Source organism: Bos javanicus, chromosome 7 (assembly GCF_032452875.1).
Source record: "Bos javanicus breed banteng chromosome 7, ARS-OSU_banteng_1.0, whole genome shotgun sequence".
NCBI lineage: Eukaryota > Metazoa > Chordata > Mammalia > Artiodactyla > Bovidae > Bos > Bos javanicus.
The window spans coordinates 75,761,885-75,833,973 of NC_083874.1; positions in this window are offsets into that span (position 1 = coordinate 75,761,885).

The following is a 72,089-nucleotide window of genomic DNA, read 5'->3' on the forward strand; positions in this document are numbered from 1 at the left end:
AGATTGTGATTATTTACCCTGGCAGAGAGGCCAGAGCCACGAGTAATGGGATGGAATGCTGAAACGTGAGGGGAAGAGAGAGTCTTGATAGAATGTGGGTAAAAAAATGTTCTGACAGGAGAGAATTGGATTCAGAAGTACTGTCCTAAGGGAAATGGTGGAAAATCCATTACTCAGTACATGTGTAATAGGACAGGACCAAGCTCTGGAAACTGTCGTAGGTAGTGATTCTGTATCGGCTCCCTGGGGAAAAGTGGAGAAGCTTTTGGTGCAATCTGATTTCTGTCACTATTTTTGACCTGTTCCAAGTAACTTGACCATTTTTAAAATTTATATACATGGGAAACTGAAATCCAGGGAACTTCTGATGAAAGAAAGATGGAGGAAGTACAATATGCAGTGCCTTTACCATGACTGATGAGTCCAGATATGATTATCAGGAGGATGGCGGTAGGACACAGTCATGGTCGAGTCCAGTGAACCAGGCGGTGCCCTGACCCTCAAGGACTGTATCCAGCCATCGCTGATGGGGCTGTCCCTCTGTAATGGAAGGGGATCGTTTCTGAAACAAACTCTGGCTTTTTCATTTGGCTGACATTTCCCTGATAGAAGGAGAGCTTATCATAAATTATAGGAAATAAAGGCGGAGAACCAATTTTCTCTTTACCTCTATTCCCCATGGACTGATAGGGCTAATGTTCCTCTTGAATGCTTTGATATCCTATGGTAGAATCAAATATTTGTTTTATTAAATGTAACCTGAAACCCCATTCTCTTTTAAATTGAAGGATAATTGCTTTACAATATTGTATTGGTTTCTGCCATACAACAATGTGAATCAACCATAAATATACATGTATACTTATGAAACACCATTCTGATTTACCTACTCTAGCTGCAGAGTTCAATAGAGCATGCACTAAAAATGTCCAATCAGATTCAGGAAGAACAAGGTAGGAAGCATGAAGAGGTAAGGATATCTCTTGTTGCTATGTGACACTCAGGATCTGTCTTAATTTCTCTGAACTAGCTTTGTGAATATTTAAATTTGTTAGTGCCTAAGAGGATATCACTTTCATGCATTGGAGAAGGAAATGGCAACCCACTCCAGTGTTCTTGCCTGGAGAATCCCAGGGATGGGGGAGCCTGGTGGGCTGCCCTCTTTGGGGTCGCAGAGAGTCAGACACGACTGAAGCGACTTAGCAGCAGCAGCAAGAGGATATCTAAAAATATTGTGTAAATAACTATTTGACATCATGATTAACATTTAGAAAGAGCTCAGTAACTGATATTTCCAACTTTAGAAACTTGCTCTCACTGGTTCACTAAGGACTTTATTTGAATTCATCTTGTAAGCTATATCTTATAGGTAGTTCTCTCTCTGGTTTCCAGCTTTATTCACCTGAAAATCAAGGGTTAGGAAGAAAGAATCTGTGGTACCAGTATATTTCAAGTTGTTATAAGATCGTAATCCTACATTTTGGGTGGCAATGTAGGTTAATATAATAAATTTGGAGGGTAATTTGTCAACGATCAAATTTCTAAGTGCACATATTGTAAGTGCTAAAAGTTCTTTTTAACCGTGATTGACTTTTCAGAGGTCAACTGTACTAGAAATATGCCTAACTATACTAGAAATAGTGCTAACGAATCTGCCTCTAATGTGGGAGACCTGGGTTCAATCCCTGGCTTAGGAAGATCCTCTAGAGAAGGAAATGGCTACCCACTCCATTATTCTTGCCTGGAGAATCCCATGGACAGAGGAGCCTGGCGGGCTATAGTCCATGGGGTCACAAAGAGCTGGATGTGACTGAGCACACACACACATATGTGTTCACAGTTTAAAAATGTCTGTTTATAAATGCTGTCTTTATATGCATATAAACATGCATATACTCACACAGTCCGTGAGGTTGCAAAGAGCTGGACACAACTGAGCAACTAACACTTTCACAACAACATACCAGAAATAAACAAGCAGGGAATGAATGACATATTTCCTAAAGTTGGGCTTCCCTCCCAGCTCAATCAGTAAAGAGATTGCCTGCAATGCAGGAGACCCGGGTTCGATTCCTGGGTTGGGAAGGTCCCCTGGAGAAGGAAATGGCAACCCACTCCAGTATTCTTGCCTGTAGAATCCCATGAACAGAGAAGCCTGGCAGGTTACAGTCTATGGGGTCGCAAGAGTCGGACATGACTGAGCGACTAGGTGCACACCTAAAGCTAGCTGACTATGGAGCCTTGTTTTGGCAAAATATTTCCTGTAACAACTATTTAGTGAAACACATTTTGGGCAAAGCTGATCTGAAGAGTAAGCAAAATTTATGCATAAGTATAGAAGAACTCACACTTATGGATTAGCTTCTACATACCAGGTTCCCTGATAGATGTAATAAGGCATTACAATGGCTTTCAATAAGAATATGAAGGTACACATTGCTATATATAAAATGTATAAGCAACAAGGACCTACTGTATAGAACAGGGAGCACTTTTCAAAGTGTTGTAGCAATCTGGATACGAGGAGATTTTGGGACAGAATGGATATATGTATATATGTATCCAAATACATATGGATACATATATACATATATACAGATCCATTTGCTGTCCACCTGAAACTATCACAACGTTGTTAATCAGCTATACTCCAATACAGAATAAAAAGTTTAATTAAAAAAAAGAATATGATGAATAATTGAATGAATGATCATGACTCATTTAATCTTCATAACAACCTTATGAAGTAGGTATTACTGTCCTATTTTTTTTTTTTTCTTTTTTCTAAGTGAGGCTTCTAGAGGTTTAGTCTTCATTCCACAATTCCTCAGGTCTAAGTGGTAGATCCAGACTTCAGTCACTAGTCTGCTTCTACCTCTCTGCTATGCTCTTCTCATTATACGGTACTGGAGGTCCGATTGAGGCAGTGGGAGGCAGGGAGATAAAAAGATTCCATAATCCTAAGAAACTGTCTAAGAATAGATAAGAGGAATTTATTTAAAATGGTGAGCATAGAGTTAGTCTTCAGTCTTTGGTATACTTTGGAGGAACGTTGCACCTTAATTTTTTTTAATGAATGGGGAAAATTACATCCCATAACAATAGATAAATACATCAAAGTGATAATTTTAAGAAGTTATGAAGGCTGGAAAAATCTAAATAGAAAAGAGTCAATGTTCTAAACTCATTAAATGAATTTAGATGAATAAATGGATAACACAAGACTAGCAGCCATTCATCCAATGCCCACTCCACCCCAGACAGATACTTTGTGTGATATCAGACAACTCAGTTTCTAGTAAATAGTTATACCTCTTCTTTAGTGATAAGTTTAACACAGAGAGGATGAACAACTCTCCCAAAGTTCCTCAGTAAGTAAACCGAGGTGAAGTCAGTTCCAATGAATTCCAAATTCCCTATGTATTTTATGATAGTGTATTGTTATACATGGGGGAGAAGACCTTTCAAAGTGAAAGACAAGGAGAACCACTGTGATGTTATTACAAAAAAAGAAAAACTTCTGTGTTCTCATGGTTATGGACTTTAAGTGACACCTGAGCTTTCAGTGTCTGTGGGGAAGGTGTACATGTATGCATGAGAGAAAGAGGGGAGGAGAGGGCAAGGAAGGAGAGAATAAAGGAGAGAAGGGAGAAAGAAAGGGAGGAGAGGGTTCCATTTTATGAGTATATTTATCATACATTGTTAATATAAATTCTGAAGGGAGATGGCCAATGACGCACTCTGTGAAGCTGGGATTTCTCTTTTGTGATTGTGGGTATTTCATTCAGAAGTGCATCATGCATCTCAGCTCCCACATTTTAAATTAAATTTCTTTATTACTTTTTAAGTAGCTTGTCATGGATTATTGAGTATTTACTGTATGTTTATACTGTAATTCTCTGAAATGACATATAGTAATTGCTTTAGCTACTGCATCTGATGTCTAATTACTGTAAATGCATGTAAAGAAGTAATTAAATGGAAAAAGATAAACTTTTTTTTCCAAAACTTCATATTACAGATTAAGCAGAGGATGTTTAGCTCTTTCTCTGATTTTTGGTAAAAACAAATAAACTCATGTGCAAGCAGAACGATTAGCAAGCTGGCAGGGATAAACTGATTTGATGTGCCTTGCTCATCTGTTCCACTGGAGGCGCAGAAGTACCCTGAACCCCAGCATGAGCTGTGAACTCATTCTGTGCCCCCTTACCCTAAAGACAAGCCAAGGCTTTCCCCGTTCAAACATGTTCCTCTTCTACCTTGTGATTATACTGCAGAATACAATGGGACATCTCAAGACATTTTGCGTAAAATATGCCTCTACAAACTTCTGGTCCAGTTGTGTAGGAAAAAAAAAAAGTCGATTAAAAACCATTACAAATGCCATACTCCCAAATTTTAACAAATACTTGATTCAGTTTTGCAGCATCTGGTTATTTTTAAGTGATTTGCAAATGAGCAGCCCCTTGGTGTTCTGGACGATGTAAACCACTCAGAGCACAGAAATTGGTTGCATGGAGCTGGAGTAGGAGTAGGAGGGATGAGGTCTGTTTTATAACATCAAACACAGCAGCACTATACTGGTTAGGCAATGCCAAAAGTTGTCAAATGGCCTTTTTCCACAGGAAAAAAGAATCGCAGCAGGATGGACTTAAAGCAAGATCCAAAATTAAAGACTGCATTATTCCTCTCATCCTTCCAAGGGCAGGTGAACACAGAGGGATATTTTCAACCACTGAGATATTAATAAAGGCAGACACAAAGAGCCTATTGCAATCTTGCTGCTATAAAGTTTAAGTTGATCCAATCTTTCTTCTGACCTTTTGAATTGCCAATTGGAAAAACACACACAAATGGCCCTCAGCTGTGAAGCAGCTCAGTGAGCATTCTAGACAACCTGTGGTCATCCCCTTGAGCAAGGAGTTTGAAAAGCGACAAGATCTGTACCCTGCCTCTCAGAGGACGCAACTTTCTGCTCCATGGCTTGGTCTGGAAGTGCTCTCCAGCCTGCCCTTAGGTCTAAACCAGACTCCATTATTTATCTCCTTTTGGGGAGCCATAGAAATACTCTGTTACTGCCCTCAAGCTGCCAAATCTGATACTGCAAGCAACCAACAGTCTGAATTTATCAATTGATTTCATTAATGTGAACAAAGTTGGCTTTTTGCCTCCATTACAACTAGGTGAAATTAATATTAAGACATCAGGAGAAAGTATCCTTTGGCTCCAGTAAAGAATACGAATGGGGAAGAGGAATCTTTGGGATTCTGTAGCAGTGCTTGGCAGATTTTTAGATTTATAATCCTTCCTGCTTTTGCAGATGTTTAATATAGGAATTTTAATAAGAGCCAGCACCCAGTTGGAAAAGACCTTGAGGCTGGGAAAGATTGAGGATAGGAGGAAAAGAGGGAGGCAGAGGTTAAGATGGTTGGATAGCATTATCGACTCAGTGGGCACGAATTTGAGCAAACTCTGGGAGATAGTGAAGGACAGGGAAGCCTGGCATGCTACAGTCTGCGGGATCACAAAGAGTTGGACACAACTTAGCCACTGAACAGCAACAACAACAACACCAAATTGTTCAAGTTTCCCTTCACCAACCCTGTTCTTCTGTTCTCTAAAGTAACCCTTTGAGTACATTCTTGGAGAATATCATTTTTAAAACATTGCATTTTTATTAATATATTCTTTCACTTGTTTGTCAGTATGTTCATTCATTTGTTCAGTCAAGTATCTTTTTTCCACAATTTTATTGAGAAATAATTGGCACACATTATTGCACAAGTTAAAAGGCATATGTCATGATGATTCAGTTGTGCCAGCACAGTGCTAGGAAGCTGATCATATTTTCTTTAAGGCTTGCTTTCCCCAAAGACATTTGATCCAGAAAGCCATCTGTGAAAGGAGGACTTTCTGAGTAATGTAGCTGCATAGACTTGTTCTTGTATTCCTCTTCTGTTTGTTATAAAATGAAGTTAATGAAATTTAACATGTAGGTTCAAGGTTAAAAGGGACATGTGAACATTAGGGTAGTCAACATTCTAGCTCATTTTTATCTATATTTTGTCAAATAACAGATATATACCTTGAATTTCTTAAAACTATGTGAATGGAATTCGATGCATGCATCTTCATGGCAGGAAAAGCACCATTAGATAAATACTAATAGTTGCTGATATTTATGTCAAGATCTCTGGTACTTTTCTTGACATGTATATATTAATAACGTGTGTGCATGTTCAATTTCTCAGTTGTGTCCAGCTTTTTGTAACCCCATGGACTGTAGCCTGCTAGGCTCCTCTGTCTATGGAATTTTCCAGGCAAGAATGCTGGAGTGGGTTGCTATGTCCTACTTCATGGGATCTTCCTGACCCAGGGATCAAACCCAAGTCTCTTGTGTCTCCTGCATTGGCAGGAGGACTCTTTACCACTGTGCCACCTGGCAGGCTCATATGTAACTTGAGCTATTTGTTGTTATCATTACAATATATTTTATTGTCATTACAATTTTATGGACAGTCCCTGGTGGCTCAGACAGTAAAGAATCCACCTGCCAAGGCAGGAGACCTGGGTTTGATCCCTGGGTTGGGATGATCCTCTGGAGAAAGCAATGGCTAACCACTCCAGTAGCCTGGAGAATTCCATGGATAGAGGAGCCTGGCTGGCTTATAGTTCATGGACTCGCAGAATAGGATACGACTGAGTGACTAACACTTTCTTTCACTTTCAAATTGAAACAAAGAATGATTAAGCAACTTATGCAAGGTCACACAAATAGTAGAGATGGGATCTGAAGCCGGAAAGATCAGCTTCACATTCTGGATTCATAACCACTCTATATTGACTCTGGGAATAGGACCTAATAAAAGAGGCCAACCTTTTTGGATTTAGAGTCAATAAAGAACCAGGATTTAGAGTTAATAAAGGTGGTAGCTGCAGATTTAAATAAATTTGAGAGCTAGAGGATAGTTACTTTACCCTTTTCTTCCTCTGACCACCCCTCGATACAGCGGCCCACACAGATCCACAATGAAAAAACATTTTTTCCATTTAAACTAAAACTGAACTTTGATCATTAGACATTAATTTATGCCTGTTACTATAATAGGTTATTGGTAAGAGCAATATGTTATGCATTTTAATTAGGACAAACTGATTTTGAATTATTTGATCCAATTGAACCAGCATTATTGAACCTATGCAGGATTATAGCCAGTGTACTAGGATCATTGTGTATGCAGAGGATCTTGGATACACCCACAGAAACTCACACAAAGTCAGCGTTGTACCTTTACATTACAAGCTTCCAAGAAATCCACAGCCTCACAAAGATCTAGGTTTAAAAGTGTGTATGACTGAAGAGGAAAAGTACTCAAATGTCAAGCAGTATGTCACATTATGTGACTAGACAAAGTCTCCTTTTGCTTGGAAATAATTAACATTGGTGGGGTTTAAAGGGAAGATTCCTGGAGAAGGTGAAATTGCCATTGAGCCCTTAGAGACAGGTTTTTGTCCAGTGTGAGGATGTATTATCAGTTATCGAAAGTTCCAGGAACAAGGGTAGGCTGAAGGTAAGGCTGGTACAGCCCCATAGTTTCATTGCTTCTCCGTGTGTCTCATGTCTTCTTTTCATAATGCTTTATTGTTCTTCAGTGTGCATCAGATGGGGAACATTTGCAGACACAGACCACTTTATGGAGTTTAACAGTCAGTTGTGCTTTCCTGGTGGTTCAGCAATAAAGAAGTGAGTTCATTCCCTGGGTTGGGAAGATCCCCTGGAGAAGAAAATGGCACCCCACTCCAGTATTCTTTTCTGGGAAATCCCATGGACAGGGGACCCTGGCAGGCTACAGTCCTTGGGGTTGCAAAGAGTTGAATATGGCTTAGCAACTAAACAACAACAACGCCAACAGCAGCAGCAGTCAGTTACATGCTTATGGAAAGGATGTGGAAGACTGCAGGAGAGAGCTCCAGAGTGGGGCCTCCCAGGCTGACTTCCCAACAATCCTGTGGAGCTGGTCTTCTCAGCGTGTTTCTCCTGCCACACTAAGGATACCAGGGACATGTAAAACTGCTGGCCCCATGTTAGCTATGACCTGGAACTAGGTAACTGTTTCCACATTTGTTGAATTCAGAGTCACGCCTTGCCAGCCACTCTTCACTCAAGCCAATAGTGTTTTCTCAAGCACTGCCTTTCTTTCTATGTAAGTCAGTTCTGAAAAAAAAAAAAAATCAACTCCTAAGAGTGACACTAACTAGAAGAACCTAGTTGCTGTTGAAAGCCTGCTATGCAAGGGAATCTGAAAAGAAAAGAAACTGGAGCAGATGAAAAGAAACTGGAGCAGATGAAAAGAAACTGGAACGATGCAAAACAAGTCAGTCTACTCTATTTGTCATCTTCATCCTTATCACTGTCTGAGAAGTCACCATGGCAGTTGAAAAAGGGCTACTTTGGAGAATCTCTGCTAGACAGTGGAGTGGGGGAGATGTCTATAAAATAGAGATGTCACCTGCCATAGGAGACATGGCTAACCGCACCTTGCCCTTTTCTCCCTGAGCTCCAAAATACACCTTCTAAATACTTGTCAACCAATTACCAAAGAATTGCTCTCAAAGTTGATCAGCATCTATTTGGGATTCCTGGCCAGGGACAAGAAATACAAGAAGATAAGCCAGAAGAATCAGCATATAATACAGAAAAATTACAAGTCTTGGGGGGCAGATTGAGACTAAGACGAGTCTCTCACCAATTTGTTTAAGGCTAACGCCAGAAAGAATTGTTACAGTTTAAATCACTAAAATTATTTATACATTCCTCAACCAAAGAGCATTATTTCTGAGATCCTGGCTAGAACTTTTATCCAGCAATAGAAAAAGTAGCATTATAACCTAAACCGAGCACATGCATCTAACTTAACTATGCCTGCATAATTGCTGGCAGTGAGCTGCGTTCCTGCGATTAGGGCTCATCAGCCAGGCTGGCGCATTCCCAGTATATGATGCTGGAGCATTCCACTGAGCCTACAGAGAGAGCAGGGGCTGGGTGACATTGTCGGGCCTTTTTCATTTGAGTTACAAGTGGAGCTGCGTCTGGTCCATGTGGATAATTGTTTGTTTGCTTTTTGTCACATTTGGAACCAATGTAAATAAACCCAATCTGTAAATGAGAAAGCAAAGCCCAAAGCACCTGGAGTGTTTTGATGGAACTCAGTAAACTGAAAGCTTGTTGGCAGCCGTGAGGGAGAAAATGACATATCCTGTACCAGTGGGAGTAGGGGAAAGGATTGAATGGTCACTCTCTGATACTGCTCCATTTGTAATTTTCTTGAGAAATAATAAGGATCCATTAAGATACAGTCCCTGGAAAGGAAGGAAATGTTGATCTGCATTGGAAATGGTATTTAATTACTCCATATGAAATGCAAAATATCTGCCTTTAAAAAATGAGTTGGCATAAAGTAGTTTGCTTCAAAAGGGAAATAAATTGAGAGGTTTATGTTGATACAGAGTGCAAATTCATAATAAAACAAAACCTTCACTTGTGAGAATGTGACACAGCATGTCTAGAATAAAGTGGTGTGTCCAGAACTCCTATATGGTGGGGCATGGGCTTAGGCAGGGAACTAATTGATGATGAACACAGGGGACTTACCTAGAAAGAGCATTTGCAGAACTATTGACATACATAAGGTTAAAAAATTTAAAAAGCATTTGTCCATATGAATGAAGTAGAAGAAAGAAGCATAAGTGAGCCACTTTCCTCCCTTCCTCCTCTACAACTTAACATCCTTTTGCTACTGTCAATGCTAGTGACTTTTTGGTTCTGGATAGCTTGAGAATTTGATAAAATCGCAAATTGTGTCAAGTTTCTCTCTGTAAGTTTTGGTCTTTCATTTTGTTGACTTTTACCCTCTCCACTAGAAGGTCCGTACTCCTTAGTATTCAGAAATACAATGCCCATTTAACTCCCTGTCTTCATCCCTCCTGAAATATTCTGTCTTCTGGAAATAATCAAATACCATCTCTGTGTGCCCTGTTGTGAATTTTTAACTATAATATTTCTCTCGGAAGTATTTCTAGTTACAGTAGGAACTCTGAATGATAAAAGTTTAACTATTTTCATATTCTTACTGGTATTACCTGTTCCCTCTTTCCCTTCCACATATCCTGTTGAGCAAACATGGTATCCTCTGAGGTTACAGTGAAAGTAAGGTACAGACACTGTCTTCAAGGAGATCATAATCCATCAGAGAAATCTGTGGTGAGTGCTACAAATCAGGTTGGAGTTGGGTGCTAAGAGAGGCAGTGAAGCAACACTTTATCCTGCCAGGGGCATCTTCTAGAAAGTGATTTCTGAACTGGAACTTAGACTGAGCAAGATGAATGCAGTGAAGAAGAGAAAGGACAGAGACCAGACGGCACAGTCTGAGGGCAAACAATACAGACGGGTGTTTCACTTTAGCTACAGCCCCGGGTTCCGTGGAGGAGACCATGGGAAGTTCAGATAAGGGCTGCATTAGGAAGGGTTGCACGTACTTTCTTGACAAGTTCTAACTGTTTTGTAGTTGGTGGTTGTTGGTGTTTCTTTTTTTTTCATTTTTTATCGAAGTATAGTTGATTTGCAGTGTTTCATATGTATAGCAAATGTGTGTGTGTGCGCGCGCGCTCGCCAGCAAAGTTGCTTCAGTCCTGTCTGCCTCTTTGTGACCCCATGGACTGTAGGCTGCCAGGCTCCTCTGTCCATGGGATTCTCCAGGCAAAAAATACTGGAGTGGATTGCTATGCCCTCCTCCAGGGGATCTTCCCGACTCAGGGATTGAACCCACGTCTCCTGAAATATATATATTTCAGATTCTTTTCCATTATAAGTTATTATAAGATATTGAATATGGTTCCCTGTGCCATATAGTATATCCTTATTATCTATTTTCTATTTAGCAGTATGTATCTCTTAATCCCAAATTCTAGATTTATCCCATTCCTCCCTTTCTCCCTTGCTATTTGTTTGTTTTATATGTTTATAAGTCTATTTCTGTTTTGTAAATAAGGTCATTTGTATCATTTTTTTGATTTCACATATAAGTAATATCATATATTTGTCTTTCCCTGTCTGACTTACTTTACTTAATGTGGTATGTCTAACTCCATTGATGTTGCTGCAAATGGCATTATTTAATGATTTTTTTCATGGCTGAATAATATTCCACTGTCAATATATACCACATCTTCTTTATCCATTTATTTGTCAATGAACATTTAGGTTGCTTCCACGTCTTGGCTATTTTAAATAGCACTGCTATGAACATTGAGGTGCATATATCTTTTCAAGTTTGAGTTTTCTCTGGATATTTGTCCAGGAATGGGATTGCTGTATCATATGGTAACTCCATTTGTAATTTTTTTAAGGAAACTGCATACTGTTCTCCCTAGTGGCTGCACCTATTTCACCGATTTACATTATCACCAACCATGTGGGAGGGCTCTCCTATCTCCATATCCCCAAGCATTTGTTATTTGTAGACTTTCTGATGATGGTCATTCTGACCCATATGAGAGGGTATCTCATTGTAGTTTTGATGTGCATTTCTCTAATAAATAGTGATACCGAGCATCTTTTCCTGTGCCTATTGTCCTTCTGTATATCTTCTTTGGAAAAATGCTTATTTACTCTTCTGCTCATTTTTTGATTTGGTTTGTGTTTTGTTTTGTTGTTGTTAATTGAGCTTCATGAGCTGTTTGTATATTTTGGAGATTAATTTCTTTTCAGTCACATCATTTGAAAATCTTTTCTCATTCTCCATAGGTTGTCTTTTCATTTTGTTTATGATTTCCTTTGCTGTATAAAAGTTTGTAAGTTTAATTAAGTCCAATTTGTTTATTTTTGTTTCTGTTTCCATTACTCTAGGAGAAGGATCCAAAAAATATATATATATTGCCATGATAAGTGGTGTCCAGACTGTTTTCCTCTAGGAGTCTTATAGTGTCCAGTCTTACATTTAGGTCTTTAATCCCTTTTGAGTTTATTTTTGTCTATGGTGTTAGAAAATGATGTCATTTCATTCTTTTACTTTTACATGTAGCTGTCTAGTTTTCCCAGCACCACTTACTGAAGATATTGTTTTTCTCTCCATTGTATATTCTTGCCTCCTTTATCATAGATTAATTGGACATATGTGAGTGAGTTTATTTCTAGTCTTTCTGTCCTATTCTTTTGATCTGTGTGTCTGTTTTGTTCTAAAAAGAAGGTGTTGGGAATCCCCTGAAGGATTCAGAGCTGGGGAATAATTGAAGAACTTTATTTTGATTCATTCTCCTCCTAGTACTGAAATTCTAACCATCACACCCCCTTGCTTGTGCAAAGAGGCAGTTCTTTCTGTAGAACAATAGGGACACCAGACCAAAAACAAAGGTGCTGTGACGGATTATCTTTGGGACACCCAGCTGAAAACAGGGATAAACCAGTTTCTTTGCTAGAGCTTCCTGGATAGCTCAGGATAGATGGATTGGGAAATAATCCATCTGCAATGCAGGAGACCCTGGTTCAATTCCTGGATTGGCAAGATCCTCTGGAGGAGGGATAGGCTACCCACTCCAGTATTCTTAAGCTTCCCTTGTGGCTCAGCTGGTAAAGAATCTGCCTGTAATGCAGGATCCCTGGGTTGGGGAGATCCCCTGGAGTAAGGGAAAGGCTACCCACTCCAGTATTCTGGCCTTGAGAATTCCATGGACAACAGTCCTTGGGGTCACAAAAAGTCAAACACAACTGACAGACTTTCGCTTCACTTTGCTAGAGCAACTCAGAATCTTTATTGTGATGATGTACATGGAATTACCCCAAAAGGGGATATTTACAATGAAATGAAATTAGAGGAATTAATTTTCTAAGGAAAAACAAATTGAAAGCCATTCTCTCCAGACTCCTCTTTAGAAACTCAAGTACTTTCTTTATCTAGAACTTTTAACTTGTTAGATCAGAGAGAAGTGAGTTTCCAAAAGGTAACTTTTATGTTTTAAACTTGCAATAAGAAAAAAATAAATAAACTCAAGGAGTGAGGAATCATGAAATCTCTGTATACCCATCTCCACACTCAATAACTGTCAACATTTTGAGTGTGGAGATGGGTATACAGAGATTTCATGATTCCTCACTCCTTCGGTGAGTGATAAATGAACATTCCTTCATTTATCACTCCCTTCTCTACTCTGTGTAAAGCAATTTGCTCCTCAGGAAATGTCTGCTAGTCTCACCTTTAGTGATGCAAAGATTGATCCCTGGTTCAGATGGCTGTTGTGTGATCCTTCTATCTATAAGTTCCCATCAATCAGCTAGTACTACTGTTTCACTTATAGTACTAATATCCTATTAGTAGTTGAAAGACAGTTATTTTCTCTTTCTACTATTTCTTCTAGAATAAAATCTGGAACATAAATTTTTCCCAAGCTTATCTTATACAGCCTCTGTTTTAGACTGGGCTCAGCCATTTTTTTCTAAGAAGTCCTGGTTAACTTTATTAGAGAATTCTGTCTAGGCAGCAAGAGAGTGTTGAGTTGCTTTAAGGGTTCCTCTACACCCATAAGCAACCTTTTAACCTTGTTATTATTAGATTTTAGTTGATCACTTTTGTTTCTCTCAGCAAAAAATAAGAAAATATATGTACGTATCTCTATTTTCTATCTTTCTGACACCAAAGTAGCATGGGACATTCAGTATTCTACCTTATTTTCTGTTTCCATCACTTAATAACCTATTTTTTGTATATTTTTTCATATTGGTACATAAAGTGCTTCTGTATGCATTTTCCCAGTTTCTTAGTATTCTGTTCTGTGAATCATTTATTCAGTCATTTCCTACTCAATGGACATTTCATTTATTCCTATCTTTTGCTTGAACTAATAACATCACAGTATATAACCCTTTAAATGAATCATTTTGTATTTTTGTTCAGTGACTTTGGGTTGGGTTCCAAGAAGAGGATTATTGAGTCAAGTGATATCTGCATATACAGTGTTACTAAATGTTTTCACATTCTCCTTGGGGAACCCACAGAGATTGTGCCATTTTGTATTCTAACCGTCAAAGTATGAGCAAGACTTTTTCCGCAGTCTCAAAAGCAGAATATGTTGTCCACAGCATAGAAATTCAGTGATGTGATGGTTGAGAAATGGTAATTCAGTGACATTTTCATTAACATTTTTGTTGTTGTTATTGTTATTTTGAATGATCTAGAACCTCTTTTTTAATGTAAGGGTCATGTGCATGTCTTTTTTCTGAAAAACTGCATGTTCCTAAGTTTGGGGGAAGGGACATTTAATAAAGGAGGAGGAGAGAGTTAAGTTTGAGAGCATGGAATCTTTACCCCTCCTCTGCTACTTAAATTGGAGAGAAGGAACAATAGGAGACCTTGACCTCAAGGTGGACTCTCAGTAACCAGGCAACAGATAAAGGTTGTCAAAGCTCTGGAGAGTGCCATGCTTAAAGCATAAAATTCCATAGGAGAAACTGCCCAATCTATAATCATTTTTGATGGTCCTGTCTTTTACAGACGACAGAATTTGGAGGCAGGAGAAGGCTGTGAGTCCTTAAAATCCAATTCATTTATTTTACACATGAGCCAGAGTAGTGAGTAGACTCACCCTCTTGATCAGTTTCTGTCTGTGTTTTCCAGGACCTGACCCTTTACTTCTCCTCCGCAACTGGGTCCACTAGTGGTGATAAGCAGTATTTTTTAGCTTTTCTTGGGTCGAACAAGAAATAGGTAAGATAGATTTATCCCTTTCCGAGGATGGTAGTGTTTCCTATCTATAACCAGTTAAACATTCACACGTCTTTATGAATATGAATCATTAAAAGCGTCACTCCTCCCAATTCTAAATGCCTAGAGATTCCTATTATCTCCTAGTGGTTGACTTGTCATATACTTTACCCTTCATCCAAGAGGAACAGGTTAATGAAATCTACTGCTTTTCATTGAACTGGTTATCATGTGTTACTAAATGTCAGGAAGAATGAAGAACACCTTCACTTCTTTCAGCTGTATGAATGTAACAACTATAACACATACTCCATAGAACAATGTATTTGAGGGGATTAAAAAATCTAGTCACTGTAATCTAGAAGATTATGATCTAGAGATCTCTTCAAGAAAATTAGAGATACCAAGGGAACATTTCATGTAAAGATGGGCTCGATAAAGGACAGAAGTGGTATGGACCTAACACAAGCAGAAGATATTAAGAAGAGGTGGAAAGAATACACAGAAGAACTGTACAAAAAAGATCTTCATGACCAAGATAATCACGATGGTATGATCAATCACATAGAGCCAGACATCCTGGAATGTGAAGTCAAGTGGGCCTTAGAAAGCATCACTATGAACAAAGCTAGTGGAGGTGATGAAATCCCAGTTGAGCTATTTCAAATTCTGAAAGAATATGCTGTGAAAGTTCTGCACTCAATATGCCAGCAAATTTGGAAAACTCAGCAATGGTCACAGGACTGGAAAAGGTCCATTTTCATTCCAATCCCAAAGAAAGGCAATGCCAAAGAATGCTCAAATTACTGCACAATTGCAGTCATCTCACAGGCTAGTAAAGTAATGCTCAAAATTCTCCAAGCCATGCTTCAGCAATATGTGAACCATGAACTTCCAGATGTTCAAGCTGGTTTTAGAAAAGGCAGAGGAACCAGAGATCAAATTGCCAACATCCTCTGGACCATGGAAAAAGCAAGAGAGTTCCAGAAAAACATCTATTTCTGCTTTATTGACTATGCCAAAGCTTTTGACTGTGTGGATCACAATAAACTGTGGGAAATTCTGAAAGAGATGGGAATACCAGAACACCTGACCTGCCTCTTGAGAAACCTATATGCAGGTCAGGAAGCAACAGTTAGAACTGGACATGGAACAACAGACTGGTTCCAAATAGGAAAAGGAGTACCTCAAGGCTGTGTATTGTCACCCTGCTTATTTAACTTATATGCAGAGTACATCATGAGAAACGCTGGGCTGGAAGAAGCACAAGCTAGAATCAAGATTGCTGGGGAAATATCAATAACCTCAAATATGCAGATGACACCACCCTTATGGCAGGAAGTGAAGAGGAACTCAAAAGCCTCTTGATGAAAGTGAAAGAGGAGAGTGAAAAAGTTGGCTTAAGGCTCAACATTCAGAAAACGAAGATCATGGCATCTGGTCCCATCGCTTCATAGGAAATAGATGGGTAAACAGTGGAAACAGTGTCAGACTTTATCTTTTTGGGCTCCAAAATCACTGCAGATGGTGATTGCAGCCATGAAATTAAAAGACGCTTACTCCTTGGAAGAAAAGTTATGACCAACCTAGATAGCATATTGAAAAGCAGAGACATTACTTTGCCAACAAAGGTCCATCTAGTCAAGGCTATGGTTTTTCCTGTGGTCATGTATGGATGCGAGAGTTGGACTGTGAAGAAAGCTGAGCGCCAAATAATTAATGCTTTTGAACTGTGGTGTTGGAGAAGACTCTTGAAAGTCCCATAGACTGCAAGGAGATCCAACCAGTCCATTGTGAAGGAGATCAGCTCTGGGTATTCTTTGGAAGGAATGATGGTAAGGCTGAAACTCCAGTACTTTGGCCACCTCATGTGAAGAGTTGACTCCTTGGAAAAGACTCTGATGCTGGGAGGGATTGGGGGCAGGAGGAAAAGGGGACAACAGAGGATGAGACAGTTGGATGGCATCACTGACTCGATGGATGTGAGTTTGAGTGAACTCCGGGAGATGGTGATAAGCAGGGAGGCCTGGCGTGCTGCAATTCATGGGGTCGCAAAGAGTCAGACACGACTGAGCGACTGAACTGAACTGAACCGAACTGATGATCTGGTTGGGAAGATGAGATATCTGAAGGAAAATTTTGCGATGCAACGCAGAGAATGACTGTCATCACAGATACTGCGAAGTTAATAAAGATTAATGCAGAGCAATATAAGGGACTAGCAACTAGAGAGTGGAGGCTAAGGAGTTAGGCATTTATTTAAAATGCAGATGCATGACTTATCTGTGTGTGCCTCATCTGCAAGTGGATATTAAGCAGAATATTCACCTCAATAGTCTTCTATGAATCTTCAATAAGAGTATCTCACAGTGAAAGTTCAATAAATGTTAGCCATAACTATTAATGTGGCTTAGAGAATTTTTAAAAAATGGAAATGGAAGTGGGAAGACCTGAGAAAAATTGTTGGATTCAATCATCAGCAAGTCTCAGGTGACTTTCCAAGGGCAGCTTCCGCCAGCTGGAAAGGAAAGGCAGGAAGGCAAAGTGCAGCAGGTTAAGGGGTAAATAGGCAATAAATACTTGCCATGAAGAAATCAATAGAAGCAGAAATCAATACAGCCAAGGAAGTTCATCCATTTCAGACTTGGAGAGTGAAAGTAAAATAATAATATAAAGTAAAATGGTAATGTGGTAAAAACAGGTTTTCTCTCTTTTAAGGAAAGGGTGATTCTTGAAAGCAGAGGGCATTTAACTGGCAGGGGTGAGAGAGCAGGTTCTGGTGAGACTGAGGGTGCTTTAGGTTAATGCTTTAAGAGTCTTGAGTGAAACTAGAGGGAGGCTCAGTCTTAAGAGCAGCATGCCATCAGATTTATATCCTGCAGGATCAAGAGCATTTCCTTACTAGACAGAGTAGCTTCCCACTATATCTAAAGCTAAAGGACCATGAAGAGTCATATGACCCAGACTAAAGGTTGCTCAGGGATATGGCATTAATGAATTAAGTTGCAGGACCTTAGAATGTGTTTAGCTGTCATTTGAGCAAATGGTTTTAAGTAAAGATTAAGCCCCTTATGGCCTGCTGCTGGAAATGTAACTGGCATCAGTAGAGAAAAACTAAGTATGGTAGGTATCAAATATGACTATTTATGCCAAATAGATGTATTTAAGCTGCTGCTGCTGCTGCTGAGTCGCTTCAGTCATGTCTGACTCTGTGTGACCCCATAGATGGCAGCCCACCAGGCTCCCCTGTCCCTGGGATTCTCCAGGCAAGAACACTGGAGTGGGTTGCCATTTCCTTCTACATAAGAATAATTATCTGTTTTATTTCTGGCTTCCATACAAAAAGTGGCCTTCAACAGAAAATCTCATGTTTACTCTTCAGGAACATTTTTTATGTCTTTACAAAGAGTTTGAGAGACTTGGAGTGTCATTTTCTTTCATGTCAAAGACCTATTTTAAAGGCAATTATAAAATATAGTAGCAAGCAGATGTCCATTCTTCTAGGCTGTTGTGATGAGTCAAAACAAATCTATCATAACAATTTGTATTAAACTGTGTAATCTGCTCAGTGAAGTGAGTAAAATATATGGATTACAGACAGTATCCAGAGGGACATGATTACAGAAGTTATAAAGACAGAACAATAATAACCTTGTGTGGCTAGAAATGTGAAGTCTTTGAAACCATATCATTAATACGATTCTGGGTTACCACTGAGGAATTTTCTTAACTTCTCAAATCTGTTTACTTATCTCTGAGATGGAGCTAATACTCCATAGCCTTCAAGATTGATTAGATAAAGAAAGTGAATCCAAAGTGTCTAACATATTATGTAATGTAATACTTCTTAAGAACTGCTATGGATTCCTATTAGTACTCCTATTATTTCATTTATTTATTCTGCAAATTTTAATCTCAACTCAATCTAAGGGTGCAAATTCCATGGGATGCCATCGATGCTACTTTAGAAAAATGCTTTGGGGAAATATCATTGAGGAGAGACACAATGCTCCCAAATGAGTTTAAACCTAGTTCTCTCTATAGCTCTGGGATAGGTGACTAGTTGTCCGGTCAAGTATGGACATCCCATATATAATATAAAAACATGCCAACTTTTAAAGAAGCATCACACTACAGAACTGCACTTAGGCATTAAGACTGACTGAGGAAGGGAAGACTTATTTCCCTAGTTTATTCATACAGAGTTAGGCCTTTAGCAAACTGGCCTGTGTATTCCCGTCAATGACAGAATGTTAACTCCCCTTTTTCTTGTTTGAGCATTTGTGTTTAAATTGGCACGTGATTATGAGAAAATATTCATTTCCAGTACTTTGGCTGGTTGTAAAACAAACAGGATTGGCAACGTCTGGCAACAGGGCTCATAATTTCAGAATGGTTTTGACTGACTTTAAATCATGTTTCAGTTATTATAGACAGATATATCTTCTAAAAATCGAACATGCACACATACATTTTAAAATTTGTTGTAGACCTATTTTCAAGCATGCCTAAATATAAAATCTACATCTCTTAAGTGATAATTAGAAAACTCATCTGCCAAAAGATATTCCTGTGGAGATATACTGCCAAGCCAAAAATAAAAAGAGTAAACATTAGAGGCTTATTTTTTATTTTTTTTACTGCTAAGGTCCCAGAAACAACAATCTTATCTCTAAGTCTATGACATAATCAAATTAATCTGATTTGCATGCCAACTGGACAGAGAATGGGTTTGGATAGCTCTGACCATCCCAAGTGAAAATTAGATTAATAATGTGGCTAAAAGAGAGGAGAAAGTACGTTTAAATAATTTTAAATGTTAAAGAGTAAAAGTAATGGAAATTGTACAGAACTGTCTTTAAATAAAAAGTAGCTGCTGTTCTATCACAGTGATATAATACATTATAAAAGTATACAGCCTAACTTGATAAAACAACGGGGTTAAAAGTCTATTTTTCTGGGACAGAGTATAACTTTGGATCTTAGACACTCTCATGGATCTGTAACAGCCATGAAACTATTCATTGGTCACTGTAGCTAGAGCTTAAAATAAGTCAGGAATGTGGATGACTGATGAAATGCCTCCATATTTTACCTTGTGCTGTGCTTGCCTACATGTTTAATTTATGTAGAGCCCTTTGGGGAATATTGACTATATTTGCCAAAGACACGTTTTTAGAGTTCATCATGTCTTTTATCAATGCTATCACTTACGGAAGTGGTGTGACTGCTATATCAATATTTTATATAAACATAGGTTGTTTCCAGTGATAAAAAGAACTTTATTCCCTGAACCTGAGCTTCATTTTGATTTTATTTATCTGAGGAATGCTTAGTATTCCACTGAGTTTCAAACTGAATTTATTTATTTTTTTCACATATGAATACATTCCCTAAAATCATTTTTTTTTTACCATCTTCTAGATTGACTCCCACCATGAGCACCCCTACCCTTTCCTCCCTAAAAAAAAAAAAAAATGTGCCATATATCAAGTAAATTGCAATCTGCCTTGGTAAGCAAAAGCAAATTTAATAATTAAAAGAAAAAATTAACTCAATGTTACCAGTGTGTTACCTTTGAGAAAAAAAACGCTAATGTGAATTCCTATTTCCTTTGATGATTTAATCTCAGAAATCATGCAGTGTCACCTGTTTTATTTGACATTTTTTAAGTTTGGGAGAGAAAATTAAAGGGGAGAGAAAATAGACTCCATGTTTTACTGGAGAGATGTTGATGTTATGGTTGTAAGACATACATGTGGGATGGTTTACATATTGGTTCAGACATTTTTGGCAAAATACTGTCTGTAACTCCAGGGTTTCCAGTTTTCTAAATTTAAACCTCACTTTTCTCCTTGGCTATTACCCTCATTCAGTGAATAATCTTCACATCATATACAGTGACTTTGCTTAGGGGGTCAAAAAGGCCTTTGTTTGATACCATTCTTCCTACGCTTACTCCAAATTTAATTTCCATACAGTATTGAATTCAGTTCAGTTCCGTTCAGTCGCTCAGTCATGTCTGACTCGTTGTGACCCCATGAATTGCAGCATGCCAGGCCTCCCTGTCCATCACCAACTCCCGGAGTTCACTCAAACTCACGTCCATCGAGTTGGTGATACCATCCAGCCATCTCATCCTCTGTCGTCCCCTTCTCCTCCTGCCCCCAATCCCTCCCAGCATCAGAGTCTTTTCCAGTGAGTCAACTCTTTGCATGAGGTGGCCAAAGTACTGGAGTTTCAGCTTTAGCATCAGTCCTTCCAAAGAACACCCAGGGCTGATCTCCTTTATGATGGACTGGTTGGATATCCTTGCAGTCCAAGGGACTCTCAAGAGTCTTCTCCAACACCACAGTTCAAAAGCATCAATTCTTCATTGCTCAGCTTTCTTCACAGTCCAACTCTCACATATAGTATTGAAATGAGGGCTAAATGAAGGAATATATTTATTGTGAGTAGCATAATGTGCAATATAGAGTTCTTTGTACCCTTATTAAAAATCTATTAGTTTGAACCATGCAAAATTACCATCTTAGAAGTTAAAAATGGCCAAGTATTGGCCATTGTGTGGATCACAATAAACTGGAAAATTCTGAAAGAGATGGGAATACCAGAACACCTGATCTGCCTCTTGAGAAATTTGTATGCAGGTCAGGAAGCAACAGTTAGAACTGGACATGGAACAACAGACTGGTTCCAAATAGGAAAAGGAGTTCGTCAAGGCTGTATATTGTCACCCTGCTTATTTAACTCATATGCAGAGTACATCATGACAAACGCTGGACTGGAAGAAACACAAGCTGGAATCAAGATTGCTGGGAGAAATATCAATAACCTCAGATATGCAGATGACACCACCCTTATGGCAGGAAGTGAAGAGGAACTCCAAAGCCTCTTGATGAAAGTGAAAGAGGAGAGTGAAAAAGTTGGCTTAAAGCTCAACATTCAGAAAACAAAGATCATGACATCCGGTCCCACCACTTCATGGGAAATAGATGGGGAAACAGTGGAAACAGTGTCAGACTTTATTTTTCTGGGCTCCAAAATCACTACAGATGGTGAGTGCAGCCATGAAATTAAAAGACGCTTACTCCTTGGAAGGAAAGTTATGACCCACCTAGATAGCATATTCAAAAGCAGAGACATTACTTTGCCAACAAAGGTCCGTCTAGTCAAGGCTGTGGTTTTTCCTGTGATCATGTATGGATGTGAGAGTTGGATTGTGAAGAAGGCTGAGCGCCGAAGAACTGATGCTTTTGAACTGTAGTGTTGGAGAAGACTCTTGAGAGTCCCTTGGACTGCAAGGAGATCCAACCAGTCCATTCTGAAGGAGATCAGCCCTGGGATTTCTTTGGAAGAAATGATGCTGAAGCTGAAACTCCAGTACTTTGGCCACCTCATGTGAAGAGTTGACTCATTGGAAAAGACTCTGATGCTGGGAGGGATTGGGGGCAGGAGGAGAAGGGGACAACAGAGGATGAGATAGCTGGATGGCATCACCAACTTGATGGACGTGAGTCTGAGTGAACTCCAGGAGATGATAATGGACAGGGAGGCCTGGCATGCTGCGATTCATGGGGTCACAAAGAGTCCGACACGACTGAGGGACTGATCTGAATATATTTTAAATGGATAAATAATTGAGGGCATATTTTATTCTATTGAATCATAAAATGTCTTCAAATTGTATAGAAAATATGTCTTTAGCTACTTTTAATTTTAGATAGAGGCTACTTATGGATCATTGGAAAAGACCCTGATGGTGGGAAAGACTGAAGGCAGGAGAAGGGGACGACAGAGGATAAGATGATTGGATGGCATCAGTGATTCAATGGACATGAGTTTGAGCAAGCTCTGGGAGTTGGTGATAGACAGAGAAGCCTGGTGTGCTGCAGTCCATGGGGTCATGGAGAGTCGGACACAAATGAGTGACTGAAATGCCTGACTAACTTATGGACTTGCTGCTGCTGCTGCTAAGTCACTTCAGTCATGTCCGACTCTGTGTGACCCCATAGACAGCAGCCCACCAGGCTCCCCCATCCCTGGGATTCTCCAGGCAAGAACACTGGAGTGGGTTGCCATTTCCTTCTCCAATGCATGAAAGTGAAAAGTGAAAGTGAAGTCATTCAGTCGTGTCCGACTCTTAGCAACCCCATGGACTATAGCCCACCAGGCTCCTCTGTCCATGGGATTTTCCAGGCAAGAGCACTGGAGTGGGGTGCCATTGCCTTCTCCGAACTTATGGACTTAAGTAGTAGTAAAAAATAAAAAAAATGTGGTTGGAGGAATTGCCCATTTGCCTTTTAGTTCCCCAACTCCATTCCTAGTATAGGATGATTCATAATTCAAAAGTGTATAAGAGAACCCCTTCTATTCTTATTATTCACATTTTTAATTGGGCTAAAAGTGATAGTTTATGTGTTGGCTAGATATAGAGAATTTGTAAATTAGCTACTTTTCCCCCTTGTTCCTTTTTTCTGCCTCCAAATTAAAAAGTTTCCAAACAACTTGTCTTTTCTCTATTAAAGCTTTTGCCTTCTCTACATTTTTTGGAGATCTGCCCCTCAGTGTCTAAAAGGCCAATCATTAGCTCAGTTTTCCCTATTCTTGGCATCAAGATTTGAACTGGTATCTTCAGAAGTGACAGATCAGCCCATTAATTTGTTATACCTCTCTGGCTCTCTGCCCAGTTTTACACATTTACAATGATTCATGGAAGTGAAATTTTCCACATTATTCTGCATTGACAAATCATTGTCTCAGCAGATTATACATCTAGTCTCCCATCAGTCCAACTGAGTTTGGATAATGAAGCATCTCCAAAGCTTCAGTCTTTAACCATGTTAAGGAAAGGTGCAGAATTCACAAAGTTATATTGGAAACATACTCTAAAGACAGGAAGTTTCTCCCTCCAGAAAATTTTTTTCAAGAGTGAGAGGAAGAACTGACATGTTAAATCAGTTAATTGAATTCTTAAAAAAAAAAAAAAAATAAGAAAAAAGTACAAATATGGACAAATTAAAAAAGTATATATATCATTCTTTTTTGATACTTTGGTGTGTTTCTAGTTACATTGCTGCTGCTGGTGCTGCTGCTAAGTCGCTTCAGTCATGTCTGACTCTGTGTGACCCCATAGACGGGAGCTCCCCCATCCCTGGGATTCTCCAGGCAAGAACACTGGAGTGGGTTGCCATTTCCTTCTCCAATGCATGAAAGTGAAAAGGGAAAGTGAAGTCGTTCAGTCGTGTCTGACCCTTAATGACCCCATGGACTACAGCCTACCAGGCTCCTCCATCCATGGGATTTTCCAGGAAAGACTATTGGAGCCATTGCAGTTACATCGAGACATGATTAATTACTTAAGGTCATCTTTTCTGTTGCATTGATATGGCGTCCCATCATCAATGAACAAAAGAGAAATAAGATACAAGGATATAATTTATAATATAAGGAATATTGCCAATATTTTAGAATAATTTTGTATGGACTATGATCTATAAAAATATAAAAACATTATGAAATTAATATATTGTTAGTCAACTATACTTCAGTTTTAAAAAAGAGTCATATTGGTGCATTTAGAAATGAGTAACTTCCCCCCATCCTTACTCCCCTGAAAGATCACAGTTCATTATGGTTATTTCTTGGGGAAGTTTGTCATATCTGTAGTTTTTTTACTCAGCACTTCTAGAGAAACAAACTGAGCAGTAATAATTTCAGTTAATTATATTTAGGATGATCACCATTTCACCTTGCCCAGAATGTTCTTCTTTACTCCTATTATTCCAGCAGCCTCTCCTTTCACTCTCAGCAGTATCCTGGTATGAACAATAACGTGTAAGATCCTCCTGTCCTTGAAAATTATATTATCATCTTCCTGCTTTGCAACAGATAAATAGACAGAGATTCATTTATAACTAAAGTAGATTAGATGCCTTCAATTAAATGGATCTTTGTATTGCTAGTGGAAAATAAAAAAAAAATGTTTACCATATGGAGAGTGGATTTATATTTTAACAATCCACTAAAAATTAGTTATGAAGGGACAAGAGGTAATATTTTATTTCTTTGACACTACTGAGATACAAGCCATGATAATGCAAGTCACAGTCATTAAAGTCAAACCTTTCAGCTAAAACTTCCTTTCTTCTAACTACTGATTTGGTTTTTCTGTCCTCTCCAAAATAATCCCAGCAAGTGACTGCAGATACTTCTGTCCGAATATTACTGGTCTTTGAAAACTGTACACTTCTGGAATTCACCTGGACAGCTTCGTAAATTGTTGAGTGGAAACCTATCTCCCCATAATGTTTATCTTTTATTCCAAACTCTGTACTCTAGTCTCTTTCCTAGAAAGCAATACTTAGAAGTTTGAAGTATTTAGCCATATCCTTTAGGAGTTACCCTTCCTAGTTAAATTTCCTTATTATTATTATTTTTTTAAGTTTCCCACTGTTTCTTTTATGTTTTCTAGTGCTTTGGAGTGAGATCCAGTTTCTTAATGTGTGTGTTAGTCACTCAGTCGTGTCTGACTCTTTGCGACCTCATAGACCGTCGCCAGCCAGACTTTGTCCATGGGATTCTCCTGGTAAGGATACTAGAGTGAGTTGACATCCCCTTCTCCAGGGGATCTTCCCAATGCAGGGATCAAACCCAGGTCTCCTGCACTGCAGGCAGATTCTCCCATAATTTGATACTCATATCTATAGATGGTTAGAAGATATTTAGGTATTATGTTTTTTCCCTCCAGGTACTAAAAACTGTGTGATACATAAAAGAGTTACTAAGCCCAAGATAACAGTGATTTCGTACTTATTCTATCTTAGCTTCTATGTTCAGAATTTCTTATTAATTATTCAGTTCAGTTCATTTCAGTTGTGTCTGACTCTTTACGACTCCATGAATCACAGCACGCCAGGCCTCACTGTCCATCACAAACTCCCGGTGTTCACTCACACTCATGTCCATTGAGTCAGTGATGCCATCCAGCCATCTCATCCTCTGTCATCCCCTTCTCCTCCTGCCCCCAATCCCTCCCAGCATCAGAGTCTTTTCCAGTGAGTCAGCTCTTTGCATGAGGTGGCCAAAGTACTGGAGTTTCAGCTTTAGCATCATTCCTTCCAAAGAAATCCCAGGGCTGATCTTCAGAATGGACTGGTTGGATCTCCTTGCAGTCCAAGGGACTCTCAGGAGTCTTCTCCAACACTACAGTTCAAAAGCATCAATTCTTCGGCGCTCAGCTTTCTTCACAGTCCAACTCTCCCATCCATACATGACCACTAGAAAAACCATAGCCTTGACTAGACAGACCTTTGTTGACAAAGTAATGTCTCTGCTTTTGAATATGCTATCTAGGTTGGTCATAACTTTCCTTCCAAGGAGTAAGTGTCTTTTAATTTCATGGCTGCAGTCACCATCTGCAGTGATTTTGGAACCCCAAAACAGAAAGTCTGACACTGTTTCCACTGTTTCCCCATCTATTTCCCATGAAGTGATGGGACCAGATGCCATGATCTTCATTTTCTGAATGTTGAGCTTTAAGCCAACTTTTTCACTCTCCTCTTTCACTTTCATCAAGAGGCTTTTTAGTTCCTCTTCACTTTCTGCCATAAGGGTGGTGTCATCTGCATATCTGAGGTTAATGAGATTTCTCCCGGCAATCTTGATTCCAACTTGTGCTTCTTCCAGCCCAGCGTTTCTCACGATGTACTCTGCATATAAGTTAAATAAGCAGGGTGACAATATACAGCCTTGACGTACTCCTTTTCCTATTTGGAACCAGTTTGTTGTTCCATGTCCAGTTAGTTAATTCTAAGAGGTAGCTAAAGCAATCTCCCTATTACACAAAAGAGAAAATTGAGCTCAGGGAAATTAGATAAAATGCCAAAGATCATTCATATAAGAACTTAAATAGAATATAGGACTCAAATATACATCTGTCTAATTCTAAAGCCCAGATTCTTAAGCATACATGTTTTTCCTAGACTCAATATATTCCCATTAAATTCCTTACTATTGGAACCATTGAGAGGTTTTTTTTTTTTAAATTTTTTTTAGGTTTTTGGTTTTTAATTCTCTCATCCTGCATAGTGGATATCTCATAAACTTTTTACCACCTGTACATGTATTTAGTTTACTGCCAATGGCCTTATCTGAAATCCCATGCAACTGCAATAGTGAGAGCTGGAGAAAGGGAACAGATTCTCTCCAATGAGAAAGTTTCCTTAATATTGGTGTTAATAAGCACTTTTGTATATATACCAGTTTATATTTGATCAAGTTGGCTTAACTGCTGAGATCTGACCTAGATTTTTTCTTAATTATTTCAAAGATATTATTTTGAAAAATTTTAGTAGAGTACTTATTATTATCTATGCTGCATTTTGATGATTAGAGCAGTGTTTCTTTTTTTAAAATTGAAATATAGTTGATTTACAATATTGTATTAGTTGCTGATGTATAGCAAAGTGATTTGGAGAAGGCAATGGCACCCCACTCCAGAACTCTTGCCTGGAAAATCCCATGGACAGAGGAGCCTGGTAGGCTGCAGTCTGTGGGCTCGCTAAGAGTCGGACATGACTGAGCGACTTCACTTTCGCTTTTCACTTTCATGCATTGGAGAAGGAAATGGCAACCCACTCCAGTGTTCTTGCCTGGAGAATCCCAGGGATGGGGGAGCCTGGTGGGCTGCCATCTATGGGGTCGCACAGAGTCAGACACGACTGAAGTGATTTAGCAGCAGCCGCAGCAGCAGCAGCAGCAAAGTGATTCAGAATCTGAATGGATTTTTTTCCATTATAGGTTATTACAAGATACTGAATATAGTTCTCTGTGCTATTCAGTAGGACCTTGTTGTTTATCTGTTTTGTGTATAGTAGTGTTTATCTGTTAATCCCAAACTCCTAATTTATCCTTCCCCATCCCTTTCCATTTTGGTAACATGTTTGTTTTCTATTAGACCAGTAATTCTTACATTCATACTTTCATCATTCATCTACTCCCTCTATAAAACAAACAAACAAATAAGCAAACAGACCAACAGACCAACCAACAAATAATTGCTTCTGCTCAGTGATAAGAAATCGGATATTTCTGTCACGTGCTAGTTATTTACCCTTGGGCAACTTACTTGTGTCCCTCAATCTCAGGTTTCTTATAAAGTAGAGTTAAGGAAATTTTTGTAGCTGAAATGAGGGGAAATGTAACAGGAATAAAGAAAGACAATGGTGAAGTGCAGCTCTTTGATGTGATTTGAAGCTGTGCATGTCACTGAATATTTTGGCCAAGTAATCTGTTTTTGAAAGTTAACTCTGTACTGGTGGTTCTCCAACTTCAACATGCACCAGAATCATCTGGTCAGTTGTTAAAACACAGAGTTTTTGATTCAGCAGATTTGGTGTGGGGCTCAATAATTTGCATTTATACCAAGTATCCAGATATTTCTGATGTTATGGATGGTTTTGCCATACTTGGAGCACTGCTGGGAAGATATGGAGCAAATTAGAAGACCATGTAGAATAGTGAGAGATGAGGGATACCTCAATTAAGGCAGTTACAGTGGGAATGGTTCAAGATATTTCCTGGATTTGTGACTGATAAGGTGTGGAAGACAAAAAAGGCAGAAAAGTCAAAGCTATCTTCAATATTTATAAATGAGATGAAGAAATTCTGATGCTAGCAAGAAATGTAGGAGGAACAGGTGTGAAATAAGCTCAGATTTGAAAGCACTGAGGTTTAGTGTTTGCTGGATTTCCAGATGGACATCTGTAGAATGGAGGTGGCCAAGTGGGATGACGTTGATCTCATTTCTAGTTTTGGGGGTAGAACTGAAGGTAGAATATATTGACACTGGAGGTAGAAGGGTGACTGGATGCTACTGAAACTTTATTTCTTTTGGTTGGGAGATAACAGATTTTCTCTTTATGGGTTACATCAAACTCAACTGTGACTCTATGATGGGTACATCTCCCTTTATCATCACTTACCTGAATAGAGGACCACTGTGTCTTGTGTGCATGAAGCCACTGGGTATACTCCTATTATTTTGTTGAGAATGGTCCAACTTCCCAGACATAAATAGCAAACTCATCTCTTTACTTAAAAAAAAATCCATTCTCATATTTTAAATGTAGTGTTAACTGTACTATAAAAATGTTGCATTAGCAGGACTTCAGTCACTTGGGATACAGCATGTTGACCAAAGGGAATATGTGTCATTCAAAGGGATATTTACTTAGAAGGGGAGTTGGAGAAGGAGAGGACTAGAGGTAATTGTTCTAGTGTTTTTATACACTATACAGAGACTATATACACTATACAGTTAATGTAGCCAAAAAGAAAATAAAATCATGGCCAGAGATAAAGATGTGGAAAAGTTTTTAAAATATTCAGATTAATTGGTGCTATAGGAAAGACAGAATCAATTGGAGTTGGAAAAAAAGATAGCTAAAAATATAATTCTGAGGGAAGAAAAATATTAGGAACAGACAGAATAATGGGAATCAAAAAAAAAAAAAAAGGAGAAAGAGAAAAGTTAAAGCACCTGAAAAGGAAAACTTATTACTCAGTTTTGACAGGCCCTTTTGATCATCCCTTCCTGAATAATTACAGTTTCTCTCTTCCATTTTTGAAAATAATATTTATTTCATTTATTCATTTGGCTATGCTGGGTCTAGTTAAGGCAGGCAAGCTCTTCAATCTTTGTTGTGGCATGCAGACTGTTATTTGCAATATCTAGTTCCCTGACCAGTGATCAAAACCAGGACCCATAGTTTGGGAGCAGAGTCTTAGCCACTGGACCACCCGGGAAGTCCCTATTCTTCTTCTTCTTTTTTTTTTTTCTTAGCTAATGAAAAATATCAAGCCTTACACTCCAATTCTTTTTCTTCTATAGTATTTTTAGTGGCAAAAGTGAATTAATATTTTAACTTATTTGAACTTGTATATTGATACATTCCTGCATTTTCAGTACTAACTAGTGGCGTTTTTGGCAAATAGATGGGGAAACAGTGGAAACAGTGTCAGATTTTATTTTTTTGGGCTCCAAAATCACTGCAGATGGTGACTGCAGCCATGAAATTAAAAGATGCTTACTCTTGGAAGCAAAATTATGACCAATCTAGACAGCATATTCAAAAGCAGAGACATTTCTTTGTCAACAAAGGTCCGTCTAGTCTATGGTTTTTCCAGTGGTCATGTATGGATGTGAGAGTTGGACTGTGAAGAAGGCTGAGCACCGAAGAATTGATGCTTTTGAACTGTGATGTTGGAGAAGACTCTTGAGAGTCCCGTGGACTGCAAGGAGATCCAACCAGTCCATCCTAAAGGCGATCAGTCATGGGTGTTCATTGGAAGGGCTGATGTTGAAGCTGAAACTCCAATACTTTGGCCACCTGATGTGAAGAGCTGACTCATTTGAAAAGACCCCGATGTTGGGAAAGATTGAAGGCAGGAGGAGAAGGGGACGACAGAGGATGAGATGGCTAGATGGCATCACCAACTCAAAGGACATGAGTTTGGGTAAACTCCGGGAGTTGGTGATGGACAGGGAGGCCTGGCATGCTGCGGTTCGTGGGGTCGCAAAGAGTCAGACATGACTGAGCGACTGAACTGAACTGAGTGGCATTTTTTAGTATATCTAGCATTTTTCACTTTAAATGTTCAGTTTTTGAAAATGAGACTTTGTAATTATGGCAAAATCCTTCTTAAAATATACCCCCAAAGGAAAAAAATGCAAACAAAACAAAGACATATCATTTATCTTGATAAGCTCCTATTCCTTTCCACTAAATTTCCCCTAAAATTTCCAGAAAATCCAGCAAAGAATCTGATGGAGATCTCAGTGCTATTAGATTAGGGGTAGCTCTGAAACTTCAGCTTCTGAAGTCACAGCTGATTTTATTGTAAGAAAATTTATAGAGACTTATCCAACTTCTCTAGGGGATCTTCCCATTTCAGGGATTGAACCTGGTCTCTTGCATTGCAGGCAGATTCTTTACAGACTGAGCTACCAGAGAAGTTTATCTAATTAAGAGAATTTCATTTTTCATTAAAGTTGGATATATTTTGATATGATAAATACTATGTAGAATTCTAAAGTGATGGTTACATAACCATCTTGCTAATGTCCCATACAGAATGAACAAAGAGCCCTGCAGTTAAATGGTGAGACTTGAATATATCACTGCTGCACATTGCTGCTTGGCAAAACAACATGCATTGTATGTAGTCATGTCTACTGGAAATTTTTGAATTGTCGGAAACCAGGGAATCACAATAAAGGGCAATGCTTCAGTGAGGTGGGTGTGATTATGGAAATTGTGCTACCAATTAAACTACGGCAGCTCACAACATTGTCTCCTCCGTGTAAAGAACCTTGTGAGAAGGAGATGGTGATTGAGAAATGGAGGCGGAAGAAATGGAGAGGCATTTCTTAAGGCCTTAAGTTTTGGTTTCATGCCATCATTTTGTAATGTTCACTTCTTTCCCTTTATTCACCTGGTATCCCCAGCTGGTGAGGGATTGGGAAACATTAATCTCTAAAATGAATGGTCATTCAGTAGAAGTGAGCTATGCATAAATCATCCAGTAGACTCTTAAAAGACAAAAAGCTATTTTCAGAAAGGTCACATTAAATTTTAGTTACCATACTGTGAAGAAAGCAATCACAGTCTTCTAAGCAAACTAAGGGAATTTATTTGCCTGTAATAATTACCTCCATGACTTGTCTCTTGGAGACAAACCATGCAACATGGGCAGAATAGTTTATTTAGTGAAATATACTAAAACAATTACTTTTTAGAGAAACAAACTAAAACATACTAGATATACCTTGAAAGGTAGTTAACACCATTGTTGTAAAATCATTTTTATTTGATTCTCATCATGGTCACTTCCTTTGAGCCTTAGTGTATGTTTGTCTAATGGAACTAATGATATTGCACAAGATTGTTGAGTCTGTTACCAAGAATGTGTATGAATGGCTAGTATATTTTAAGGCAAGTAGTTGGGTTCCAAGTAAAAAGAAAAATGAGTAGAGGAAGAAAAAAGAACTAGGAAGTGAAATAATATTTATGTGTCTAAGTAATTGTATGTAATGGTGTGTCCAAGAAAAATAAGGTAGGTTTTCTTTTTTTCCTTGTATGTATGTGTGTGTATATCATAAAAAATCTAAAGATTCAGACTATTTTGGGGTAAATTGTTATGAAAAATGTACTTTAACTAAAATTTTGAAAATTATAACAAGCAGAGATTCAGAGGAAAACATTACATCTTGGGAATAAGACAAAACCCATGTGACTGAATGAGAAAATTCAAGGCATAGAAGGAAAATGTCTGTAGGGCACAAATAGATAATTATCATAGGAGGAGGAAGATGGAAAACTGCAGAGAGGTCAAAAGAATAAGAGAAAAAGTTTGGATGTAATTTGGTACACAAAATAAGGTTTGGGATAGGAAAGATCAAAATGACACCATAGAAAATATTTTGTTTGGCCAGAATGTAAAGAATGTATTGCAATAGAACTTGAAAGCAGGAAAGGCCATTTATCATTTCAAGGCCAAAGCTCATAATTGTGATGCTTTTACCAAACCTTGAAATGCCACTCGTAAAAAAAGAAAAATAAGTGCAAATATGTATGGTCATAACTGAAAGTTAATCATTTTTGGTTATAAAAAAAAGCATTTAGAAATCAAATATGTTGAGATCTTTTAAATATGAATGATGCAGAATTTTTTTTTTCCATTTGTCTTTCAGTTAAAACTTTCAGGTGGCTCTGTCGTATATCTTTACACTAAATATATAGTTCATTTTAAGAGAAGTTTAAGAAAATCACATCTTAAAATCTGGTTACTAGTAAATAGTTAATTAACAGATATCAAGGTTATATTAGAATTCTACAGGCACCCTCATTTATCTAGGGACTTGAAAACTTTTGTGTTGGTTTGAGTTTCCTTATTTTAAGGCTCATAGAAATAAATGCTAACACATCTTCACATAGGCATTCCTTTATTTGTTGTTTTGTTTTAGTTTTTAGCTTATTTTGGTGGTTCTCAAATATTCGGTGATTCTCTAAAATTACTGAAGAAGGTTTTACACATCAGACCATGTAAATTATATAGGGGATTTAGGGAATTTGCAGATAATTTTGAACATAATCAGTTTTCAATGCTCTAACTTGATATCATAGCCAGGAATCAGCTGCACCATCATATTATTTGAAAAGAGTTCAGAAAATAATATTTTAAAATTCGACACTTAACTTGCAGGATAATTTGCAGGGTAGAGGCCATTTTGTATTTGAGATTCTAAATGAATAATCCCACTACTCTATAAATGTCAATTCATTTATTAAAAAATGAATCACATTTCCTTATGTGAATTATGTGATGTAAATGCAAAGCAGAGCTCTCATATAACTCATATTGCAACACTGTAGAGTGGCTCAATGTTGCTAAACATAAAGAACTTAAATAAAATGAATGGATTCTACTCTAGGAAGAAAAAAAAAGAAAAACAACCCATATTGTAACCTTACTACATGTTTTTGATCACACAAACATTATTTTTACTGCTTGATCCTGAAATTTCCCATTTGACACAAATATATGTCAAAACAAATTAATGTAGATGGGCATCATGTTTCTTTAAAGGAGATTGGGAAAGGACTCAATCCTGAAATAGCAAGTTTGAAAACATTAGTTATTTTGTTGTAGCCTGTTGTTTTTATGTAATTCAGTGACAGTTTAGCATTGATACCCACTGCTGGCCTTATGTTCCTGCATCTGCTGTGTGAAGAAAACATTTTTTCCTTAAAGTAGCATCCACCATACTAATTGTTTTCATTTTCAGTTCATGTTAAGTGTTAGATGAGCAATTTTTCTTTCAAGGCATGTACGTGAAATCACTTGACTAAAAGCAAGGGCTTTCTTTTCAGTAGTACTCAGAGTTTATAGCTCACTAAGGCAGTGGCACCCCGCTACGGTACTCTTGCCTGGAAAATCCAATGGGCGGAGGAGCCTGGTGGGCTGCTGTCTATGAGGTCGCACAGAGTCGGACACAACTAAAGTGACTTAGCAGCAGCAGGACACTCTGACCATCTTCCATTTGAATACTTGTCTCTATTAAACCTAACCCAAACTGGATTTATACAATGAAAATGAAGCAGTCATAATGTGAAATATTCCATCAATTGACTCTTTTGTCTATATGCCAGCAATGTGATTGGCTAGAATGAAAATCATTACTTGTTTCTGTTATTGCCTGTTTGTGTGCCACAGTATTGTCAAGATACATCTATGACATTCTTTTAAACACTTTTATATTTTAATCTCATGAGAACCACATTTTAGAATATTTCTGACCTATTTCCATTCTCATTTCTCATTTGACTCATATGATATTTTAAGTGTCTTCCTCCACATACAAACATTTGAAAATGTTCTCATTATCTTGTTATTGATTTCTAGCTTAATTTTGCTGTTTAGATACTTACCAAATGATTTTAATCCTGTGAAATTTGTTGAGACTTTCTTCATGACTGTTCTACATATTCTTGCAAAAAAAAAGATGTGCAATTCTTGGTTGTGGTGTTCTAATTTTGTCAACCAGGTTCATTTGTAAGTTGTGTTGTTCAAATTTTCTGTATGTCTATTGTTTTTTATTGCTGTTGTTCATATTTTGTTCTCTTAGAACAGATGTATTCTAGATGGGTTAAAATACCTAATTGGTTATTATCGCTTTCCTACCCTCACCGTTTTTGCTGTTGTTGATTTCTAATTCTTAAAGTATTTGAAAGGTGAGACAGTGTTATTATTATTTTATGCAATCAGTATTCATCATGCATCTGGTCCCATCACTTCATGGGAAATAGATGGGGAAACAGTAGAAACAGTGTCAGACTTTATTTTGGGGGGCTCCAAAATCACTGCAGATGGTGATTGCAGCCATGAAATTAAAAGACGAATTTAAAGACGCTTACTCCTTGGAAAGAAAGTTATGACCAAACTAGATAGCATATTCAAAGGAGAGACATTACTTTGCCAACAAAGATCCATCTAGTCAAGGCTATGGTTTTTCCTGTGGTCATGTATGGATGTGAAAGTTGTACTGTGAGGAAAGCTGAGCGCCAAAGAATTGATGCTTTTGAACTGTGGTGTTGGAGAAGACTCTTGAGAGTCCCTTGGACTGCAAGGAGATCCAACCAGTCCATTCTGAAGGAGATCAGTCCTGGGTGTTCTTTGGAAGGAATGATGCTAAAGCTGAAACTCCAGTACTTTGGCCACCTCATGTGAAGAGTTGACTCATTGGAAAAGACTCTAATGCTGGGAGGGATTGGGGGCAGGAGGAGAGGGGACAACAGAGGATGAGATGGCTGGATGGCATCACCGACTCAATGGACATGAATTTGGGTGAACGCTGGAAGTTGGTGATGGATAGGGAGGCCTGGCGTGCTGCGAATCATGGGGTCGCAAAGAGTTGGACACGACTGAGCGAATGAACTAAACTGAACTGAACTGATAGACTAACTCTATTCTGTTATTTTTAAATAGCTTTTATAATTTTCTTCCTTACTTCTGGGATCATTTTCTTTTTGTCTAAAGAGCTCTTTTTAGCTTTTCCTTTAATATAGATTTGTGATTGACAAATTCTCTCAGTTTATCATTTTCTAATAACATCTTAATTTTATTTAATTATTTGAAGGGTGTTTTTTTTTATGTGATGCCAGTTATTTTCTTTCAGTACTTTAAATGTGTCATTCATTTGTCTTCTGATATATATTCAATTTCTGCTGAAAAGACAGCTGTCTTATTGTTTGCATTTTAAGAATTAATGTGTGACTTTTCCTTTGATTTCTTTTTTTTTTTTTTTGAGTTTTTAAAATATTCTTTGACTTTCAGAAATTGTGCCATGATGTGGTTAGATAAGAACTCCTTGGCATTTCCCCAGCTGTAGTTTATGGAGCTTTGCCATCATTGAGATTTTTCTTCAGTTTGGGGGATTCTTGGCTAATATTTTTGTAAATATTGCTTTGGTCCTATTCTTTTTATGAGACTCTAATCATACTTCCTTAGAGTCTCACCATTCTTAAATCTCTCACATTCATTTCTGAATGTTTCAAATTATGTTTTGTGTTCTTCAATCTATACTTCTATTGACCTGCATTCCAGTTTATTAATCATCTCTTTTTATAATTTTGCCATTAAACCCATTTGTCAAATTCATGATTTCAGTTATTCTACTTCTTTACCTAGAATTTTGATTTGATTCATTTTTATAGATATCAGCTTGTTAGTAAACTTCTCTATCTGTCATTTATTTTCCTACTAAGCATTATTATTTTAAAATCTGTGCTTGATATGCTAATATCTGAATCATCTAATGGTTTGATTTTTTTCATCTTTTTTTTTTCCTTCTTGGTTTTTAGTCATTTGTTCCTGTCTATTGGATATTTTTCATTGAATGTATGAAGAATTACAGAAGTTCTGGATTTTAACTTTCTAGAGATGATCTGCTTTCCTTCTGGCAGGCTGTTAAAGCAGAGGCTAGTTACCTTGATCCGTTGGAGTCTGAAGTTGTTCAAGGTTGAGTTTCATTCTGTGTGAGGTCTGATGTATATCTGTTTGCCTTCCCTGTAGACTAAAACCCATCAAAGGCATTAACTGAATGTCAATATTGTTTCTCATGGCTGACCTTGTCTTTGATGATCTTGAATCCCAATTTTATCTTTGTTTCCGCTTGGCTTTCTAACAACTTAGGAACCATGTTGTTTGGCTTGTTCTTTCTTGTCCTGTAAATCTTAAGAATCAACAAATTACTTGAGGTAAAATTAATAAAGAACACCACTGTTTGTTCCTCTAGTCCTGTGAAAGGCCCAAGCACACCAAGGCACCGTTTTCTGCTTGGCTTTTTGTCCCCTTAGCACCACCACTGCTTACTTCTGCCAACAAACAAAGTGAGGAAGAGAAAGCCAGGCTCACTGAAGTACGAGTCCCTTCTTTCTAAGATCTTGACACTTCAAGACTGGCTGCCTTGGCTTCTCTCTGATGCTCTCAAACAATTTTTTTTTAATCTAGATTTTATATTTATTCTTAGTAGATGTATACAGGCCAGTATCTTCAAGCTACTCTGTAGTAAGATGGAATAGAATTTTTCCAAGTTCCTGAACAGAACATAACCTCATAAAAATCATTTTTAAGCCACAGCATGGAAGGGAATCTAAAGAAGCAACAACAAGTAGAAAATAGGAAATAAAACAGAAAAAATACATCTCAGAAATACATTTATAATAGAAAAACTTAATCCATGTTAACTTTTGGTGAACCTTTATAATTATTATGTATCACCTTTTAAATAAAGTATGTCTGTCTAGTTATGGTTCCAAAATACTATGTAAAAATAATTGGAAAGAGAGAATGTTTCAAATCAGGAAGGAATTTCTGCCTGATCCCCAAAGCTTAGAAAAAGGAATTCTCCATATATACGAAATTATTAGGGTCAATTTCTAGGCCTGATAAGCACCATTTTTAATAAAATTGCTCCTATATTTTGAAGCTATTAAAAAAATTGTTAATTTTATTTTGGTGTGATTTTGAGTCAGAAAAAAAGTCATTGCTTTTATTCTTTACAAATAAATTTATGTTATATAAGAAATAATGTGAATACTAAATCAATTAACAAAAGAATTAAATGCTACCACAAATTCAAGAAAGGTGGCAACATTTGAATCATCTGAAACTATAATATTTGAATCAGGCTGGTGAAAACATGTATTCTTTCTCCTCTAATGTGGTTTAAAAGCAGTAATCAGACTTAAATGTAAATGCCATTCTCTTCTAGAAGGAATTACGACCCCTTTGAGAAATGGCTAATTCAAATGTAGGACAGAAAGCATCAAAATGAGCCTAGAACTTATTGTGATGCCAAGAAGCCATGAAACTTTGATTTGCTATTAAGATATTTTCAGAAGGGCTTGAGTAGTCCATCTGAATAGGTTCCACTAGTTAAATCTGTTGTTGTTGTTCAGTCACCCAGTTATGTCTGACTCTGAAACCCCATGGACTGCAGCACACCAGACCTCCCTGTCACTCACCATCTCCCAGTTGGCCCAAGTACATGTCCATTGCATTGGTAACTTCAGATTGAAAGTTAAATCTGAACATCTGTAAAAATGACAACTTGAATATTTTTAAATCTGCTAGATCATAATGGTTTAGTTCCCCTGCCACCACCAGCCTTATGAACTAGTAGATTTAAAGATATTCTAGTTGTCATTTTAAAATCCACTAGTTCATAATGGTACTAAATACAAAACCAAACAAACCAAAAACCATCATTCCTTTTGCAAGATGCTAGAAAACAAACTTACTATTTTGAAAATCAGCAAATGAAACAAGAGTTTATACTTCACTTAACGTGTAAACTATGCTTCAAAATAAACAAATAGTTGATAATGGACAAAGATTCTTTTTCCTGAAATATTTCAATGAAAAACAAGTTTAAAATGATGAGATTAAAATGTCACTATTTGCAAACTCAAATATAATCATTATTCTAGGCAATGATAATCAATGACAGCTAACATACATTATATACACATATACTTTCTGGTGGAAAAAACACATAGGTAAATTTTCATGGAGGAAAACAAGACTACCTGTGTTGTAGTCTTGCACTTCACATCACAACACACACACACACCAAAATCAAACCTGAATCTCATCCAACCTCTAGGTGTAACTTAATTACCAACTTAGAGAAAATACAGAGGACATAGTACCTGCTAACTCTGCAAGAGGAAGAGATAACAGCATCCAACCGTGTAAATGTTATGGGACAAGCATTCTGCTTTATTCAATAAAAATTTATAAGAAAAAGAGAGTGATAATCTCTACGCATTCATACATGCATGCTCAGTCATGTCCAACTCTTTGTGACCCATGGACTGTAGTCTGCCAGACTCCTCTGGCCATGGGACTTATCAGGCAAGAATATTGGAATGGATTGTCATTTCCTCCTCCAGGGGATGAAGGAAAGTCCTTCATTTCCTCCTCCAGAGGATGAGTCAGTCCTTCCTGATTCAGGGATCGAACCCGTGTCTCCTGTGTTTCTTGTACTGGCATGAGGATTATTTACCACTGACCTACCTTCAGTTCAGTTCAGTCGCTCATTGTGTCTGACTCTTTGCAACCCCTTGAATCGCAGCATGCCAGGCCTCTCTGTCCATCACCAACTCCGGGAGTTCACTCAAACTCATGTCCATCGAGTAGGTGATGCCATCCAACCATCTCATCGTCTGTCATCCCCTTCTCCTCCTGCCTCCAATCCCTCCCAGCATCAGAGTCTTTTCCAGTGAGTCAACTCTTCTCATGAGGTGGGCAAAGTACTGGAGTTTCAGCCTTAGCATCATTCCTTCCAAAGAACACCCAAGGCTGATCTCCTTTAGAATGGACTGGTTGGATCTCCTTGCAGTCCAAGGGTCTCTCGAGTCTTCTCCAACACCACAGTTCAAAAGCATCAATTCTTTGGCGCTCAGCTTTCTTCACAGTCCAACTCTCACATCCATACATGACTACTGGAAAAACCATAGCCTTGACTAGACGGACCTTTGTTGGCAAAGTAATATCTCTGCTAGGAGATAATTAAAAAGCTTATCTGTGTATGGACCTTATTTAGATCCTAATTCACATGATCATGAATTGTTCAATGTCTTTATAAGAAAACTGGGGAAAATGGAAAACTGAACAGATATTTGGTGACATTAAGGAATTATTGTTAAATTATTTTAGGTATAATATTGGCATGCTATTATATATTTTTTATGGGTCCATATCTTTTATGTATATAAGGTGACATATATGTGTGTGTGCTCAGTCAGTTCAGTCGGGTCCCACACTTTGCAACGCTATGGACTGTAGCCCACCAGGCTCCTCTGTCCATGGGGTTCTTGAGGCAATAATACTGGAGTGGCAAGAATACATGCCCTCCTCCAGGGGACCTTCCCGCACCCAGGGGTCAAACCCAAGTCTCTTGAGGCTCTTGTATTGGAGGGGATTCTTTACTGCTGAGCCATTGGAGAAGTCCATAAGGTGACATATTTATAGATAAATTGATTTTTAATTTCCCTGAAAATAATCTGTAATGAGAGTAATTGATAGAAATATAAATGAACCAAAATTGACCATAAGCCTGTATTTGTTGAAGCTAGATGATGGGTGCATGCAATATCATCATACACTTCTCTCCATAGTATAGGGGCACACACACCAAAAAAAATAGAATAAATATGACACTTTATTATTTTAAGTTATGTAATAGTAAGGGACATTTATGAAAATGATTTGTGCAGCTGATTTTTCTGCAAATAACTGGTCTGAAAAACATGACTCATTTTCTCAAAGTATGAAATTTGTCCTTACCATGAGGGTTTCCATAAAAATAATATTTCATGTTGTCTTGAGTAATCAATTTCAATAAACATGGGTAAATTTTAATCCAGAGAGATGGAGAACCACTTAGGCTACTTTCCTACCCACAAATACTCTAATGGGGATCAATCACATACAATTAAACCTCAAGGAATTATGAATCTTTAATAGGTTTATCATGAGATAATTCAGCTGTTTAGTCCTCTTTAGGTTCATGCTAGGCAGGCTTTCTCAAGCTGGAAAGTGATCATTTTCATGACATCATTTATAAAGAGGCTTTGTGATTTTTGTTTAAAAAGAACACAAAAGGATTTGCAAATTTCATCAGAAATAAATTTTATATGTATTTATTTGAAATATTCAAGCTCTACAGTGCTATGAGCTTGTGTTTACATTACATACAATATTTTTGATATAATACCATATTAAAAGATTTAGAGTAATATTGATAACACTAATTAATGTCTCTAAAGAACCCTAACTGCCTGAGCAACTTTTATATACTTTCTTTCAATAGCTTAACCTGGCCCTTCTCCATGGCCTTCATTTAATCTGCAGCTCATAGTAGAGCCTTCTGTGTATTTTATTAAAAATAAAACCAAAAATAAATAAATAAATAAAACCAAAACAACATAACAGACTTGAGTTTTGTCTCCTTGATCTCTGTACCATATGGTCAAGAGAGCCAACTTCAGCATCAGGCCACCTGACGTGACGTTTTTCTTGGTGAGCAGCATCAGCAATCTCTCCTTGCTTCCTTTTCTTCACCTACAAAATCATAACAGCTTCATTGTGTATTTATAATGATTGCTAAATAAGATATTGTCTATGAAGCATTTTAAATGGTGTATGATACTCTTGCTAGTTTCCTACTTGTGTAGAAAAAAGTAGTGGTGTAGCAAAACAGAAATCTCCTATGACTGAGATACAAAATCTACAAAGATCACACTGTACTGGATGCTACCAGTTTTCATACTCCCCCAAAACAAATATTTTCCTTACCCTGTGTGTGTCTCTGTGTGTGTATTTAGTTTGTTTTATGGGAAGGATCATGTGTGGTGCTGGGCTTCCCTGGTGGCTCAGATGGTAAAGAATACTCCTGAAATGCAGGAGACCAAGGTTCAATCCTTGGGTTGGGAAGATCCCCTGGAGAAGGGAATGGCAACCCACTCAGTTCAAGAATCTGGAGAATTCCAGGGACAGAGGAGCCTGGTGGTTCTAAAGTCCATGGGGTCACGAAGAGTTGGCCACGACTGAGAACGACTAACAAGTGGTGCTACAAATGCATCTCAGTTATTAGATTCTGAGACTATGGAATAGGGGAAGGGAAGGAGCAGATTGTTTTCAGCAAGAGTATTTTCTTTTGTTTATTTTTAGATCTGATGAGCATTTTAAAAGCAACTTTCTATAGTATTACGAGGAATAGTCAAGGAGCCTGTGTGAAACATCAGGCAGAACCCCAACCAGCCACCACATTTTCACTGAAGTTTTCTCTGCATTGCTAATTTTATCCATGACTATCTATTTAGAAAAGATTTTCCTCCTAGCTTTTCCTTTCACTTTAGCTATGGCATATATATATGTATTTTTTATAATATAATTATACTTGTATGATGAGTTTAAATGTTATTAAGGTTCACAAACAAAATACGTAATTAATTGATTGATTACAATAAGAAATAAGCACACAGAATACATATTTGTATGTAAGCATATTCAACCATTTAGGCAATGCAAACACTAATTTAGTTAATATAGAAAGTAACAAACCTACTTATCAATATCTACACACTCAGATACAAGATGTTACTAATGAAGTCTTTTCTCATTCTGGTTCTAAAAGTATTAAAAAAATTAGTAGCTTTGCAGATGTCTTCTGACTTAGAAAACTTTATCAATATTTATCTTGATTTTGTGCAATAAGGTAATTTCCCAATTTTGGCCTGAGGTTACCACCAAATTCCAAAGCAGTTGGAAATTTTCTCAAGATTTTCATTCTACTATTTTACATCAATTCCAAATTGTGTCTGTATCTCAAAGGGATATATACATAAGGTAACTTGCTAATTTCTTAGTAACTTTTTTTGTAAGCTAAATAATTTCTTAGTAACTCTTTTTTGTAAGCTAAATAAGCCATACTCATTTTTTCAATCATTTATCTATTTAAATATATATTAGGCACTGTGTGGTATATCCATGTATCTACACCCTCAAGATCTGACTTCATGATGATGAATATGGCTAATATGATAAACTCATATTACTTGTTTCTTGCTAAAAGCCATAAAATATGATGGCCTATTTAACATTTTATATGCATAATACATTTTGTTCTGTAAGCACAAATAATTTTCTTTGGATCACATTATATAGTTTTTATAAGTCTTCTAACAGGACTCTTAAGTAAGGAAATATTTCTGCAGTTTCCCAAAGCTTAAAAGGTTTATAGGAGTCAAGGCTATGCTTTTAGAGATCAAACCCAGGTCTCCAGCATTGCAGAGCAATTCCTTATCATCTGAGCCACCAGATCAGTTCAGTTCGGTTCAGTCACTCAGTCATGTCCGACTCTTTGCGACCCCATGAACCGCAGCACGCCAGGCCTCCCTGTCTATCACCGACTTCCGGAGTCCACCGAAACCCATGTCCATTGAGTCGGTGACACCCTCAACCATCTCATCCTCTATCGTCCCTGTCTCCTCCTGCCCTCAATCTCTCCCAGCATCAGGGTCCTGTCAAATGAGTCAGCTCTTCACATTAGGTGGCCAAAGTATTGGAGTTTCAGCTTCAACATCAGTCCTACCAATGAAAACCCAGGACTGATCTCCTTTAGAATGGACTGGTTGGATCTCCCTGCAGTCTAAGGGACTCTCAAGAGTCTTTGCCAACACCACAGTTCAAAAGCATCAATTCTTTGGCGCTCAGCTTTCTTTATAGTCCAACTCTCACATCCATACATGACCACTGGAAAAACCATAGCCTTGACTAGATGGACCTTTGTTGACAAAGTAATGTTTCTGGCTTTTTAATACGCTGTCTAGGTTGGTCATAACTTTCTTTCCAAGGAGTAAGCGTCTTTTAATTTCATGGCTGCAGTCACCATCTGCAGTGACTTTGGAGCCCAGAAAAATAAAGTCAGGCACTGTTTTCCCATCTATTTCCCATAAAGTGATGGGACCAGATGCCATGATCTTCATTTTCTGAATGTTGAGCTTTAAGCCAACTTTTTCACTCTCCTCTTTCACTTTCATCAACAGGCTCTTTAGTTCTTTTTCACTTTCTGCCATAATGGTGGTGTCATCTGCATATATGAGGTTATTAATATTTCTCCTGGCAATCTTGATTCCAGCTTGTGCTTCCTCCAGCCCAGCATTTCTCATGATGTACTCTGCATATAATCTGAATAAGCAGGGGGACAATATACAGACTTGACGTACTCCTTTTCCTATTTGGAACCAGTCTGTTGTTCCATGTCAAGTTCTAACTGTTGCTTCCTGATCTGCATACAGGTTTCTCAAGAGGCAGGTCAGGTGGTCTGGTAATCCCATCTCTTTCAGAATTTTCTACAATTTGTTGTGATCCACACAGTCAAAGGCTTTGGCATAGTAAATAAAGCAGAAATAGATATTTTTCTGGAACTCTCTTGCTTTTTCCATGATCTAGCAGATGTTGGCAATTTGATCTCTGGTTCCTCTGCCTTCTAAAACCAGCTTGAACACCTGGAAGTTCACATATTGCTGAAGCCTGGCTTGGAGAATTTTGAGCATTACTTTACTAGCGTGTGAGATGAGTGTAATTGTGCAGTAGTTTGAGCATTCTTTGGCATTGCCTTTCTTTGGGATTGGAATGAAAACTAACCTTTTCCAGTCCTGTGGCCACTGCTGAGTTTTCCAAATTTGCTGGCATATTGAGTACAGCACTTTAAGAGCATCATCTTTTAGGGTTTGAAATAGCTCAACTAGAATTTCATGATCTCCACTAGCTTTGTTCATAGTGATGCTTCCTAAGGCCCACTTGACTTCACATTCCAGGGGTGCCCCCTTTCCACATTATGTTGTATATAATCTTATATATGCAAACATGGAACAGCTCATTCTCTCAAGATAAACATTTAAGTTTCTCATCCAAAAATGCTGAGTACTTGAGACTTTCCAAGTCCTTGCTATGTTACCCTGACTCATATTTCTCTTCCTCTGGAAGAAGGAAGTATATTTTTAATTGATAATACTTCTATCTGGTTGACTTATTTGGGGGTGCCTATGGAAGTGGCTGGGCTTTCCAGGTGTTGCAGAGGTAAAGAATCCACCTGCCAATGCAGGAGACCCAAGAGACTTGTTTCTATCTCTGTATTGGGGAAATTTGGAGTAGGAAATGACAACGTATTACAGTATTCTTGCCTGGAAAATTCAATGGACAGAGAAACCTGGTGGTCTACAGTCCATGGGGTTACAAAGAGTCAGACACTACTGAGTGCGCGCACACACACACACACACACACACACACACACACACTTGAGTGGCTACAGTAATAGCCTTATATACCTGGCAGCATTACTAGATATCTAGTACTACCTGAGCACAGAAGAGCCCTTTCTGCCAAGGTCTGTCCACTCTTGCTAAAATAATTTTCTGTATCCTTTATGGCACTTGTCTTGCTTGCTACCAGAAATGAGACTTTCCATTTGCCTGGACAGACTCCTTTCTGTGATTACTTCTAAGTGAATTTTAGATTATTTATACAGCCCTGTAAGATATTTTCCTCTTTCAAACTTGGTTGTGCCTCTAGTTTTGACAGTCATTGTCATTAATTAGTTTTTATAAAACATTTAGAAGAATCAGAAGTAAAATTTACCATAACTATGTAATTGTGAAGTAAATTTATTGGGATGTGTTAAGGCTTATGCTGTAGTGCCCGGCTGCCAAGTTGAAGATCTAGCACCACCACTTTCTAGCAGGATGAGTTTAGGGAAATTGCTTCAGTGTTTTGTATTTCAGTTTTTTGTAAAAGAGATGGATGATAATAATACCTGAAAAGATTAGATGTGTGTAATACAGTGCCTATCCATAATACAGGTTCAGTAACTCTTATTATGATTTCCAGGGGTAATATGCAAAATATTTGAAAACTCGTATGGACAGGAATTTGCTTGCTAGATTTCCAAGGTCACTGTCAAGGGCACCGTCTCCCCCTTTGGAATCAATACCTGCTCATTAGGAGGAAACCTGTGGTGAGGGCTGGAATGTGAGAGCCACTATGAGAGCCCAGGTCCCAGGGTGGCTCCAGAGCAGTGCATACCAGCTGAGTGGGAATCATGGTTGAGGCTCGGTAAGCTTACACTGAAGGCAAAAATTTAGGGAGGTACTGATGGGAAACAGGTACATACCAATTAGAATGTATTAAGACTATAGTGCTGGTTCCTGGAGCCTCCTTAGATGCCAGATTGAAAGGATTTCTCATTCGATTGGAAAGATGTCTAAGAACAAGGTGGAGCCCTCAGTAGGTAATGCCTATTCACTAACCACTGTGACTGTACCCAAATATGCATGTTACACCAACCTTGATTATTTCCCAACTGTTTCTTATTAATTACTTCAAAACAGATTTTGGGTATCTAAGTATAAAATGAGAATCAGATACATAACATGGGAAACAGTAAACAATATATTAACCCTTAGTTATTTTTCACCCGGAATCTCAATCCCCTTTGGATGTATATGTTTTGAATCCTCCCCCCAACCCCACCCAGGTAAAATACCAATCCTTCAGTACTGTGTGTGGTTAAATCATTTCTTTTTAAATATTGTAGAGATTATTTTTAATCTTGAAGAGAATAATGTGATATTTGACTCAAACAACACGTATTTAGTTATACAGTACCAAGACATGCACACACTCAGAATGAGCATTCGTACATAACCTCTGGCAGTGGTATGAGATGATCTAGGAACAAAAACTCTGAATGAAAATGCATTGTTTTCTGCTTCAATGCATTTGTGCCCTGGGATAACCAGAAATAATTATTGAAACAAGCCTCTTGTTATTAATAATTACACTTCATTCTATGAAAACAAGAACAAACAGCAATTATCTATAATTTCTCATTTGCAAAACACTCTCATTATGCTAAGACTTCTTGTCTCTGTTTGATAATATTCTGTTATGTATGTTGGAAAAACTCGACAGGTTTCTTTTTTTCCTTCTAACATTTCAAATTATACTGGGCAATGCATGATCAATACAATCCAGGTTTAAATGATTTCTGTTTTAAGACAGAACAGCTTCTTTGGGCAGCGTAAGTTATCAAAGAAATAATGTCTTTTGAATTCCTTCAGAGAGCACAGGTTCACTAACCAAAACAAATAAAACATTTTTCCTATATCAAGAAAAATTAGACTAGATAAAGAGAAATCAAAATAAGCCAGACTATTATTACAAATATTTTCTTAAGTAAACAATATATATGAAACTATATATATATATATATATATATATATAAATGAGGAAATATTTCCATTTTGATCCCTTTTTCCAAATAATATGTTATCTTATAGGCTTCCCAGGTGGTGCTAGTGGTAAAAAACCTGTCTGATAATGCAGGAGACGTCAGAGACTTGGGGTTCCATTCCTGGGTTGGGAAGATACCCGAAGGAGGGCATGACAACCACTCCAGTATTCTTGCCTGGAGAATCCAATGAGCAGAGGAGCCTGGTGGGCTGCAGTCCATAGGGTGGCAAAGAGTTGAACATGACTGAACCAACTTAGCACACAAGTGCAACCATGTTACCTTACATTCCCATTTTAAATAAACCTGTGTCTGTAGTGCCTCAGCAATTATTTGCTTAATTTGAACATAATAATTTTGTATTTTTCTCATATTTATTTTTTCAATATTGCATTTATTTTGATAGATTATAAGCTCTTTGAGGGAAGGAACAATTTAATCCCTTTTGCTTCAGTCCTTTGCTGTATCATTCAGATTAATGGTTTGATAACAGTTTTAAATGTGTATAGCATGAGTGGCTGAATATCAAATAATCAACTGACTTAATGGGTTAATAATTTTCCCCAGAGTGATATTAATTTCCTCATCTATAAAAAGACAGACCATAGAAATATCTAATCTGCGTGGTTTCTGAGAGGTTTGAGTGAAATCAGGTGTATGAAGCATTTAGCCGAGTGTTTGGCTCAAAATTAAGCGCTCTCTCATGCCTTGATTTTACTCTTGTAACTATAGAGCTGAACCTCAAAGTCACATTCCCTAATTTCAGTTTTTAGAAAGGACAAATTTAATTAATTCTACTTTACCCAGTCTGAGATTACTAGGACCAACGTCTCTTAAACAATGTTTGGTTGTGTAAATAGTACTATATAGACATAGTCACGGTTTGAGAGTGACTTCACATTTGAGCAAATGGAATAAAAAAATTACTGCTATAAATAAGGGTTAGATTTATTTCTTACAGCTATATTGCTTCTTTCAAGAATGATATATTTTGGATTATTTTAGTCTCTACATATCAAACTAAAAAAAACTCTGTATTTGAGTTATGAATGGATCATATTATCTTTCTGAAATTTGGTTCCAAGAGCCAAATAAGTTCAGGAAATTCTCCAACTGATCAAAATAATCTTACAAAGTGTTGGCATGCTACTCATTTCATGATTTGAATACTGCAAGTGTTCAAATTAGTTATAAATCAGTTGCCTTAGGTAAGTTATAAATAAGTTATCTACAACTTGTTTATAGGAATTATTTGGGCCAAATTTCCTTCATGTTTAAGTAGATACCATAATAAATCCTATTTACACACATCTTGAATTTATAGAAGTGGTATTGTTGACCTAAAACAATAAAAATAACAATAAAAATAACAGTTATTTTACGGAAAAAAAATATATATTCAAGAACAGCAAAGAATTGCAATTTGGAATATGCAGTCTATGGAAAACCAAAGACAATTTTGGAGAACAAAGGAGAGTCATTCTTTTTAGAGGAGAAAGGGAGGTTGAAAGTGACTGTTGTAAACAAAAGAGTCCATTGGAGGAAACTGAGAGATTGAAGTGTAGTGGCTTTTCATTGACTGATTTGTGAGAGTCTCTCATTGACTGGGCTATTGATAGGCAAAGAAAAATTCTTCTTTCCTCCTGTGAGGTGGTAAAGTCCTTTCTCCTGTTAGAGATACAAAGTTACCTCTCTTTCTATACCTAATACAATTGATATCAAGTGGTAGGATAAGAGATCTCCCCCTTTTTTTTGCCTATTTTTTTTAATTGGGATGCAGTTGCTTTACAATGTTGTGTTAGTTTCTGCAATACAGTGAAGTGAATCAGTTATAAATATACAATATCACCCCTTTGGGACCTCTCTCCCACCCTACCTCCCCATCCCACCCATCTAGGTCATCACAGAACCACTGAGCTGAGCTCCCTGTGCTATGCAGCAGGTTCCCTCTGCTGCTGCTGCTGCTGCTAAGTCGCTTCAGTCATGTCCGACTCTGTGTGACCCCATAGACGGCCTCCCACCAGGCTCCCCCATCCCTGGGATTCTCCAGGCAAGAACACTGGAGTGGGTTGCCATTTCCTTCTCCAATGCAGGAAAGTGAAAGTGAAATCGCTCAGTTGTGTCTGACCCTCAGCAACCCCATGGACTGCAGCCCACCAGGCTCCTCTGTCCATGGGATTTTCCAGGCAAGAGTACTGGAGTGGGGTGCCATTGCCTTCTCCAAGGTTCCCTCTAGATAATTGTTTTACACATGGCAGTGCGCATACACCAATCCCAATCTCCCAGTTCATTACCCACCACAATGTCCACATATCCATTCCCTACATCTGTGTCTCAATTCCTGCCCTGCAAATAGGTTCATCTGTACCATTTTTCTAGACTCTATACACATGCATTATTTGCTTGTTTTTCTCTTTCTGACTTATTTCACTCTGTATGATAGACCTTAGGTCCTTCCACATCTTTACAAATGACCCAATTTTGTTCCTTTTTGTGACCATGTAATATTCTATTATGTGTATGTACCATGTCTTTTATCCATTCACCTGTCAATGGACATTTAAGTTGCTTTCATGTTCCCATGATTGTAAACAGTGCTGCACTGAACACTGTGGTGCATGTGTTTTTTTGAATTATGGTTTTTCTCAGGGTATATGCCCATTAGTGGATTTGCTGGGTCATATTATAATTCTCTTTTTAGTTTTTAAAGGAACTTCCATACTGTTCTCCATAATGGCTGTATCAATTTACATTCCCATCAATAGTGCAAGAGGGTTTCCTTTTCTCCACACCCTCTACATCATTTATCTTTGTAGACTTTTTGATGATGGCCATTCTGACTCCATTTTAAAAGAGGTTTCTGTTGCTAATTTTCAGTGTGTAAACTCTTGAAAATTTGGGACTTAGTGCTCTATTTTACAGAAAATAGAAAAAAAAGTTTATGTATCTAGTAACTATTTAAAGCAAAAAAAAAAAGCAAAACAAAACAAAAAACAACAGTATGTGTATGTGATAAAGACAAGCTGATCTATGTTAAAAGAGTCCAAAGGTCTGAAATTTGATCTACTTTTCTTTCTTGACTTCTAACACAGTCTGCAAAGGGACTTGGAAAACTTGTAATGCTCCAGGAATATAATTTTAAAGACCTCTGAGATTTTTTATAATTTTATTTATTCATTTATTTTTGGCTATGCTGGGTCTCTGTTGCAGTGTGAGCTTTTTTCTGGTTGTGGCGAGTATTAGCTACTCTGTAGTTATGGTGTGTGGGCTTCTCATTGCGGTGATTCTCTCATTGCAGAGCACAGGCACTAGGGAACTCAGGCTTCAGTAGTTGGCGGTTTCCAGGCTCTAGAGCACAGGCTCAATAGCTGTGATGCACAGGCCTAGTGGCTGCATGGCATGTGGAACCTTCCTGGACTAAGGATTGAACCCATGTCTCCCATATTGGCAGGCAGGTTCTTTACCACTGAGCTACCTGGGAAGCCTAACCATCGGGATTAAAAAATAGGAATACCCTGAAAACTTTTTAATTTCTGTAAAATGTTATCAAAGTTTGAAAACATAAATAATTTTATTTCCTTGGATACTTTATAGGATCATAAGAGAAAGAACGTATGTGATGAGTTGAGAAGGCAAAGATTAAGACAAATGAATTTTCTTTTTAAATAGAGTAGCTAGTTTTAATAAATAAACAACTGAGTTTGAAAACTGCCATACTAGTGCTCATAATTATTAGGTGTGTAGTGAGGATGAAGACTTTTGTATTAATAAACGTGAATTATAGGCAAATGTAGAGATATGGCTCTATTACCATGCCATATCCATCATGTGGCCATAGGGGTACCACTTTTAAAGACAGTAGAACTCCCCTGCACACACTGATATCTGTGAAGCTGTAAATCGACTGCAATGTCATGGCTGATAATCCATCTGGAGAGTTTAGGAGTTTGTTTCCAGTGCTTAGGTGGTCTGGCCCAATCCTCTGTGGCCCAAGCTGTTTGGAGACCCCAGCCTGGAAGAAGGCAGTTCTGGGGAATTGTTATTGATGTAAATATAGCTATTGCCCGCAAAATCTTAAAGGCTGACTTTGTATACTTCATCCTACACAAGCCTTACAAAAGCCCTATGACATCATAAGCAGCCTCAGGGGCTGCTGTCATCCCCATTTTACAGAACACAATGCTTCTGTTAAATCGATCACTGCAGGGTTGACCAGATTAGCAACTTCATTAGTTACTCTGCCTGGGGCTCCTATACCCCAGCTCCTAAGGCAAGGTAGGGTCCTCCTCCAACTGCCTGGAAAAAAAAAAAAGCAATTCCAGGCATAAGTATATTATCAGTGCATTTGTCCCAAGGCTGAAAAGAAACCAGAACAAAAACCAACCCAAAGACCTCAAGATTTCTATTTCTGTTTCCAGCTTTCTTTCTCTTGGCTGTGTTTTTGGTTCCAGACCTTAAGCTGTCAAAGTAAAAATGGAAAATTTGGAAAGTCGAGGACAATGTTGAAACTGGAGATAAGTTTTAAAATTTTTGAAAAATTAACTTCTAATTTATTTTGATAAATTTTTAAAAATTGAAGTAATTTGAAGTTCGTATCTAGTTCTCAGCCATGATTTTATTGTATTCACTTAAGGAAAAAAAAATTCATAAATTGAGAAAAGGTGTTCATAGTCCTGCTAATTGACATATATGAAAATGAAAGTGTTGCCTGTTCCAATTCATAGTTCTCCTAATGACACATATGAAAGTGAAAGTGTTACTTGCTCAGTTGTGTCAGACTCTTTGAGACTCCATGGACTATAGCCCACCAGGCTTCTCTGTCCATGGAATTCTCCAGGCAAGAATATTGGAGTGGGTTGCCATGTCCTTCTCCAGGGGTTCTTCCCAACCCAGGGATTGAACCCAGGTCTCCCACATTGCAGGGAGATTCTTTACCATTTGAGCTACTTGGAAAGTCCAATGACATATATAATAACTCTTCACTTGTTTTTTGAATAAAATTACTGACGTGAAAGTTTTAGAAAGTGTTTCAAGGAATGACATATTTGTCATATCTCACATCCATTTGTCCTTCTTTTCTTTGATCACAACTCAGCCCAATTTTTGGTAATCGATCAGTCATTATGAGACCTGCTGCTGCTGCTGCTGCTGCTGCTGCTGCTGCTCAGTTGCTTGTCGTGTCCCATTCTGTGCGACCCCATAGACGGCAGCCCACCAGGCTGCCCTGTCCCTGGGATTCTCCAGTCAAGAATACTGGAGTGGGTTTCTTCCTTCTCCAATGCATGAAAGTGAAAAGTGAAAGTGAAGTTGCTCAGTCGTATCCAACTCCTAGTGACCCCATGGACTGCAGCCTACCAGGCTCATTGTCAAAGAATTTCTCTGCATCTATTGAGATAATCATATGGTTTTTTATTTTTCAATTTGTTAATGTGGTGTATTACATTGATTGATTTGCAGATATTGAAGAATCCTTGCATCCCTGGGATAAAGCCCACTTGGTCATGATGTATGATCTTTTTAATATGTTGTTGGATTCTGTTTGCTAAAATTTTGTTAAGGATTTTTGCATCTGTGTTCATCAGTGATATTGGCCTGTAGTTTTCTTTTTTTGTGGCGTCTTTGTAAGGTTTTGGTATTAGGGTGATGGTGGCCTCATAGAATGAGTTTGAAAGTTTACCTTCCTCTGCAGTTTTCTGGAAGAGTTTGAGTAGGATAGGTGTTAGTTCTTCTCTAAATTTTTGGTAGAATTCAGCTGTGAAGCCGTCTGGTCCTGGGCTTTTGTTTGTTGGAAGATTTCTGATTGCAGTTTCAATTTCCATGCTTGTGATGGGTCTGTTAAGATTTTCTATTTCTCCTGGTTCAGTTTTAGAAAGTTGTAGCTTTCTAAGAATTTTTCCATTTCTTCCAAGTTCCATTTTATTTGCGTATAGTTGCTGATAATAGACTCTTATGATCCTTTGTATTTCTGTGTTGTCTGTTGTGATCTCTCCATTTTCATTTCTAATTTTGTTGATTTGATTTTTCTCCCTTTGTTTCTTGATGAGTCTGGCTAATGGTTTGTCAATTTTATTTAACTTCTCAAAGAACCAGCTTTTGGTTTTGTTGATTTTTGCTATGGTCTCTTTTGTTTCTTTTGCATTTATTTCTGCCCTAATTTTTAAGATTTCTTTCCTTCTACTGACCCTGGGGTTCATAATTTCTTCCTTTTCAAGTTGCTTTAGGTGTAGAGTTGGTTATTTATTTGACTTTTTTCTTGTTTCTTGAGGTAAGCCTGTATTGCTATGAACCGTCCCTTTAGCATTGCTTTTACAATGTCTCATAGGTTTTGGGTTGTTGTGTTTTTATTTTCATTCGTTTCTATGCATATTTTGATTTCTTTTTTGATTTCTTCTATGATTTGTTGGTTATTCAGCAGCGTGTTGTTCAGCCTCCATATGTTGGATTTATAATAGTTTTTCTCCTGTAATTGAGATCTAATCTTACTGCATTGTGGTCAGAAAAGATGCTTGGAATGATTTCAATTTTTTTTTAATTTACCAAGGCTAGATTTATGACCCAGGATGTTATCTATCCTGGATAAGGTTCTGTGTGCACTTGAGAAAAAGGTGAAATTCATTGTTTTGGGGTGAATTGTCCTACAGATATCAATTAGGTCTAACTGGTCTATTATATCATTTAAAGTTTGTGTTTCCTTGTTAATTTTCTGTTTAGTTGATCTATCCATAGGTGTGAGTGGGGTATTAAAGTCTCCCACTATTATTGTGTTATTGTTAATTTCCCCTTTCATACTTGTTAGCATTTGTCTTATATATTGTGGTGCTCCTATGTTGGGTGCATATATATTTATGATTGTTATATCTTCTTCTTGGATTGATCCTTTGATCATAATTTAGAACATCCATTTATGATAAAAACCCTCCAGAAAGCAGGAATAGAAGCAACATACCTCAACATAATAAAAGCTATGTATGACAACCCCTCGGCAAACATTATCCTCAATGGTGAAAAATTGAAAGCATTTCCCCTAAAGTCAGGAAAAAGACAAGGGTGCCCACTTTCACCACTACTATTCAACATAGTTTTGGAAGTTTTGGCCACCACAATAAGAGCAGAAAAAGAAATAAAAGGAATCCAGATTGGAAAAGAAGAAGTAAAACGCTCACTGTTTGCAGATGACATGATCCTCTACATCAAAAACCCTAAAGACTCCACCAGAAAATTACTAGAACTAATCAATGAATATAGTAAAGTTACAGGATATAAAATCAACACACAGAAATTCCTTGCATCTCTATACACTAACAATGAGAAAACAGAAAGATAAATTAAGGAAACAATTCCATTCACCATTGCAATGGAAAGAATAAAATACTTAGGAATATATCTACCTAAAGAAACAAAAGACTTATATATAGAAAACTATAAAACACTAGTGAAAGAAACCAAAGAGGACACAAATAGATGGAGAAATATGCTGTGTTCATGAATTGGAAGAATCAATATAGTGAAAATGAGTATACTACCCAAAGCAATCTACAGATTCAATGCAATCCCTATCAAGCTACCAATGGTATTTTTCAGAGAACTAGAACAAATAATTTCACAATTTGTATGGAAATACAAAAAACCTCAAATAGCCAAAGCAATCTTGAAAAAGAAAATGGAACTGGAGGAATCAACCTGCCTGACTTCAGTCTCTACGACAAGGCCACAGTCACCAAGACAGTATGGTACTGGCACAAAGACAGAAATATAGATGAATGGAACAAAATAGAGAGCCAGAGATAAATCCATGCACCTAAGGACACCTTATATTTGACAAAGGAGGCAAGAATATACAATGGAGAAAAGACAATCTCTTTAACAAGTGGTGCTGGGAAAACTGGTCAACCACTTATAAAAGAATGAAACTATAACACTTTCTAACATCATACACAAAAATAAACTCAAAGTGGATTAAAGATCTAAACATAAGACCAGAAACTATTAAATTCCTAGAGGAAAACATAGGCAACACACTCTCCAACATAAACCACAGCAGGATCCTCTATGACCCACCTCCCAGAATTTGGAAATAAAAGCAAAAATAAACAAATGGGACCTAATTAAACTTAAAAGCTTCTGCACATCAAAGGAAACTATAAGCAAGGTGAAAAGACAGCCTTCAGAATGTGAGCAAATAATAGCCAATGAAGCAATGGACAAAGAATTAATCTCAAAAATATGCAGGCAACTCCTGCTGCTCAATTCCAGAAAAATAAAAGACCCAATCAAAAAGTGGGCTAAAGAACTAAATAGACATTTCCCCAAAGAAGACATACAGATGGCTAACAAACACATGAAAAGATTCTCAACATCACTCATTATCAGAGAAATGCAAATCAAAACCACAATGAGGTACCATTTCATGACAGTCAGAATGGCTACTATCTAAAAGTCTACAAGCAATAAATGCAGGAGAGGGTGTGGAGAAAAGGGAACCCTCTTACACTGTTGGTGGGAATGCAAACTAGTACAGCCACTATGGAGAACAATGTGGAGATTCCTTAAAAAATTGGAAATAGTACTGCCTTATGACCCGGCAATCCCACTGCTGGGCATACGCACCGAGGAAACCAGAATTGAAAGAGACACGTGTACCCCAGTGTTCATCGCAGCACTGTTTATAATAGCCAGGACATGGAAGCAACCTAGATGTCCATCAGTAGACGAATGGATAAGAAAGCTGTGGTACATATGCACTGTGGGATATTAGCCATTAAAAAGAATACATTTGAATCAGTTCTAATGAGGTGGATGAAACTGGAGCCTATTATACAGAGTGAAGTAAGCCAGAAAGAAAAACACCAATACAATATACTAATGCATATATATGGAATTTAAAAAGATGGTAATGATAACCCTGTATGTGAGACAGCAAAAGAGACAGATGTATAGAACAGTCTTTTGGACTCTGTGGGAGAGGGTGAGGGCTGGATGATATGGGAGACTGGCACTGAAACATGTAAATTATCACATGTGAAACGAGTTGCCAGTCCAGGTTCGATGCATGATACAAGGTGCTCGGGCCTGGTACACTGGGATGACCCAGAGGGATGGGATGGGGATGGAGGTGGGAGGGGGGCTCAAGATGGGGAACACATGTACACCCATGGCAGATTCAAGTCAATGTATGGCAAAACCAATACAATAGTGTAAAGTAAAATAAATACATAAATAAACAGAGGGGGGAAATAAAAAGAGAGAGACCTGGAATAAGTAGTCCCCATGGAACAACAGCAAACAAGTAAACATTAATTGAAACTCATATTCTTTACATGAATTATGTCAATAACCAGCATCGCTCAGTAAATCTATGAATATGTTATCTCTACTTTCAACCTAGAGGTTAAATGATTGTATAATCGTATAAATAATAGATGCAGGGTTTGGATTTATGTCTAGGCAGGATGACTCTAGAATCTATGATCTTAACCTTTATGTTACCTCTCCCTGATAGGATGGGGTGGAGGGAGGGTGGTGGAGGCTTGTCTAGTCACTGAATATGAGTTCATCCTACCTGTGAAGCTTACAGTGATCTGTTAATTGGGTGTCAAGGTCAAGCTTGCCCATGTCCCTCAACTAATCTCATTCTACATGTAACCCATGTGATTCAGATTTCTAAAAAACAAATTGTTATTTATGAGTATGTATGTATGCATATATATGCATATTCACAAATATATTCATCAAATATCATGTATCATATATTATCTATACTATGTGTTGCGTATATGTCTATTTAGATAGATATGTGTGTATCTTTCACACTTGCAGTGCTCATAATACCTTGCTTCTTTAATACTTGTTTTTTTTTAAAAAGCACGAAGTATAGTTTTACTCTCATGTGGAAAGTTAAAAAAATTGAAGCATAATGAGGATAGATAACTTGCCCACCTACTTCCCTGAGTGACATTGTCAGATGGTTGATTTTCCCTAAAAATATCCACACATACATATCTGCAAACACACTAAAATCTGGAGTCTCCCACAATGACTTTCTAATTTTTGTAACCAGGGAGTATTACTTTAGCATTTTGTTAAAGATTACGTGTGAGCTTAGCCAGAGGGGACAGAGAATGCCCTGCATAAAGCAAAGGTTTGTTTCCTTAGAGCAGGGTGAATACTCTTTCAATAACCTTCTTTTTCAGGAATTATAGGATGCCACTAATTGCTTACCAATGTGTATAGGCTAACAACTACCTAATGTATAATAACTGATTGTTTTCCCAATGATTAGACTGTAAACCAGCCTTCCTTAAGTTTGTCCTTAATCCTTTGCCAAGATATAAATTATTAGAATGAGGTTATTTCAAATAAGTAAAATTCACCTTACATGTGATAATAAAATACACTGACAGATCAACTTGGCTGAAACCATAATCTAAAAGTTTCCACTCAATTAAAAAGCTAAATATCTTATTCCCAATTCAAAAGAAGAAACATTTGAAATATTTAGTATTCCTGAGATGAGACTCAGAGTCATATCATCATTTCTAGAGATTAATAATAAAGGATTTTAAACCTGCTCCTATCACACTGTAATAGAGTAATTTATAGAGTTAGAATCTGGAGGAAATTAAAGTTTGAAATTTTCTCTTTTAAAAGACAAAGTCTATCTCTTCTAACTTTTTGCTCTACAAAGATGTTCCCTTTAAAATATTTCTTATTGAAAGAAACACCTTTTATTAATTGATATTATTACTTATACCAGTTTCTTTCCACATAAAACAATAAGAACAGACACAGCAATGATTCCAGTCCTCAGGCATCTTCTTTTTTTTTTTTTTTATCTTGTCTTTATGTCTTTCCACCTGACCACCCCTGGGATTTCTTTGGAAGGAATGATGCTAAAGCTGAAACTCCAGTACTTTGGCCACCTCATGTGAAGAGTTGACTCATTGGAAAAACTATGATGCTAGGAGGGATTGGGGGCAGGAGGAGAAGGGGACGACAGAGAATAAGATGGCTGGATGGCATTGCTGACTCGATGGACGTGAGTCTCAGTGAACTCCGGGAGTTGGTGATGGACAGGGAGGCCTGGCGTGCTGCGATTCATGGGGTCGCAAAGAGTCAGACACGACTGAGCGACTGATCTGATCTGATCTGACCACATCCCATCCATACTTATGTTGATACTCCCACTTTTAATTGTAGATAATCAGTTTTAATACCAAGGGAACACATATATTTTTTAAACAGGTATTTTTAAAAACCCAAATTTGCTAATGTTTTTATTAATGCAATTTTTTTTAAATTGAAGCAACTTTTCCATGTTTAAATAAAAAATAGCAAGAATGAACTGCCTGGTAGATAATTGAAAATTAAGGACCTTCTAATTTTGTTTCATTATTCTAAGAGTTCCTTGTAAAGATGGAGACATTTAAAGTTCAATTTAAAATATACAGTGTTGAGCTTGTGAACAAGAAAATATTTTTCACAACAGCAATTATCCTGCAACTAATTTGCTTTCAGAGCCTCATGCCTTTAGGCTAACACACAATCTAAGTTTGTTTAATCTTAATTAAACTTTTCTCTCAAAATTAACTTGCTCCACTGGCAAATGAAAAATGTTTTCCCTTTGGACTCACACATATGAATTAAAATGCAGGATGCTTTGAACCGCTAAAGAGAAAAACACTTAAGTTTTTATTCTGGAAGCAGACAGCTTAAGTATACAATAATGTCCAACTGTCTATATTTTTCCTAGATTAAGATGTTCCCATTAGTTAGTGATATCTGAATAGAGACAGCAGAATAGCCTGTTGATAGTTAAGAAGGAAAGATGTGGGTTGTGTTGACCAAACCATATTCATTGCATTGATATTAGTTTGCATTTCTGGTTTAGTTTTTTATTATACGTGGCACAACTTTCCTATTGTCAAACATTGCTAGTTGTGAAAGGGGAAAGGGCAGAACAATAAAAGCACAACTATAAGTGCTTAACACCACTGATTGAACCTGAGGATTGTACTGTTCTTTAGTTTCTTCAGAACTGAAACTGTAGCTTCTAGAATTGTACTGGATGAATCTCTATTACAGAACTATTGTTCAGCATCAGTTCATATGTCTGTCACTGTGACTCTTCTAGTATATCTTTGTGCCCCTAAAATTTAACTCAGTAAGATTACAAAGTTGGGATTAATAGTAAATGTTACTTGAATGAACAAATGAATAAATTAGCCTATCCATAAATTTTGTAGAACTTAGTAAAACTACATGTTAATTTTACATCATGGTTTTACAATAATACTGGTTGTCAAAGCAAGTTCTATCTCTCCAGATATAGTTTAATAAATGATGATAAAAGGAAGCTAATGATGCTTCCATGACTTATGGGAGATATATTTTTTTTATTCGTGAAAAATAAACTGAGCAACCAAGAAAATTCCAATAATAGGGGAAGAATTGATATATAGCCGAGTTCTTTCACTGTTCACCTGAAACTATCACAACATTGTTAATAGCTATACAATTCAAAGTAAAAAGTTAAAAAATTCTGATAATACTTCCAAAAAGAATATAGAGAATTTAATTAAATCATTTTAAAATTCATTTGGGCATTTAAAAAGTATATAGGAGCAAGAAATAGTTTATATTGTATCAAATATATAAGTCTATTTCTCAGGATTGATGGTTTGATAGTATCAGGTTTGACTATCCAGAAATATACATGCCTCCCAATTTATTATTTTTTTAAAATATTGTTCAGTAACACTGTGTGTTTGCCTCCATATAGACCTTGGATACTTACCAATTTTGTTAAAGAAAGTTTATATAATTTTTTTGCTGCTGTGGATAATCTTTTGTTGTGTTGATAGTATGTAAAAGGGAAATTGTTTTTATACGTTTTTTGGCAACCAGATATCTTATTTTTTTCCCCAGATATCTCTTTTAAATAATTTAGATATCTAATAGCATGTGCAAGTATACAGATTTTTGTTTCTTTCTTTCAAAGACTGAGGTCTTTTGTCCCTGATTATGTTGTGTAAGATGGGCTAGAAATTTTGAAATAGTTTTAAATAATGAGTTGAAAGGCAACATTTTTCTCTATTGCTTACTTTAATGAAATTGCTCCTACTTTTTCACTGTTAGGTGTTATACTGGATATGAGTTTGGTTAGAATACCCCTAGTATGCTTAAGGTGTATATGTATTCATTTCAGTTCAGTCGCTGCTCAGTCATGTCCAACTGTTTGCAACCCCGTGGACTGCAACACACACCAGGCTTTGCTGTCCTTCACCAAGTTGTGGAGCTTGCTCAAACTCATGTCCATTGAGTTGGTGATGCCATCCAACCATCTAATCCTCTGTCATCCCCTTCTCCTCCTGCCTTTAATCTTTCCCAGCATCAAGGTCTTTTCCAGTGAGTCAACTCTTTGCATCAGGTGGCCAAAGTATTGGAGCTTCAGCTTCAGCATCAGTCCTTCCAATGAATATTCAGGACTGTATATGTATTAATAATTTTTCAAAAATATAAAATATTACCAAATACTATTTAAAAAGTCAGCTTAAACAGTCAGGCATTTTTTTTTCCTTAAAGTATGCTGGGATCAATTATGTTACAAGTTAAAATTAAATATTCTTGCATTTTAGTGCAAACTCTTGGAAATGATGACTTCTTTTAATACACTGGCTAATTCAACATGGTAGACGTTTTGTTTATCATTATTGTTTCCATGTTTATAATCATTATTGGCTTGAATTCTCCTGATGTTATGTGCTCTCAAATTTTCTTCGTAGTATTATGCTCAGTGTATAAAACACATTGGGAAGCTTCTCTTTTTAATGCTCCAGAGGGCTTATGTATAAAAAAGACATTATTTGGATTTGAAAGCTGGAAAGAACTGGGCTATAAAACTGCCTAGTCCTGAGGCTATTTTGGGAGGCAATTCTTTTATTACTTTTTTTCAATTTCATCTGTTGTTGTTCTATTCCATTTTCTACTTCTTGAATATGTTTTAGTTATTTATGTGTTTGGGATTTTCACATTTGTCAGCTCACCATTTTCCCTAGACATTCTCAAAATTAAGAAATGCATCTTGCATTCTGATAGCATCTTTTCTTCTCTCTTCTTTTGTTCTCACCCCTCATCATCATATAACACAGATATTAAAATTACTGCTTCTTTATCACCACTGTTGTCAACAGAAACTAACTTTGGGATTTCTGCCAGCCACTATGCACCATAAGGAAATATTTCAAATCCATAAATCACAAGTATATAGGCCCATCACATATGCATGATAAGATGCCAGCTAAAATGTTATTAATTTAGTCAACAATTGGTGAGATTTTTGCATATCTGTAAACATCTGCTCATTTCAAAACATTTTAAATTGATCAGATATTTATCATTGTGCATAGGTGTTCCACATAAGAAACAAAATCATTGAAGTACAGCATACCAATGATTAAGATTTCCAAATATACTTGGAAATTATTATATTATACAGTAACTGAAATGATTGAAATAATTGTCCCTTAGGAGAAATGAAGGCATTTCTTTTAAAATATATAGACAATGAATTCCTTTGTGGTAGAATTTCTCTTTGGTGGTTAAATAAAAATCTTAAATTGTTAAAGGATTATATTAAAAGATGAATCATCTTTCTTTGCAAGTTTTTCTCTTCTTCTTCCATATACCAGTCCCTGTTCTATGTGCTGAGAATAAATAGAACGTAGTAAAAACAAAGCCCCGTTTGCAAGGTAGAGGGAGACAGAAAATAAGTTTACAAAATGTGTCAAGCAAACTAGCCTAAGGCAACGAAGTGATGGAGTGCAGAAAGATCTTGTTTTTAATCAGGTGGTCACATGTTTCCAGTGAAGAGACATTTGAGGGCAGGCCTGGATTAAGAGAAGGACGAAATCCTGTACATATTTGAAGAGAGCACTTTCTAGGCAGAAGCAGCAAGACATTGGTTTGGGAGAAGGTTTCTTGTACTTAAAAATAGCTTGACTGGAGGTCAATGGGTCTGAGGCAGAATAAGTAAGGAATGGTAGTCAGAAAGCTACTAGGAGTCATTTTAATGCCAATCTAGGGTTTAAATTGGAGAAGGCAATGGCAACCCACTCCAGTACTCTTGCCTGAAAAATCCCAGGGATGGGGGAGCCTGGTGGGCTGCCATCTATGGGGTTGCACAGAGTTGCACACGACTGAAGTGACTTAGCAGCAGGGTTTAAATATATACTTAGGTGCATGCCCAGAGCAGAATCATCTACCTTTTGGATTTTTCCCATGTTCAGTTCAGTTCAGTTCAGTCATTCAGTTGTGTCTGACTCTTTGCAACCCCATGGACAGCAGCACTCCAGGCCTCCCTGTCCACCACCAACACCCAGAGTTTGCTTAAACTCATGTCCATTGAGTCGGTGATGCCATCCAACTATCTCATCCTCTGTCGTCCCCTTTTCTTTCCGCCTTCAATCTTCCCCAACATCAGGGTCCCTTCCAATGAGTCAGTTCTTCGCATCAGGTGACCAAAGTATCAGAGTTTCAGATTCAGCATCAGTCCTTCCAATGAAAATTAGGACTGATCTCCTTTAGGATGAGCTGGTTGGATCTCCTTGTAGTCCAAGGGACTCTCAGGAGTCTTCTCCAACACCACAGTTCAAAAGTATCAACTCTTCGGTGCTCAGCTTTCTTTATAGTCCAACTCTCATATCCATACATGACTATTGGAAAAACCATAGCTTTGACTAGATGGACCTTTGTTGCCAAAGTAATGTCTCTGCTTTTTAATACGCTATCTAGGTTGGTCACAACCTTCCTGCCAAGGAGTAAGCGTCTTTTAATTTAATGGCTGTGGTCACCACCTGCAGTGATTTTGGAGCCCACAAAGATAAAGTCTCTCACTGTTTCCACTATTTCCCCATCTATTTACCATGAAGTGATAGGACCAGATTCCATGATCTTCGTTTTCTGAATGTTGAGCTTTAAGCCAACTTTTTCACTCTCCTTTTCACTTTCATCAAGAGGCTCTTTAGTTCTTCTTCACTTTCTGCCATAAGGGTGGTGTCATCTGCATATCTGAGGTTATTGATATTTCTCCTGGCAATCTTGATTCCAGCTTTAGATTCATCCAGCCCAGGGTTTCTCATGATGTCCTCTGCATAGAAGGTAAATAACTAGGGTGACAATATACAGCCTTGACGTACTCCTTTCCCCACTTGGTCCCAGTCTGTTGTTCCATGTCCAGTTCTAACTGTTGCTTCCTGACCTGCATACAGATTTCTCAAGAGGAAGGTCAGGTGGTATGGTATTTCCCATGTTAATGCAAAGCGATAAAAAATATTTCCTTTCCCTAGAGATAATCTTAGTAGGTGGATCATCATTTGCCAGGGAAATTGGAAATCTGTGAAATAATTCTCTGAATAATGAGACAGTCTCAAACAGCGTTTCCTACTCTAAGATCTTATGGTGAGATGAACCTTGGGACACACACTTCACACCTCTCTAACAAGATTTGATTTACATCTTCAAGAGTTCTGCAAGTGGAAGGAATGTGTTGCACCACAGTGTACTGGCATAAAGAAAACCGCGTTTGACTCAAACTCTGGAGACTTTAGTTCAAATTGTGCTTCACATTGGCTGTGGGACATTGGGTGTGACTCTTGTTAACATTACCAGTCTTCTGCTTCCAAACAAGAAGTTTTGAACTGGATAAATTTAGAATTTTTAGCAATGTCAAAATTCCTATGTGCAACACAATGCTCATCTATATTCACCTGTACCCATTTCTTATTCCCTTTTCCTCACAGGATCTATGTCTCTTGATTGTTCTCCTTATAAACCTGAGAAAAAGCTGATTTCTAAATGAAAGTGAAGTTGCTCAGTTGTGTCCGACTTTTGCGACCCCGTGGACTGTAGCCCACCAGGCTCCTCCATCTATGGGATTCCCCAGGCAAGAGTACTGGAGTGGGTTGCCATTTCCTTCTCCAGGGAATCTTCCCAACCCAGGGATAGAACCCAGGTCTCCTGCATTGCAGGCAGATGCTCTAACCTCTGAGCCACCAGGGATATTATTTAAAGAATAGTCAACAATTGATACCACTTATCCACTTATTTTCATTTTATTTCAGGTTTATTAAAATTATATTACCTCATTTCCTTCTCAAAATAAGCCCTTGTCATAGTAGGACAGGTAATTGCCATTACCTTTAATAGAAGAGCAATTCAACATATCAGTACTGATGGTTTATTCATCATCACATCAGCTATAATAATAAAACCTGGCCTTTGTGTAAGCCTTTTTATTAATGTACAGCTCCAGCTGAAGTAGAGTAATAGTATTATCCAACCTTAAACAGTTTCCCCTAGGCATCTCATCCATGATATAAGTGAAGTTCTGACTCTTATTTTGTGTCTACCTGGTAAAAGCATGGTAAAATGAAGTCCAGGGAAGTATATTTCTCTGATTTCTTCTCTTATTTAACAATGGTTACCTCACCCGATCAGTCCTTCAGTTACATTTCTTCAATATTTAAAATTGCTTCTTCCATTACAGCAGTTTTTTCTGTAGGTTTTGTCCCCTCCAATTTAATATCTTGATCAGAGAAAATAACACGTGGCTATTGTAGAAGTAAGTTATGGGAATGAAGAACTATTAATTATAGCATTAAGACATATGTTGTATGCTTTATAGTATCAGGGTTTCTCTACCTCCCAGAGAATAGCATTCTTATTATTTCCTCTCTTAAGCAGGTTCCTTATTCTCCATTAGTGTGGTCGTCAGAGCACTGTCTTTGTCTGATAAAACAGAATCATTCAAGAGCAGATGAAGCTGTAATTACAATCAGAGTTCAAATTGTGGGAGATGAAATAAAATTAAATGGACTAACTTTGTGACATTTTGATTATCTGGAAATTCTCTCAGTGTGAAAAATGACTGTAGGTTCACATGTTACATTTAAACATAGACACAAGAGGCTCCTTGTAAATCAAACAAAATTGTTCTGGACTGGGTTTTGCATGTATTTGCCATTTCTCCAGTTCTTGTGGAATTCTAGGTTTTGATTCAAGATTTAGTTGTGAGTTATGGACATTTTCCCCTTTAACTTATGATTTGATAAAATGAAAAAATAATATTCATATATTTTAAAACTGAAAAAAAATGCCTGTTTTCTTGGGAGGAAGGGAAGTAGTACAAGTTTCCAGGTTAAAATTTTTGCCTGTTATTGTTTATTAAAAAAAAAAAATGACAAGCCTAATAGGAAAGCCCTTCTGCTATACAGGTGACTCTTCAATTAAGATACCATTGTGTTTAGCAATAAATCAACATTCACGAATCATCTTCACTTTGCTCACATCCTCCAACTCACACAGCAGGATCTTCCTACATTTTTCAAACAGAAATGATATAGCCACCAGTTCAATCACTCCAAGAGCCACCAACAGTATCCAAAATTTTTATAAAAGAACACAGCAAAGTCCAATGCAGATTTTCTCCTGTGACTTCTCTTTCAATTCACCTTTAATGAGTGAGTGATAACATGGTCTGGGGAGAAAGAACCAGAAATCTAAAAACTTCCCCTTCTTGGCTGCTCCATAAGAGAATGGGGCAGTCATACTAACCTCTTCCAAGGTCAGTGTCTTCTTTTCTAATGTCCACAAAAAATTAATCCATTGATCTAAGAAAGAAATGGAAAATTTTATTCCAAAGTTGAGGTTTATTATCTGGGCAAAGCATCTGAGAAAGCTCTGAGACCTCTTACACCTGTTAGAAGTCAGGGAACAGTTATGTACATTTTTTTGAGACTTGAGGGCTGACATATTAAACGGTATATAATTGACAGTTTACATAATCCAGATATATGTGCCACGTGACCCATTTTGGGATCAGGGAAGAATGCTATCTTTAAGGAGTTGTCTTAAGGATTCCAGGAGAATATTGCTCTTTATGTTGAGAAGGTATTCTGCTGATGGGGAAGATCTGGTCAATACAAAGTGTACACAATGCACAGTTGGCAGACAGAGGAGACCAAAGGAAGAGAAGGGTTTTTGTTGTTGTTGTTGTTTAAATTTTCTTGTCTTGCCACAAAATATGAATTTTATTTCACACTAATGTGATGAATTGTTTCCCACTCAATGATGAAGAATAAAAATTAAATGTTAATTGGGAAAACAAATTAAAGTGTATAATAGCATTATGCAACTACAAGGTAAAGTTTAAACTTCTAATTTATACCAGTTCTATCAGATTCTTCTTTAAGTCTTTTTGTAATATGTTTATTTTCTGACAGATATACTGCCATAATAAATGTTTTCTACTGAACTCAGAAAAGAAAGTCATATTTACAGGAGGCATTTTTTTTCTATTTTACTCTTCATACTTTAAATGATGCTATTTATTATGAGTGTCTGTTGAGAAATCAGATTTCAGTTTCAGCACAACTAATTTCTATTTGGACATCTGGGACAAAAACCTAATTTTTCATGGGATCATTTTCCTTATCTTTAAAATGGGAAAATATTTAGTATCTGCTGCATGAACTCCATAGGGAATTGTGGGGAGAAAACAAGCTCTGTGACAGGACTTGATGAGAGAGAGAGAGAGAGAGTTTGTTGCAGTTATCTGTATGGAAATGAGTGTGAGCCACCTGAAACTCAGAAATGCAATGATAAAAATATATGTCATTTATTCAGGGCTTACTCCTTATTGGACTCTATGCTAAGTGCCTTCCATATGTTTCTTGCAGTTATTCTATGAGGCAGATATCAAGGCTAAGGAAAGTTAAATAACTTAATGTATGTCATTTCTCAGAACCAAGTCTGTCTCTCTTTAGACTCCTTTCAATCACTATCATTAGCCTTTTTAAAACCTTTGCTTGATCTATTCTCCCAGGTGATCAGTGTTTCATGAGACTTGTGTTCAAGTGTTGGGGTGGGAGCCTCATTTTTCTCTTTAAATCACCTACCAGAAAAACTACTTATTTAAATCAAAACAAAGGAGAAAAGGAAAGATATACTCATTTGAATGCAGAGTTCCAAAGAATAGCAAGGAGAGATAAGAATGCCTTCTTCAATGATCAGTGCAAAGAAATAGAGGAAAACAATAGAATGGAAAAGACTAGAGATCTCTTCAAGAAAATTAGAGATACCAAGGGAACATTTCATGAAAAGATGGGCTCAATAAAGGACAGAAATGGTACAGACCTAACAGAAGCAGAAGATATTAAGAACAGGTGGCAAGAATACACGAATAACTATACAAAAAAGAGCTTCATGACCCAGATGATCACAATGGTGTGATCACTCACCTAGAGCCAGACATCCTGGAATGTGAAGTCAAGTGGGCCTTAGGAAGCATCACTACGAACAAAGCTAGTGGAGGTGATGGAATTCCAGTTGAGCTGTTTCATATCCTAAAAGATGATGCTGTGAAAGTGCTGCACTCAATATGCTGGCAAATCTGGAAAACTCAGCAGTGGCCACAGGCCTGGAAAAGGTCAGTTATCATTCCAATCCCAAAGAAAGGCAATGCCAAAGGATGCTCAAACTACCGCACAATTGAACTCATCTCACACACTAGTAAAGTAATGTTCAAAATTCTCCAAGCCAGGCTTCAGCAATACATGACCCGTGAACTTCCAGATGTTCAAGCTGGTTTTAGAAAAGGCAGAGGAACCAGAGATCAAATTGCCAACATTCACTGGGTCATCAAAAAAGCAAGAGAGTTCCAGAAAACCATCTACTTCTGCTTTATTGACTATGCCTTTGACTGTGTGGATCACAACAAACTGGAAAATTCTGAAAGAGTTGGGAATACCAGACCACCTGACCTGCCTCTTGAGAAATCTATATGCAGGTCAGGAAGCAACAGTTAGAACTGGACATGAAACAACAGACTGGTTCCAAATAGGAAAAGGAGTACATCAAGGCTGCTTATTTAAGTTATGTGCAGAGTACATCATGAGAAACACTGGGCTGGAAGAAACACAAGCTGGAATCAAGATTGCTGGGAAAAACATCAATAACCTCAGATATGCAGATGACACCACCCTTGTGGCAGAAAGTGAAGAAGAGCTAAAGAGCCTCTTGATGCAAGTGAAAGGGGAGAGTGAAAAACTCTCCAAGCTTCAAGCTCAACATTCAGAAAACTAAGATCACAATATCCGGTCCCATCACTTGATGGCAAATAGATGTGGAAACAGTGGAAACAGTGAGAGACTATTTTTGTGGGCTCCAAAATCACTGCAGATGGTGACCGAAGCCATGAAATTAAAAGATGCTTACTCCTTGGCAGGAGAGTTATGAGACAGTGTATTAAAAAGCAGAGATATTACTTTGCCAACAAAGGTCATCTAGTCAAAGCTATGATTTTCCCAGTAGTCATGTATGGATATGAGAGTCGGACTATAAAGAAAGCTGAGCACTGAAGAATTGATGCTTTTGTTGTTTTTTTATTTTATTTTATTTTTTAACTTTACAAATTGTATTGGTTTTGCCACATATCAAAATGAATCTGCCACAGGTATACATGTGTTCCCCATCCTGAACCCTCCTCCCTCCTCCCTCCCTATACCATCCCTCTGGGTCGTCCCAGTGCACCAGCCCCAAGCATCCAGTATCATGCATTGAACCTGGACTGGTGACTCATTTCATATATGATATTATACATGTTTCAATGCCATTAACTGTTGTGTTGGAGAAGACTTTTGAGAGTCCCTTGGACTGCAACAAGATCCAACCAGTCCATCCTAAAGATCATCCTAAAGGAGTCCTGAGTGTTCATTGGGAGGAGTTAAAGCTGAAACTCCAATACTTTGGCCAACTGATGCAAAGAACTGACTCATTTGAAAAGACTCTAACGCTGGGAAAGATTGAAGGCAGGAGGAGAAGGGGAGGACAGAGGAGGAGATGATTGAATGGCATCACTGACTCAATGGACATGAGTTTGGGTAAACTCTGGGAGTTGGTGATGGACAGGGAGGCCTGGTGTGCTGAAGTCCATGGGATCACAAAGAGTCGGGCACTACTGAGCAACTAAACTGAACTGAAACTATATTTCAGCTTTAAAATGAGTAGGATTGGGAGCAGAGAGGTTTTAGGTATTTGGTCAAAGCTGCTGCTACCTAGAGAGCTTGCAGAAATAGTTATAGGACACAACACTTTTAAAAATGGAAGGAGAAGTAAACAGTTGGGCATCCTCTGGGACAAAATAATCTTTGCTATAATACATAGTTATCTAAGTTAATGTTTTACACATTGATCAAAAAAACATTTATTGGATATAATTTCAAAATCTTGCATATTTGTTTTTTAATGATGAAAAGTCAGTATCCTATGTTGTATTGAAGATGTAGGCAACTGTTTTTTAACCTAATTTAGTGAGTGAAGAATTTGACTTCTCTTCTTTCATTAAGGGAAACAAAGGCTTTGAGAGTTGTAATGTTTTAGAGTTTGTAACTGACTCAAATCGTGCTTAATTGATTTAAGGTCTATACTACCCATAGTTGGGCTATAGGGTTACAACAGACAATACACTGAGAGCTAAGTGTAGAGCAAAAGGTTTTATCTGCAAGGCTAAGTATTTTACTGCAAAGCCATAGGAGGAGATACTTTTAAAGAAAGGGTTAGAGTTAATTTTTCTAGGAATGTCTTTTATAAACTAATTATTGTTATTAGAAGTGCTTTGTCTGATAGTTAATCAACTGCTGAATGTATTTTACAACTTAATTCAGACCCTAACAAAAATAAACTAACTCCATTGGACTTCAAATTAATTTTTCATTATGGAGATTTTTCTTCTTGGCTCTTTATTTCCTCTACTACTCTTTATACAACCTCTTAATGAATTATTCTACCACACTATTTTCTAGTCTTCCATTATGACACTGAGTCATAGATTCACAAATTTCTAGTAGATGCACTTTCTCTGTATATTCACTTAGTGCCCAAAACTCAAAATGGAAAGCACTGAACTCATTCTGCTTCACACATTTACTTTTCCACCTGAAAATTTGATAATATCAACATGGTTCTTTTAAACGTATAGAAGCAATGTCAGATGATCACAGTTCCACTAAATTGTCACATATGCACATCTACTTGGTCATAGATTTGTTCATTTATTCATCTCATAACTAAATTGAGGACATTATGACCTTTCGTTACAAACCCTTCTGAGATCAAGTTGCCTTAGAAGAGCATCTGACCAAGTTATAGCACTGATCAGATCATTGCTGTGTTAAATCAAAAGACAACTCCATCTATTTTCTCCTGAGTAATTGTGAAAAGTGCTGATATGCAATACAGTCTGTAATTCACTATGAAAAGTGAAATTTTTGTGGTAGTCTTTCAGTCGCATCTGACTCTATGTGACCCCATGGACTGTACCCTCAAGGCTCCTCTGTCCATGGAATTCCCCAGGCAAGAATACTGGAGTGGGTAGCTATTCCCTTCTCAAGGGAATCTTCCTGACCTGGGATCAAACCAGGGTCTCCTGCATTGCAGGCTGACTCTACCATCTGAGACACCAGGGAAGCCCACAGTCCATTATAATCTCAGACTTTTATTATTCAGCTTTCATTCTCATTATTTCTCTTTCCTTAACATATACTCACTCACCAAGTACAAAAAAATGTGTCTGGGTTCCTCAGCAGCCACAGGAGTAATAATTGATGAAAGTGGTTAGAAGGATGGTACAGATAGAAGTCAACAGAGTTCTGGGTCTCCACCTTGTCTTCAATCAGAACTGCTTCTTATTTATCTAACTTACAAATTGAACTACCATTGATATTTTTGTCTGGAGAAGTGAAGTTTTAAAGATCCCTGACCTTTACAAGCATTTGTACTTAATACTTCCAAATGCAATTTACTTTGTTGTTACTTTGTTACAATTACTTTCTGTTGCTTTGTTGCTCCAAAATGTTGGTGTGGGTTGATTCTTCTCAGAAATCTCTTCCACTCCAATTAAAAAGCATGGTCAGCATCCTTTCAATCCAGACTCAAGTGCCCCCCACCCTTTTTTTCTAATAAGCTTTCCTGAATTTATCCCAGTGAACTATGACTTCTTCCCGTGCTGAACTTTCAAAGCACTTTGGATATATTGCCTTCTCTCTTGTATTGGCTTCCCTGATAGCTCAGTTGGTAAGAATCAACCTGCAGTGCAGGAGACCCTGCTTCAATTCCTGAGTTGGGAAGATCCACTAAAGAAGGGATAGGCTACCCACTCCAGTATTCTTGGGCTTCCTTTGGGCTCAGCTAGTAAAGAGTCTGGAGAAGGCAATGACAAGCCACTCCAGTACTCTTGCTTAGAAAATCTCATGGACGGAGGAGCCTGGTAGGCTGCAGTCCATGGGGTTGTTACTAGTCAGACACAACTGAGTGACTTCACGTTTACTGTTCACTTTCACACGTTGGAGAAGGAAATGGCAACCCACTCCATTGTTCTTGCCTGGAGAATCCCAGGGACAGTGGAGCCTGGTGGGCTGCCGTCTATGGGGTCGCATAGAATTGGACACGACTGAAGCGACTTAGCAGCAGCAGCAGCAGTAAAGAATCCACCTGTAATGCTGGAGACCTGGGTTTGATCCCTGCATTGGGAAGATCCCCTGGAGAATGGAAAGGCTACCCACGCCAGTATTCTGGCCTAGAGAATTCCATGGACAATATACTCCACGGGGTTGCAAAGTTTAGTCAGATATGACTGAGCAACTTTCACTAGCTAGGTTTTGTATTGTAAATTCCTGTGTGTTTCATGTTTCTTTCTTTTTTTTTTTTAATTTTCTTTTATTTTTAAACTTTACAAATTGTATTAGTTTTGCCAAATATGAAAATGAATCCACCACAGGTATATATGTGTTCCCCATCCTGAACCCTCCTCCCTCCTCCCTCCCCATACCATCCCTCTGGGTCGTCCCAGTGCATAGCCCCAAGCATCCAGTATCATGCATTGAACCTGGACTGGCAACTCGTTTCATACATGATATTATACATGTTTCAATTCCATTCTCCCAAATCTTCCCACCCTCTCCCTCTGCAACTGAGTCCATAAGACTGTTCTATACATCAGTGTCTCTTTTGTTGTCTCATACATAGGGTTATTGTTAGCATCTTTCTAAATTCCATATATATGCGTTAGTATACTATATGGGTGTTTTTCTTTCTGGCTTACTTCACTCTGTATAATAGGCTCCAGTTTCATCCACCTCATTAGAACTGATTCAAATGTATTCTTTTTAATGGCTGAGTAATACTCCATTGTGTATATATGTACCACAGCTTTCTTATCCATTCATCTGCTGATGGACATCTAGGTTGCTTCCATGTCCTGGCTATTATGAACAGTGCTGCGATGAACATTGGGGTACACGTGTCTCTTTCCCTTCTGGTTTCCTCAGTGTGTATGCCCAGCAATGGGATTGCTGGATCA